The 72,089-nt window shown below is 35.8% G+C and overlaps 1 protein-coding gene and 1 pseudogene across 9 annotated transcripts; both read right to left on the reverse strand.

Annotated features, from left to right (window-relative positions):
• Positions 1-25,972: 25,972 nt before the first annotated feature.
• On the reverse strand, positions 25,973-40,043 carry LOC132273680 (pentatricopeptide repeat-containing protein At1g77360, mitochondrial). 9 transcript variants are annotated; one of them, XM_059774689.1, is made up of 5 exons: positions 39,962-40,043; positions 34,731-34,841; positions 32,461-34,043; positions 26,599-26,751; positions 25,973-26,320 (listed from the first exon to the last, which is right to left on the reverse strand). In XM_059774689.1, the coding sequence occupies exon 3, from the start codon at positions 34,010-34,012 to the stop codon at positions 32,570-32,572; it is 1,443 nt and encodes a 480-aa protein (XP_059630672.1). In that variant the 5' UTR covers positions 34,013-34,043; positions 34,731-34,841; positions 39,962-40,043; the 3' UTR covers positions 25,973-26,320; positions 26,599-26,751; positions 32,461-32,569. The 9 variants fall into 9 exon arrangements, with proteins under 9 accessions (XP_059630672.1, XP_059630675.1, XP_059630676.1 ...); XM_059774692.1 differs by adding an exon at positions 27,752-27,910 and having other exon boundaries at positions 25,973-26,751; XM_059774693.1 differs by adding an exon at positions 27,752-27,915 and having other exon boundaries at positions 25,973-26,751.
• A 716-nt stretch (positions 40,044-40,759) lies between these two features.
• LOC132272492 (probable receptor-like protein kinase At1g11050) lies at positions 40,760-58,134 on the reverse strand (annotated as a pseudogene).
• Between the last annotated feature and the right edge of the window lie 13,955 nt (positions 58,135-72,089).

Genomic DNA, 72,089 nt, shown 5'->3' on the forward strand with positions numbered 1-72,089 from the left:
GTGGGGATAGTATAGCTTTTGCAGCCAACTTCGGATTACGTACTTCTGGGGTCAGATTATTTGTCACCATTGTGGAAGGGTTGGACATGTTAAGGCTCGTTGCTTCAAACTTTATTATAAACTAAAGCATAAATTTTCTAGGAACCGTTTATCCAGAATTGGTTCTTCTCTATGATACCCCTCGGATCCGAGACACGGGTTGATCAGGCCCAAACCCGAGGGATGTCAAACAATTAATATGTAACCGAACACGGAATACAAGATAAAATAAGAATTAAAAATAATAAGCTGAAAGAATCTAGAAATAAAATCCTTTATAACTAAATACTTAAAACCTGATAATCCAAAACTCCATAAGTTTACAACTCGGGAATCCATCCATTGGACCCCATATTAAAAATCTCCAAAAAATACTGAAAAACCATAAAAATAAAATCCAAAACTAACATAGAGAAGATTCCTACATAATCGGAGGAATGAATAGCTGTATCTGCTTTGCACGTCCAAACTCTAACCCTGGAACTGACGAGCACCTGAAAAATAAAGAAGTGGGTCAGGCCCACATGCAAGTCCTGATCTACTACAATCCAAACAGTAATCCGATACGCAGATACATCCTATGAAGACTCAACAATATCTAGAATAGTCCATATATGTATATAGTACACACTATAGGACGCTCACTAGTCCAAAAAGGATTGTCTCAACCTGAATAGAGATACCATGCAAATCGCACATACTGTGGTCATGTGTATCTAGACCTATCAGGGAACAACACTTCTGTCCAGCTATCCATCCTAGGCGATATACGCACTCTAACCATGGTCATGAGACTCAAGCTCATATCACAGCACCATACAATATATATATAAAGTCCGTACTCCTCCTAATACAAAATACCATCCATCTGTGTAGTGGTCTGATATATGTATAACCAAGCCATCCTGAAACCAAAGTAGGTCATTCAATTCTCAATTGATATGACACAAGTAGGTGATGGACTTAACCTATATGATTAATCCATACCTTAATCCATGTTGGATAGGACTTAGTATTTAATCTAGTCCATATCTAGTATGTCACCGTCCCATACCGATACATACCATCCTCCAGTTAATACGGTTGATAATACATTATTAAATAATCATCAACCAATCCCAAAGCAAGCACATATATAGTTTAACATATATATAACCAATTTATGCATCCAATATAAGAATTTGAATCCCAATTACAGTCCATTAGTATGGCAAAGTAAAACTATACACTTAACTCCTCCGAACAGTGTCATAATAGATACAATTGATAATAGATTTAATCATCAGTTAATCCCCACTAAGCATGCATATTATTAAACAACAGTATGCTTATAACCCAGCTACAAAACATGATTTATAATTCCAAGACATGCAGAGAAACCAACTTACTAAAACAATAAGCAATTACCAATTTATGTTTAACCTTACTCCATACAGGTTTACTTTGAAACCTAGGCTAATTCCATCCAAAATTTCTGGTTATAAGCTTGCTTCCCAATTCATATATAAGTCTTTAAGCAGTGTATTACATCATTCAGTAGCCTTGAAACAGTTTCAGAAACTCAGTCTCAGCCAAACAGTCCATTCCAACTTAGTATGCGCAAAAACTAAAGAGAAAGAAGGCTCTGAAACTTGGAGAGCCTTCTCCATTAAAGGGGAGCCGGCTCCCCACCCTTGGGAGCCGGCTCTAGGCTGTTGAGAGCCGGCTCTCAACCCTAGAGAGCCGGCTCTAGCTTTGTGGGAGGCGGCTCCCTCCTTTTGAGAGCCGTCTTTCACACCCTTAAAAGCCGTTTCCCCTGTATTGCTTGTCTTCTCCGACCCCGGTGGTTTCCAGACATTGAACACAGTTATATTACATGTATTAAGGTTCCATCCTCATCCCAGATTGATTACAAGGTAGAATTATACAACTTAGAATTTAATTAAACATCAACTTTTAAAGCAACGATAACAAGATTCAATACTGAACTGTTAAAACAATTGAAACTGGATTTATTCAATGCTTCAATATTCTGATTAAACATGTTTAAAAGATGTAATTAAAACTTAGTTTAATCCCTGGAGTCTTCCTAAGCATGCACAGAACACAGATTAAAGGGATGGAGAAAAACAGAGACTTGCCTTTGAGACCTTAGATTAAAATATCTAACCGTCGTCTCTATCAACTCCGGCAACGTCGGTTGTGCTAAACTACCTTTGTTGCTCCTAATTCAGTCCCGAACTCCTCCTTGAATCCTTCCTTTAATCTTTTAAGGTTCTCTTTGTAGTTTGTCTCACAAAAGATTCAGTTGCTCTTTGTATCTCAAGATCTCTCTGTTTTTACAGAATTTGACTTAGTTTTCTAAAACCCTAAACCACCGTATTGCTTATGTTTATAGGTGAATCCTGATAACCCTAAGTCCATAAAGATATAACTCGGCCCATAGGTACCTAGGTTATAATCAACGTCGGCTACCCATATAAATTTTAAACCTAACTTACGATAAGTAAATAAATTCAAAAATGAAAACAATTAATTAATAACAATTCTATCAGGTAATTAATCAAATAACACAATTTAATGAAATTAAAGCCAAATAAATAATTAAAACAGTTAACTCAAATAATCAAGCAATTTAAAAAAAATTAACATTTAAATAAGACAATTAAGTCAATTAACTAATTAAAACACTTAAACAAATAATTCTATTAAATAATCAAATTAATCAATTTAAACAAAACCAAAACCAAAACCAATTAAAATAACAACTAAATAAAATCACAATTAATTCAAACATTCCAACAAGCAAATAATCAATAAAATAAAATAAAATGCAATTAAACAAATAAATAAATACCAATTAAATACATGTCAAATAGGTAAACAATTAAATAAAATAATTAAACCAAATAATCATGCAAAAATATAATAAAAATAATAAATAAATGCCGAGACTATCCTTTTAAAATTAGGGGTATTACATTCTCGGACTGTTGCTGTTGTAGAGACTCCTGTTACTACTGGTGGATCTACCGTATTTCCTGGACTGAGCCAGCTTCAGTCTCAAATTGGGCAGATTCAGGACCAGTTTGACTCCCTTATTTATAGAGTTTGTGCTCCTTCAGCTGCTCCCACTGCCACTATTGCTACAGGTACTCCTACTGCATTTCATGTTAAGGCCAAACAACCTACTTGGGTTATGGATTCTAGGCCAATGATCACATGACTGGTGAGTGATCAATTTTTCTTCCAATGTCATACTTGTTACCTAATCTGTGTATCTTGTGGATGACTCAACATCTTACATTCACAGTAAGGGTGATGTTTGTCTGTCTCTTGATATCACTTTTTCATCTATCCTTCATGTACCTAAATTTGCCTTTAACCTTTTATTTATTAGTCGGCTTGTAAAAAACCTTCAATGTGCAGTTATATTCTTACCAGATCACTGTCTATTACAGGACCTTTGTTCGAAGATGATTTTTGGCAGGGGTTATGAGTGTGATGGGCTTTACTACTTTGGGGAACCACCAGGAACGGGTCTTCAAGCTTCTGTCCTACCTGTTTCTAGTGCTTATGATGTTTCTTTTCACAGTTTTAGTCTGTGCCATGCACGTTTAGGGCTATAAACTTTCAGTATTTATATTTATTGTTTCCTTCGTTAAATAAAGCATGCAAGAACTATAAGTTTCAATGTGAAGTTTGTGAGCTTTCTAAACATACTAGAACTAGCTATATTTCTTATATGAGTTGTGCTCATAGTATGTTTGATCTTAGGGTTAATTTCAGTGACACCCCCTCAGGTTTGGCCAAATATAACATAGAAATGTCTTTCGAAAATTACTATCACTTAAGTCCAATTTTACTTTTCAGTCACTAACACCGTTAAGAACATGGGAAAAGACAATTTTATCCTTAATTTTTTTTTTCATTTTTATTTCAAAATATCAAAAAAATAAAAGGACTAAAATTCCCTTTCCCTCTGTCTTTCCCAGTCACTCTTCCTCGCTCTATACATTCTCTCTCCTCTGCAACACTAAAAACATCATTATTTCCTTAGAAACCCATATCCTATGTTATGTTTGCATATTTAATGACGTTGAAGAGGGAGACTTTGCTCGTTTTTGTCACTCTCGTTCTTGTAGTCACTAGTCATCATCTCCAGCAGGGTAAGAGGCTCATGTTTTCATCCATAAATTGGTGTTTGTTTATCTTCTCTATAAAACTACAATTCTTTATTGTGGAATTATATGTAAATTCTTTAGTGATAATGATTGCAATTGAATTTTGGTAATATGATATGAATTAATTTTTTACAGTTAATTTTTTCCCCAAAAAAATTGTGGGTTTCAAAGTAGAAAAATAAAAAATTGTGAATTTTCAGTTTTATGTTTTTATTTTATTTTACAGAATTTAAATCTTCAGGGCCTGTTTGGAGTTTGTAGTGTGGTGTAGTGTAGTGCTCTAACCTAGAACAGAACAAGTGTTTTGTAGTGTGGTGTTCTGAAATGAGAACAAAACATGTTTGGCGTATTACAGTTGCTTTGAGAATTTTGGAACAAAAACATGGTAGAACATGTTTGGCAATGTGTTTTGTTCTAAGAATTATGAGAACAAAATATGTTTGGCAAAGTGAAAGTGTAACCAAAACCAGTAAAAAAAATATAATAATTAAATATGTTTGGTAAAGAATATTTACTAATAATGTTTCCATCAATACATTTTTTATAACTTTATTAAATATAAAGTAAAAATTAATTATTGTATAATTTTAATATACAATTGATATAATTTTTAATATATATATATATATATATTGTTAATAATTTATCTTAGTTTATTATAAAAACCAATAAAATAAATTCTAAATTGTAAAACCTATTAATGCTGCATATTATTTTCACAGCTATGGACTACATTGTTTCAAAAATATTACAGCTTTTGCAGACAGGCACAATAAAAGTTCATAAAATAAAATTAAACTAATATATTACATCATTTATCAACAGTCACAATAATCAACTACAACAACACGAGGAAAAACATAAAGAATATAGTTATAGTAAGACAATAACAACAGCCATAGATAATGTAGTTTTGCCGATTTTGTTGAGCTTGCATGACAGCAACTACATCCTCCAACTCTTCCTGCACATGACCATCCATTTGCAGACTATGGTGCATGTCATCCAACCACACGATCATGTGACTAAATCAAAACAAAGAAAAGTATATTATTAGAAAAGTATATTCCAAGGAGCAGGGAGAATGATTTCACTTATCTTTCTTAAAATTTTAATTTATATACTATATATTTTTTTCTGTGTTAGACACTAAATAGAGGTAAACAAAATCTGTTAAATATCATCATAAAAAAATAAATAAAAGTTCAATTTTACCAAACATATGCCTAAAATGACATCCAAAATTGAATTGAAAAAAAGATAAAATGATGTACTACTATTATTAAATTGGACTATGGTCACTTACAGAGTAAATAAAGGAAATTATAAAACGTAGATGACATTTATGTGAAATATTGACAATTTTTTAGCAACGACACATCATTTCAGATCTGGAAGTGATCTTATGCATGTGATACATGAGCCAATTGTTTAGACAAAAATATGATCATTTTATTTATAAAAATTAATTTTATTCACCTTCTGAAAAAATTGAGAGCATTTGTTGCATGTGTAGGGCAAATAGATTCTTGTTTAATTTTTTTTTCATTGGCTTACATCTGCTTCTGTTCACTATGAAGATAAGACTTTTCAGAATACTCTGCAGCGGAGTAAAGTTGAGGCGTCAACTTGTTTAATTTTTTCCTTGATTTTCCCAGCAGCCAAACGGATGTATCACAAATACATTCTTTCTTTTCTTCATTTTTCTCAGCCAGAAGATTAATTTTTTAATTACAAAAAAAATGAAAGACAGATAGAGATTCGCATACAGACAAGGAGTGAGAAAGAGGGGGAGCGACAGATATCGTCTCTACTTCTACTTAACCAAAATCGTCTCTACATCATATCAAAATCAGAACATACATGCCATTTTCGAAAGGACTGAATTTCGCTTTTAGTGGACAACAGATTGTGGGTATTCCAGTGTGTGTGTGTGAGAGAGACAGAGAAAATAGCGATAGACAGCTTGGGGAGAAGAAGAGTGGACCTTTTATTGCGAAACCGTCGCCAGAGAAGAAGCTGGAGCTGGCTGGAAGCTGCAGACGGCGGCCGGCGTTTATCAGATCTGAAGTTGTAGTCGCCGATTTGAAGTTCCAGTCGCCGATCTGAAGATCTAGTCGGTGTAAGGATGTACAAGATCCGTCGATTTGAAGCTCACCACGATTTGGTCTGTAGTGGAGTGGCTGCTTTCTGCGACACAGCTTGTAAAACCTAGAACATGTTCCTATTTCTCTTTTATACTTCTTCTCAAAACAGTGAAGGTGTGATGAAGTGTTCTTCTTGCTACAGTGAAAGTTGGGCCTCGAATGAAGTTGGAACACCCAAGAACACCAATTTGGTGTTCCACGAATTCAGCCTTTTTTCCCAAGTGTTCTGCAACTGTGCAAACCAACACAGCCCGCCCCAAACAGCTTGTGTTCCAAGCAATGGGTACTGTAGCACTTTAGGGAACAATACATCACACCACAGAACAGAAACCAAACAGGCCCTAAATATAGTTCAAACCCATCTTTTCCGACAACCCGCCGGCGAAATCACCTTTCCGGCGACCGATATATGTGTGTGTATATATATATATATATTCCGGCGATCGATATATATATATGTTCTCTGGCAAAACCATCCCAACCCAACTTCTCCGGTAAACCTCTTCCCACCCATCTCTTCTATTATCTCTCCAGGTCTACACGCACCATGTGGTGGAGGAAGGTGGCGGCTATGATGGTGGACGAGGTGGTCCGTGACGGCAGTGGTGATGGCAGTAGACGAGGTGGTACCACGGTGACGAGAAGTGGAGGGTCTTGCCGGAGATATCGATCAACCAATCCACCAAGTTATTTCAACTCTTATGGTATCTGAATCTGATGGTGACCCAACTTCTAAGTTCATATATATATATATATTGAAGAATTGAAGATCAGGAGGAAACAATGTGGGTTTGATTTTTTGGACAATTAAAATGATGGCAAGGCCTGGTCTTTCGAATGCACCAACAATGGCGGTGTTTGGCCGGAGTTTTGGTCTCAATTAGCCAGGTGTCATGTTGAGCAACTGACTTTGAAACATATTATAGTTAACTATGTTGATTATGGGAGTCAAAAGATTGAATATAAATGTGTTTTGGTGAGATTTACACAGCTTAAAAATTTTATTTGTAGCAATAGTCATTATCTTTACATTTTCTCTGAATTTTGTTCTTTGCTTCCAAGTATTGTCATCTCAAATACGAAAGAATAGAAAATAGATAACCATATATTGGACAGATTAAAGATACGCTTGTAAAAATGAAAGTGTGAGATTAAGATTATGAATATAATTGTGAAATGTTTTTATCCATTTTAATTTATGAAAAAATCTTATCAACTTTGCACTTCAATTATTTTTCAATTGTGGTGGTGGTAATTATGAAAACTTTGGCGAAGTGAGATGGTGATGGTGGTGGGGGTGAAATTGGTCTGGGCATGAAGAGAAATTTTTATATATATAAGGAATAAATATAACTTTATAAAGTCAAAGTAAAAAGGATATTTAAGTTATTTAATCCTTTTTGTAAGTCAACATAGATCCAAAAGGGCAAAACTGTGATTTTATATGTAAAAGTGGTCTGACATATTTGAAAAGTAACTTTTGGGGTGTGAGTGAAAAACGGAACAAACTTTTGTAACGTGACTGATAGTAATTTTCGAAAAATATTTCAATATGATATATGGCCAAACCTAAGGGGGTGTCAATGAAATTAACCCTTGATCTTATTCATTCTGATGTTTGGGGCCGTTCCCCAGTTACTGTTTTTTCTGGGCCTCGATATTATATGACATTTATTGATGATTATTCTCATTATACTTTGGTTTATTTATTGAAAAAGAAATCTGATGTGCTTCTTTTCTTTACCCAGTTTCTTCAAATGATCAAAACCTAGTACAACAGTGTTGTCCGTTATATTCATTCTGATAATAAACGTGAATATGTTTCGAATGAGTTCCGGACTGAACTTAATAAAAATAGGAGTTTACATTAACTCACTTGCCCCTACACTCCTGAGCAAAATGGCATAGCTGATAATAAACGTGAATATGTTTCGAATGAGTTCCGGACTGAACTTAATAAAAATAGGAGTTTACATCAACTCACTTGCCCCTACACTCTGAACGCAAAATCCATCATCTTAAGTCTATGGCCCGATGTCTTTTGAGTGGTATGCATGTTCCTAAATTCTATTGGCATATGGTTGTTCTTACAACTAATTTTCTCATTAATCATACTCCCAATCGAGTTTTAGGTGGTAAAGCCCCACTTCAGTTTCTCCAGCCTGATTATACATTGTTTCATCTTCTCCCTCGTGTTTTTAGTTGTACTTATTTTGTTCATAACCATGTTTTCAGCTGTACTTGTTACGTTTATTTTCTTGGGATATTTTGCTATGTCAAAGGGCTATCGTTTTTATGATCCTGTGTCCAAACATATGTATCATTCTCTTGATGTGATATTTCATGAAACTGTTCCTTTTTATAGTACTAATTCTGTGGTAGAGGATTCTCTCTCTTGTGGTGTGGAGAAGGAGATCTCTCATATTTCATGTCCTGTTCTTCTCTTTGAAAATCACACTGTCCTGGAATCTCCTTCTCCATCCATGCAGGGTTCCCCTCTACCTTTGCAGGTCTACTGTCGTCGCCATCACACTCAACTTCCCCTGCCAGAATCATCTTCAGAACCAGGTCCTGGTAACTCTCCTTCTCTTGTGGCTCCTACCATTCCTGAGCATACATCCCGTTATCCTACCCATGATTGTCACCCTCCTAATTGGTATGGTTTCTCTAGTAGCACTAACCGCCCTATTTCCTAGTATGTCTCCTATGATGGTCTTTTAGGTGCATATAAATCCTTCCTGGGCAAGATTGGGACCGTTTCTATTCCTCGATCAGTGTCAGAGGCACTTTAAGATCCCAATTGGGTGTCTGCCATGACAGCAGAAATGGATGCTTTACAGCGTAATAGTACATGGGAACTTGTTGCTTTACCTGCCGGGGAGAAAATAGTTGGCTGCAAATGGGTCTTTACTATGAAGTACTTAGCCGATGGTTCTATTGATCGGTATAAGGCTCTGCTAGTGGCAAAAGGATTTACTCAGATTCTAGGCAAAGACTTTGGTGCTACCTTTGCTCCTGTGGCAAAGTTAACGTCCATGCGACTGCTTATCTCTTTGTTTGCTGCCTATTTTTGGCCTCTACATCAGTTATATGTCAAGAATGCATTTCTTAATGGAGACTTACTTGAAACTATATATATGGATCCACCCCTGGGATTTTGGTCTAAGGGAGAATATGCTGGGAAAGTCTGTCGGCTATGGAAGTCTCTTTATGGTCTGAAGTAATCTTCTAGAGCTTGGTTTAGTCGTTTCAGCGATGTTGTTCTATCCATGGGCTTTGTGCGCTACCACTTAAACCATACTTGCTTTATTCGACGTCGCTATAATGGTTGCTGCATTATGTTATTAGTATATGTAGATGATATCATTATCACAGGTGATGATGCTTTAGAGATTGCTCAGGCGAAACTTCATCTTCAAAAGTCCTTTGATCTAAAGGACTTAGGTCCCCTTTAATATTTTTCTTGGAATTAAGGTTGCTAGATCCCGTCATGGAATTTCCTTATCTCAAATACTGGCATGCTTGGGTGTTGACCCGCTTCCCTTCCTACGGGCCCCAATCTCAAACTCTCTGTTGAATTAGGGGAATTACTTCCAGATCCATCCGTGTATCAACGTTTGGTAGGTCGTCTTATCTATTTGACTAACACAAGGCCCGATTTGAAATTTGTTGTTATTATGGTTAGTTAATTCATGAATGCCCCTCGCTCAGCTCATATGGATACAGTCTACTGTATTTTGAGGTATCGTAAGTCGTGCCCTGGCCTTGGTCTGTTCTATACCTTAGGAAATCAGTCTAGACTCCCATGTTTTACCGATGTAGACTATGCTAGATGTAAGATAGATATAAAGATGTTCTACCTCTGGCTTCTGTACTTTCTATGGTAATCATCTTATATAATGGAAAAGTAAGAAGCAAGTTGTTGTTTCCAGATCCTGTAAGCTCCTTTGGCTCAAGGTACTTGTGAACTCCTTTGACTTTAATCAATTTTAGGAGAGTTGGGTCTTATAGATAAAGGTTCTTCAAGGTTGTTTTGTGACAATAAATCAGTCATTATGCTTACTTCCGATTCTATCTTACATGAAAGGTCGAAGCATATTGAGGTAGACATTCACTTTATTCGAGAAAAGGTTCGATCAGGTATCATTAATCCTATTTTTGTTCCCTCTGCAAAACAGACTATAGATGTGTTCACAAAATCTATTGGGCCTTCTCTTCTCCAGTCTTCCATAGTCAAGTTGGGCTTAGTCAACATATTTGCTCGAGGGGGAATGTTGGAAATCATATCTATAAGTTGACTCAATGATTGTGGCAGATTTATTGGGTCTTCATTATAGGCTAATGTTGAGGGATTTTATTTTTATTCTAATTTTATTTAATTCTCTTTTCATATTTAAAATTTTCCTCTTATATATAATGATAGTCAGGCTCTCAAATTTAGTACGCTAATTTTACTAAATTACTTTTGGATCAATGTCAGCAAGAATGTTATTGTGGTCGTCAATGAATCCTGAGGATCCAGGCTTATGCTTGGGAGCTGGGTTGGTTACAGAGAAGGTAAACTGTCTTCTGTTTGTGGTGAGCAGGCCTTGGACAGGGGGGTGTGGGCTTGGTTTTTTGAGAATGGAGATATGTGGTTTTTTTGGTATGGGGAAGTTTAATCTGGTGTATGTGGTGGTGGGTGGCTGGGAGGGGGGCTGCATGGGTGGATGACATGGGATGAATGGGGGTTTAAGGTAATTAGGAGTGGGGTTTTTGCAAAATGGTCTACTGGTTCTGGGTCTTGGGGCTCTAATGGTGTTTTTTTCTATTACAAATTCAGTTCCTCACTATTCATTTTAGAGAGTAAAGGAAATGATGTTACATCTTCAATGTAATCTTATTGTGTGGTGTTGCATTCTCTATTTAATTACATAGAATGATACTTCTAATGACTCACTCATTTTCCTTCATTTTTCTCCATTTTTACTGATTAATTTTTTTTTTTTTTTTTTTTTTTTGTTGAAATTCCCTTTCGCGTATCCTCACTCCTTGTGGTCAAAGTTGATTTTTGACTTCACTTATTCATTCTTGTTTGTTTCCTTGGAAGGCGTAGCTTTACTTTTGGAGAAAATCTCGCCTGTTATTTCTTTTTTTTTCGCAGAGGCGTGGATGAAAAGATTCTTCAGAAACATTTTCATTTCTTGGAGTATTTTTTATAAATATCTTTTCAAGATATTTTGATTTGGGGGTTTTAAGAAAATATCTTTTGGGTCACATGCGTAGTTATCCTTTTATGTATGGGCCTTTGTGTAATTAATGAAAGTTAATTGTAAAGTGTCCCCTTGGGGCTTGGATTCTCGTATGGGATTCATTTTCACATTTTGTCGAGTTGTATACTCTTAGAATTGTCTTGCGGTCGATCTCCCCAATTTTTTGGTTTTTCACCCCTATTGTCGCCGAACTTGTTCGGGACATATCTCTCTTCTCGGGACTCGGTTTTCAATGTCGTTTCTTTCGTTGTTAATTTTTTTTTTTTTTTTTTTTTTTCTCATTTTAGTTCTTTTTCGTTCATAGTATTTTGTCGTTTGAACGTGTCTACTCAAATTCCACTTTTTCGGGCTGGGCGGGACTCGTTCGGGGCACCTTTTGAGTGTTTCTATAGATAGGGGGTGAGTGGGAATTTTTTTTTAGATCATCTTCTCTCTTCCTTGGCCAGCCAGCCATAGCTGCCACCCTTCTTCCTTTTTTTTTCCGGCCACTTCCCTCTTGAAAAATGCCATAGTGCCTTAGGCTTTAATGTCGGCTTTGGCGAGGTCTTCGATTCTAACCGATTGGAATCCCGTTTTGGCCATTTTTTGAGTTCGGGTTTGAAGCCAAGTTTGGATTTTGGTGTGACCTCTTTAGGGTTTAATGTTCACCTTGTTGTCCTCGACAAAGCCCCAAAGTTTCGTAGGATTCGGAGTGGTTCCGTTTCGGTAGGATTTGAGATTTCATCTCAAGTGAGGTAGGGGTTGTTGTATATTTATTTCTTTAGTGTTTTAGTGTTTTTGGAGCTTAATATATATTGTTTACATGCTTACTAAACTATAGTCTTATATATAGATTGTAAATCCTTGAAATGACTTAGGGTTTAGTATTTTAAAAGCATATTTGGTGTATATATATGTATAGCTTGCCAAATTGTAGTTTAATTATATATTGTATAGCTTAATTCATGATTTGAAGCATGCATAGCTTATATATATATAATGTGTAGAGATAACATGACAATTAGTGGCCTTGAGGTTATAGCTTATATATTTAGTATAGCTTGTTTCATAATTCAAAGCCTTGGGAACATGTTTATCTTGCCATGAGTAAATCGTTTTATTTGCTAAATTATTTGATTTTAGCAACATTTCATGTTTAGGTGATAATCTCTTAAAATGTAGTACCTTTGGTTACCTTGTAAGTATGTTACTAGACTTGCATAGAATTAGTACTTGTGGTCTCTTAAAATGGTAATTGGACTTAACATGATATAGGATATCATTGTCTTACAAAGCTTGTTTCAATATATCTTGTGTAGGTATATAACTTGTTTAGAATATTACAATTGATTACCTTGAGAACTAGTTACTAAATTGTAGCTTATTTAGTACTTATGGCTTAGGATGGTAATTTGGCTCAATTGTTGTAAAATATTCTTATTTTGTGTATAAATTACATATTGAGAACTTGACATGCCATATGTCATTTAGACTTGAATTCTAGGACATGGTTTGTGTGAATTCAACCTTACTTGTGCATGGAAGATAGTTTTTATACATTATTTGATTTTGTACAAGTTTGGTCTAACTTATTAATTTTGCATAAGTTTTTAACTTTTTGATTTTGGAGGGCTTGTAAGGAAAATGTATATGTGATGGCAAGAGTTTGGCTCTAGTACGAAGACAAGAGTTTCCTAAGTCATATAAAGTGCGCAATAGGTAGTACCTTGTGGGTTGTAATTGCCCTAAATAACTTATAAAGCACGCACTAGGTACTACCTTGTAGGTCATAATTGCCCAGAATAACTTGCTTGGTCTGTAATCAAGTATCCTAGTCTTTCCACTATCTGATTTTTTGCATTAAATTTCAAGTAGTTAATCATGGATTACTTGTAGCTTGTGAATTAGTACTTGCCTTACATATTTAAATCTCATTTAATATACTTGAATTTATGTACTTGTTTGCGTATTTAAAACTCATTTAGCATACTTGAATTTGTATATTTGCTTCATACATTTAAACCTAATTATTTGTACTTGGACTGTATACTTGTTCCCTGTGTGTGAATTTCATTTAGTATACTTGTGTCGTATATATTTGTCTTATGCGTAATTCATTTAGCTTAGAGTACTTGTGCTTGTATATTTAATTTACAAGTTTTCCATATTAATTGTATACTTGTGTATACATGCTTAGACATTGCATAATTTGTTTTAATATGATTTAGTATACTTGTAAATGTAAGCTTATCTGTCGTATATTGTGTTTCAACATTGTTTGTATACTTTAGCACGTATACTTGTATGCCGTAGTTCATTTCAATTGCATTAGTAGCTTGATATGATCCTTTAGTTCACCTTGGAACATAGACGTTAGGAAGAATGATCCCTTGTGATGATCCATGTTGAACTTGCATGGCATTTGAAACTTTATGGTATGGGCATGCACTTCTCCCTACGAATAACTTGTTTACTCACCCTAAGTTATTAGGTTATTTTTCAGGTACGGATACTTTGGTATGGGATGCAAAACATCCCTAAGTTACTTTATTTATTTTGATGTAATTTGATGTAATTTTAACGAGTATGCAAGTGTTAACATGCACTGTTTTGCCTCTTTAAGATGTAATGTATAGTTAGGCCAAAATGTCATTTTTGCCTTGAAACTTGTAATGTGTGCCTAATCACACTTTTTGACATTCATTTTATATATATGATATGTAACCAAGAGCCAAACTTCATTTGATACCCATGTATGTTCATAAAAGTAGAATTTTGCCTTTAATGGAAATAATATGAAAAACTGAGTGTTTTAACGTGTCATTTTTGCACTGGAGTGTGCATTTGGTATGAAATTCATTATTTGGCATTCATTTAATATGTATGAGGTGTGGCCAAGGGCCAAACACCATTTCATTCTCATTTTTTATATTTTAGTTTCATATATTGCATTTTTAGGCTAAAATAGGAAAATCCGAGCCTTTAAGGGTTCATTTCCAAATTGGGTGGTGCAAAGTGTGCACGAGCACATTCACTAGGACTCATTTAATATGCATGAAGTGTGGCCAAAGGGGAAACGGTCATTTAATTGCATTTAAGTCTGGTTGTTGCATTTTTTGCCTTTAAAGGGCATTTTTCACGCGTTAGGGTTCGGATAGATTATTTTTTACATCGGCGGTATTTTTAAGCCGTGGATCATTGTAGCACATCCGAATAGATAAGTTACGTTTGCGTGCATAATTGTTTTCAAGAAAAACCCTTTCCTTGGTGCAATGAGCCTCATATGGACTCATTTTACAATTTTCTTGCATAATTCGGTTTAAGGGCATTTTGGGGTTCTATTTCGGGAAATAAATTCTGATCTTAACTTCATCACATAGAAAATGTGATTTTAGGGGAAGTTTCTTCACGACATTTTTCTGGAAAATGTCATCTTGGTCACGAAAACCCCGCGTCAGTTCCATTTTTATGGTTTTCTACTGTTTTGGTTCAATTTAGGTTGGGTTGAACCGTTTCAGAGGGGTTGAACCAATTCAAGGTGCACTCTTGGGTCCAACATGGACGTTTAGGCCATGTTGAATCGGTTCAAGTCCCCCAGAACTTTTTTCTTCAGGTTTAGCTTTGGCCTTCCAACTTTGAACTGTCGTAACTTTTTGTTTTAACTTCGAATTGGTCCGTTCTTGAGTCTAAACTGACCGCGTCGAAATAATATTTCCAATGGTACCAATTACAATCTCAGATTCTACTTGTACCTCAAGATATTCAAGTTTTAGTGAGATAGTGTCAGGATTTAGTTCGAATCGAGATATGGTTCATTTGGGGATTTATCTTCTTTTGACCTTGGGACTTGATGTGAAGTTACCAAAGGATTGTTTTTGGGTAATTTTTATCTCATTTGACTTGTTGGAAGTTAAATTCTTCCTCTTATAGTAAAATGACCATTTTACCCTTAGTCCTTCTCTTGTAGGGTTTTGATACCCTTGTCCCCGTTTTGCTTCCATTGAGTCTCAAAACTCCTCAAAAGATCATTCTTGTGTCTTAGGGACGTACATCTCTAAAGGCTTGTTTATATTTTTGCTTCCGCATTTTTTGATCCGTTTCGGGTTGTCACAGGACACACTAGGTTTGTAAAAATCCAGGGTCGTCACAATACTGAACCCAAATGTGTTTTGAAAATGATTCACGTCTATTTTATAACAGGATTAGGGTTAGGTTTGAAAAAGAGTCAAAAATCAAAACTCACACTTATTGATAATAAATATATAATATATTATTAATTATAGCCTTTTATTTTAGCTACTTTTCTAATATTAATTAAAAATAATCATAACTACAAAGTTAAAAAAAACTCGTTATTATGATTAAAAAGTATTTATTTATATTTTTTTTTCAGTAATTAATTTATTTATAATTACGTATTTCTAAATATATACATAAAGTTAATCTAGACTGATTTTCTCTTTAAAAATAAAAATGTATAACAAGGCGACATACGGGACAAAGAGGGATGGTTTAAGAAATTGATTTTTCTTTGCAATGTGGGTTTGGGATAGGAACCTTGTTAATGTGTAATATTCATACCGATGTGTATGCATTTATCTACACACAATAAGACTGGCTTAAGATATATTTCAACAAAATTTTATCGTTTGGACACCTAGAATCCAAAAATTGCATGCCAACCAGAATATTGTACAATTTCGACCTAAGCGTTTACGTATAATCCTTGCACTACAGTCACATTCATTGTGCACTTACCTCTCACCTTCCTTGTGTAACACTCACCTCCCTAGCCTATATAAAGCACCTTATGTACTATTCGATATATTCAAATTCAACACAATTGTCATTTTTTATAACCTGGTATCAAAGCCCATTGATCTCTGGTACGACTCTTCTCAGTCCATTGTCGTCCCTACCGGGAGGGCACCATCAGCCACATCCTTGGCAGTCAATTGTCAAAAATATAAAAAGTCTCATTTACCTTTGCCAATAGGATTCCATCTCCTTTTCATTACCTCGGCCGACAAACACCACCATCGCCGACGTTTTTGCTACCATTAATCAATCGCATTGGTCCCCGCTGAAATTGGAGCTCCTCGCCAAAAAAGTCGCACCACCGCCTCTATAGCGCTTCCACATGCCACCAATGCCTCTATATACGTGCTTCCACATGCTGCCAACATCTTCTCACGCATTGTGCCTCAATGTGTTCCTCATGCTTCCATGCACCTCTGATGTTTTCATGTCGCCAGAACACGCTTCTATGCGCCTCAACCTGTTAATCAACCATCGCACTTTCATGTGCCTCCACTGATATTCACCACACTTCCATGCACCTCGTGGTAATCAAGTGCTTATATGCGCTTCAACATGCCGAATCTTCACAGATCCATCATCGTGCTTCCATGCACCTCAATGCATTAGATCTTCACAGATTTACCACCATGCTTCCATGGGCCTCCAGTGGTAAACACGCATTTCTTTGTGCCTCAATGTGATAGATCTTCACAGCTTCACCACCGTGCTTACATGCGCCTCAATCTACATCATGAGTGAAACCCATCTATCTCATAGGTTAAAACCGATCTACTGAACTTGGGTGAAAATCTATCTACTGATTTGTTGGTGCGCTTCCACAACCTTACCCATACTATCATGCGTCACCCAATGTGACCTACCTAGGCTACCCTCACATCAACAATCTACCTCCCCCAAATTGTTTATATATTCACCAAATCTCTTCCGCCAAGCCATTTTTCGTGATCTTGTTGTCCCTAAACTCAAACTAACTTCATACAACTCATCATGAGATTGAGGGATTTGTTAACGTAGTTTCATATTATACACGATGTATTTATCAAGGCATACAATATGATTAGATACATTTCTTACACTGCACTCACCAACTACCTTACTTGTACTACACTAACCTACCACATTCCTGATATAGCACTCACCTATCTATATAAAACACCCTGTGTAGTATTCAATAATTATTCGATTCATTACAATTTCCAAAAATTTCTAACACTCCTATTGATACCTAAATTTATATTTCTTTTAAAAGTTTTGAAACATATTTGTAGACAATGGCTGTAATTCCAAGGAACTAACTTCAAGCCAAACCCTCAAATTGTGTTTTGGCTAGAAAATTAATTGAAATTCAAGTTAGGAGGGAGTACTCAAGCCGTCAAAAAACTATTTAAGCTCGACTTATAATCTGATTTAGATTAGGGTAATTACAATGACACCCCTAAGATTTTTCATGTGTATTCGTATCTTCGTGAAGATATAGATTTGTCAAGCTTTATATCTTCGATAGGATATTTTGTAATACCAATTCATGATTACCCTGTAAATCTAGGGTTTACATGCATCTAAAGTTGCCTATAGATGATGACAACTTACCATGTAGTCCATAGGAATATTTAAGATGGAGAAAATTATTGTTCATGCAAGACAAAAAAATAAAAAATAAAAACAGTTCATATAAGCTTGGGTTGCATTATTATTAAATGTCTGGAATTTAAACTGTTTATTATTAAATGACATTGGGTGGGAACTGTTTTTATTTTTTATAATTCCAGACATTTAATAATAAACATTTTAAATTCCAGACATTTAAACAGTTCATGGGGTTTTATATGAACTACGTACCTGGTGACGTAGGGTCTGTTCTTCTAAATGCTTTCTTTTGAAACAGTTCCCACCCAAGCTTCAGTCGTTGACTATTTACAGCCAAAAGGAATAATTTATTTCATTGATCTCCTCTTTAAATACCCTCTTAGGGTTTCTCTTGGGCCCTCTCTTTATGGACTCGAGTCATATTAGGTAGGTTTGGGGCCTCTGTTGGGTCCACACTTTTTACAATGATCTTAAGAATTTATGGGGCCGAACGTCTTCCAGCCAAACCTTCTTGGGTCCATTTGATTCAAGGATGGGCTTGTTAACTTTGCACATGTGTTGCGTTTATCATTGGTTGGGATTCCATAAGTTTGTGAAGTTCTGCAAATACGTAAGTAACATAATTTATCTAAATGGGTGCTACTCTCGCATTTTCACCATGTGTGATTTAGATTTTTCTATTTTTGTGTTCTCACTCATGTACGAACTTGAATCTCCTCCTATTGAGGAGGTCATGTGGCCTTGTCATGTGCCACAAAATAACAACGTTTTTAGGCATAACAACTCACCCTTATTATAATCTTCCAAAAATTTTTTTACCATTATTTTATTTATTCTCTTTCTTCTATCTCTCTCCTTCCATATCTCTATCACTCTATTTTCTCCACCTCTTACACCCCCACCTTCTAACAATGGCCATCACCCCTCCCCCTCGCAACCTCCAACCACCACCACCCTCTCCACCAACCACCATATTTACAGACATATATACCTTGGTAAGGCTGTGCACTTAAACCCATATGTATAAATCTAGTTGAATAAGAACCAATATATCCACGCAAATACACTCGTGAATCAAAACATGCTAATTAATATTCCAAAAATAAAACAAGTTATTTAAACGAATGGGCAAATACCACCTTAATTAGTTTTAAGTGACTACCAACTATGTCTCCAAACGTCAACATTTTAAAGCACATGCTAGGTAGTGTGATTTCCACCACATGACGGTATATAGATCCCTCTTGCACTCGCTCTGTGTGACTTAAAAACAAATATTGTGATGATCTAAACATTCATTAAAGACGTGAGTATATCTTTTGAGAAAATATTGAATATTTTCTCCTCTTCTCCCCCTCTTAAATAACTCTCAATACAAAAGTTTTGATGGCATCTTCAACACTACCAATGATGTCTTGAACCTCTAGACAAAGTTGCGTGACCCCCTTCTTTAGAGCATCAACACCGGGCTCTGGGAAGACTCTTTTCGCCAGCCAAATGACCCAGTACCGCTGCACCAGCCTAGTGGAAAATGAGCGGGCCCACAAAGGCGCACGGTATTCCATAAGCCCAAGCCCAATCACTGTAAAAAAAATTTGTCTCATTCGGTGCCAAAATGGCATCGTTTTGGGGAGGCTTTTTTCTTTTGTTTTGATATCAGGTCAATTAACAGTGCCTTATGGCACTATTAGGTTGCAAGTTTTTTTTGGAAAAAACCCAAAAATGGGTTATTTTGAGCTCTTTTTTTAAAAAATAAAATAAAATAAAATTCATTAAATAAAAAAATATTGTTTAGGCACTGTTTGTCCAATTTTTTTTTTATTTTTATTTGGACCAAAAATAAATTAAAAAATCTTTTATTTTTTGTTTTTTCCCTTAAAAATTAATTTTTGTAACTTTTTTTACTTTAAATTTTAAAATTCTGCCACAAATAGTGTTTTTATAATCCTTAGTCTATTTATTTTCTTATTCCAATTCAGGATATTGTATTGTTTGAGTTATTTTAAATTGTTTTGTTTAATTTATATTTTTGTTTTTTTGTTTTTAGTCCATAATGAATAATGTATTGTTTAAAGTTATAATATTAATCATAGATTTTTTAATAATTTGCAAAGATATTGTTTGATAAAAAAATATTACCGTTAGAGAAATAATTTCATCATATTTAATATTAAAAAACCATTACATAATAAAAATTCTTAGTACACGAAATATAGCCGTTACAAATATAACCGTTAAGAATGTAGCGGATAGAAATATAGTCGTTATGAACATGTTAAAAAAAAAAAAAATTCTAATTAATAAAAAAAAAAAAAAAATTAGAGCGAAAATTCAAAGAACCTGATGGAGTGTTTGTGTTTTCAGAGAGCGAAAGTTACTAACGTAGCTCTTGGAATTGCTGACATGGTTCTTAGAAAAGATTAAGTGATATTTTTGGAGAGGCCTAGAATTTGCAACAGAGTTGCTCGCTTCATTGGCAAATGGGTTCTCAGGTCTAAGTGTAGTGATCTTCAGTGAGATGTTTAGCCTCCTGGTTTGATTCAAGCCATTGAGGCTGATCTCTAGTTTTTCTATTTGGCTTTTTTTGTACCTTAAAATAAATAAATAAATAAATCCGAAGAGGCCGATACGAATGCTCTCGTACTTCGCATTTGCATCTTTTAGAAAACATTTCATCGGCCTCAACTCAACCTCAATTGCCTCAACCTGAGAGCGTACTCAAATTAACAATTTTACTTCTTCATTCAACCAAACCCCAATTCTAGACAATGTGGGTGCAAACAAGCGTGGTTTATTCCAAATCAATCAATAACTTTAATCATTTCTTTGAAAATGATTTTCTTTTTCTTTTTTTGACAAACATAACAAACATTACAAAACAAGAGTACATAAAATATCCATTGCGACCACGAGGATGTGATCCAAATAACATACACCGAGCATAGCAGTTTTTAAGGTACGAGTTGAAAACTTATCAAGATCATAGCCAATTGTCGCATCGTTTGCAAACCGCACGTCCTGAAACGTCATTGCCCATACTCCCTGGCCTCCAATATAGCACCATTCCCACCAAGGATATATCCAGACTTGGAAAAGCAAAAAACCACCAACCCCATCAACTTCTGCATAATGGACATGATCATCAATAAATATCCAAGACTGGGGATGGATGATCAATGTTACCAAAAAAAGAACCCCATAAAAGATCCCCAACGACACATAAAAGTGCACACCACATTTGGAACTTTAATGTTGCTGTACTTGGGCCATTCTGTGTTCCTCCCTGCTCATGCCTTGCCACATAAAAGTGCACTAGGCCCAGGTCATAGATAAAAATGTTAAAATCCCATTTGATAACAGTAAAATGAAGACCGTTCAGGGTGTAGCCCAATTGCAGTTGGGCCTTTCTTTAGAGTAACCCAATAACAGTAATAGGACATTTGTTCGGACTAGTGGCTATCAACACATGTGGGCTCAAACCCAGGGCCACCGTATCATCAGGTCCATATAGCAGCCCAGAGAGAGTATTGCGTGTCCTTCACGCCCAGCTCACCAACTCATTATGGCCTTTGAAAATTGAACTGAAACCTGACGCGACACAGGACATCGGTGTTTTCGAGGATGCAACGAGGCTGCCGGCCACCAAGATGGAGAAGACAATAAAACCGCCGACGAATCATCACCATCAAGAACACTGATGTTTATTGTTTTGAAAACTGCAACTTCTGATAATGAAAGAGATGCGGAGAAGTCTAATAAATCTAGGCAGTTGAAACCAGATCTTGATGACGATCTTCAGGGTATTGATATAGTGTTTGAAGGTGAGGAATCAGAATCTGATGATAAGCTGCCGTTCCCTCAACCAGACGATAATCCACTGCAGCCTTCACCTGTTGCTGAGGAAACAGAGAGCGATGTGAATGGAAGTAGTCAGTTTTTTCACTTGGGTCCACCATTAGCATCCAATGTTGATGAAAATAGCCAGAGTGAATTTTCTTCAAGGATGTCGGTTTCGCTCCCTGAGATGCCATTGACTCGGGAACCAAGTATTTCTTCAGATAAGAAGTATGACGAGCATTCTGATGACATAAATAATGTTCCAATTAAGATCTCCAGGGGGTTTGATTCTGGTGCAGCAGCTAGTAGTTATGGATTTCCTGGCATGGTTTATAATAAGGCTTCCACATCATCTGTACCTGTTGATTCTAGGATGCCACCACACAACTTCTATCTGAAGCATGGTCTGCAACAAACTGGTGCTGTTTCTTTAAGTACACGTTCTCAAGGATTGTATGACCAGAAATTTCCGTTGAATCAACCTCCTTTACCTCCTATGCCACCACCTCCAACAATTGCGCCTGTACATTCTCAGACCCCGGATCCTCTTCTAAGTCAGTCATCTCCGTTTCTTACCATCATGTTCGCCTTAGCAAGAAGGCCTTCAACACCCACCCATGGTCCAATTTCTATGGCTACCCAGAAAGCCACAACTCAAACGATCAGGTACTTCGCCATGGGGATTAAAACATGGTATACTTTCATATGAAGAGGAACATACGAAAACAACTATAGAAAAAAGACGACAAAAGAGTAGAGATAGAGGGTTAGAACCAAAAGAGAAGCAAGAAAAACGGTAACAATACCGGTATCAAAAGGAAAGATCGACGAAAATGATCTTTTTGTTTTCATTACATATAAGTTTCTTGAAATTCTAAGTTAAATTTCCACGATAATACATTTAAATAGACTCGAAGTTGGGGATTTTTCGTATGGTAGCTTTTATAGCTTTCGCATCGAATTCGAATGAAAAATTAAATGGTTATATATGAGTTGGGTGTCAACTCCACTTAATAACTTAAATTTTTAGGTCGAATCATGAAACACCCGTTCGTTACAATTAGTATGAGAGTCAGACCCAATTTTTAATCTGGTGCCACGCCAAACATCCAGGTGAATCCTCCTTGGTAGGCAGGTGACCTGACTGCACAAAAAACGTCACGTATTCAGATAGAAAAGAATGTTACAAATCCCACATCGATCCGAATAAAAAATTGAATGACTTGGATGTTGCACCTATATTATCAAATATAGTATTGTTATAGTCATTTCAGCAAGAGATAAAATGCCAAACAAAATCAGTAACATTTATCTGCAGCAAAGATGCAATTACATCAACCCTAAGCACCTTATTATGCTTAGGGTTTCTAATATATGTGAATCATGTTTCAGCCTCCATCTCCATCTTTCTACAAACATCAACTTTTATGATACGTCTTTGCATGCTTTTAGAGGAACACCTCCAGGTTTCTTGATTGGTCCTCATTTTAACAGATGATCCTCAACAACGAGTTGTATCAGTTTCCACTTTGATAATCTATCTTTGAATTTTCTTGGGCGAACACCTTCATGCTATGTTTAGGAGTACCGAATTGACGACTTGGATTTGGAATTGAAGAAAATTTAGTTTAAAGTTTTAACTAAATTTCCTTCAAATGAGAGTGTAACTGCTTAATTTGTTGGGTCTTTGGCTTGTATTTATTATATTCATAATGTAATCACCTTTTAAGATTATGAGGATTTATGGAAGACAATTTTTTTTTCTATGAAGATTATGAGTTTTTATAGTTTGCTTTTGCATTTTACATTATGGGTGTTTTCTTGTGCAATTTTTGTATTGGATTTTGGAATCCTTGGCTTTGATGCGAATACATGTTATGTTTGTTACAAGACCAAAATAGCTTAAACCAATGCGCAGACTATTTTTTTTTTTTTTTTTTAATTTAATTTTATTATCTTAATTGTATTCACATACATGTTTTTACTGAGACTTACATCTTTAAATCTGATACCGTTAGATCACTGTCCGTTGATATGGGCAGACTTTCTTTGTATTGCATGACTTCGGTTTTGGATGAGTTTCTTCAGATAAGGTGCTTATGGGCAATGTGACTTGGAATTAGTGCTCTCCTCTCTTCTGGGCTTTGAATTTTTTTATTTTGTTATGAAAATAGTGTGTAATATATATATATTCAATTTTGCCTAGGATGGAGGCAATTACTGTTGGAATTTCGTCTGCTGTGTTCTCTCTGTTCGTGGTGGGGGCTCTTGTAAAAATTACAAATCTACTAATTCAAAAAACAAAATAATTGAACTTGCTTAAGTTATTTTACTTTTTTAAAATTTGAAAACAATAGACATGTTTCGGTTCCAAGAATTTAATTTCATTATTTTATTTTGGATAAAAGCATAAATGGGTCCTTAACGACTCATTAAGGGTGTGTTTAGTAATCCAAAACATTTTTTGTTTTCTATTGCCAATCCTGAAAAAGGAGAAACAAACACAAAAATCTTGTTTAGTAATTTGTTTTTGTTTTCTCTTAATGAAAAACATTTCTTATTTTTGTGAAAGAAAGAAAAAACATCAAAATGATGTTTCCTGTATTTTTTCACTGTAGTAGAGGAAACGTTTTCACCACTATTTTTCTCGTTTTTTACGCAACAACTGACTACTCTTCCATTAATACACAACTACTGACATTACTCCATAGTACTTTCTTCTTCTCTTTCATTAATCACATTGTTCTCTCATCATCACACGGCTCATGTCTCTCTTTCTCTCTTCTCATAAAGGTACGTCCTCCTATCTCATTCTCTCTCCTTTATTCAATAGATCTGAGACTTGAATGGTATCTTGCCTGTATTTTTTATTTATTTATTTTTTTTTGATTGTTGTACATGTATGAGTTGTGGATTTAATAGTTTTTTTGTTTCGAATTAGGAGGAGAATTAGTTTTGTTAGTATCTTGACATGTATTTTTTTTTTTTTTTCCTTTTTCTGATTGTTATACGTGTATGGGTTGTGGATTTAATAGTTTTTTTTTGTTTCGGATTAGGAGGAGAATCAGTCTTTGCTAGTATCTTGCCCTGTATTTTTGTTTTGTTTTTTTTTTTTTTTTTTTCCTTTTTCTGATTGTTATGCATGTATGGGTTGTGGTTTGTTTTCAGATTTTTTGTTAATATACATGTATATATATATAATCTATTTTTATATTCTATATATATACATTATACAACTGTAAGCTTGTACTTTTTTTTTTTTTCCTTTTTTCTGATTGTTGTGCATGTATGGGTTGTGGTTTGTTTTCAGATTTTTTGTTAATATATATGTATATATAAAATCTATTTTTATATTCTATATATATATATATTATACAACTGTACGCTTATCTTGCCCTGTATTTTTGTTGTACATGTATGGGTTGTGGTTTGTTTTTAGATTTTTTTGTTAATATATATGTATATATAAAATCTATTTTTATATTCTATATATATATATATATATATATATATATATATATATACATACATTATACAATTTTTTTTTCCTTTTTCGGATTGTTGTGCATTTATGGGTTGTGGATTTATGTAATTGTTATGAATTTTATTACTATGTATTATTAAGAATTGTGACTTTAATATTATTTGTTATGGTGTAGACGTAATAAATTTTATTACTATGTATTATTAAGAACTGTGATTTTACTATTGCTTGTTAAGGTATTGGTTTTTCTTTTTTAGATTATATCTTTTATTGTGATTGAAAGTTAAATTTTGATAGATGAATGAAAAAATAAATTAAAAAAATTTTCAAAAAAAAATAATTTTGTAACAAATGTTTTACTAAACAATGCTTTCTGTTTTTTGTTATTAAAACTGTGACAATAGCAAAAGTTATTAAACGTTATTTTTGCTTTCTGCTTTTACTTCGAAAAACAAAATTATGTTTCTATTTCTTTGCGCAAAAACAAAAAACAAAAAACGAAAACGTTACTAAACGCACCCAAACATAACATGTATTCGCATCAAAGCCAAGGATTCCAAAATCCAATACAAAAATTGCACAAGAAAACACCCATAATGTAAAATGCAAAAGCAAACTATCAAAACTCACAATCTTCATAGAAAAAAACTTGTATTCCATAAATCCTCATAATCTTAAAAGGTGATTACATTATGAATATAATAAATACAAGCCAAAGACCCAACAAATTAAGTAGCTACACTCTCATTTGAAGGAAATTTAGTTAAAACTTTGAACTAAATTTTCTCCAATTTCAAACCCAAGTCGTCAATTCGGTACTCTCAAACATAGCATGAAGGTGTTCGCCCAAGAGAATTCAAAGATAGATTATCAAAGTGGAAACTGATACAACTCGTTGTTGAGGATCATCTGTTAAAATGAGGACCAATCAAGAAACCTGGAGGTGTTCCTCTAAAAGCATTCAAAGACTTATCATAAAAGTTGATGTTTGTAGAAAGATGGAGATGGAGGCTGAAACATGATTCACATATATTAGAAACCCTAAGCATAATACAGGTTGTATGAAAATGTAAAAATAGCCTAATTACATAATAACCCACAATCTATAAGTAACTAAACTTTGGGCCCAACATAAATATACACTATTCCAACAATGTTCATACAATTTGTTGCTGAGGAATGCTATGACAATCTACACGACAAAATGTGGTCCAGAATGCATTGCCAGATTCCTTATATTGCACAAGACAGCAAATTTTTTTAAAAATAGGGGGAAAAAAATTCATAACCTGCAATCAATGAAGTCAAATTGAACCCCAACATGAAACTGAACCCCACCAATAATCCAAGACATGAAACTGAAAGTGCTCAAATCTCCCAAATGATTTATGGAGCTTAAATATCTCCAGAGCATCTCAACAATGCTGGACCGCATTTCCCCACTGTCAAGAATATAAAACAGACAATTCAGTGACATATCTCATTTATCAGAAATTTAACAGAAAAGCAAGAACATTGCTTCCATTGCAGAATTTTAATTTTTTATGCCAAACAAAAGTTCCAGCAACTTTATATACAAGAATCACAGACAATTTAGAGTATATGCATCAAGATGAAAATTGCAAGATTTTTGGGTGCAAGAGTTCCCCGAGTTCAATTCTCAGGATCCCATGCAAAATCGTCTCTCTCTTTACAAACAACCTCTGGTCTTTTTATTATCATCTACACAGGTGTTGCTACAGAGATACCATGTTGATTCCTCAGCAGGCTCCTATGATATCTCTGATGGGACCCATCCCACTCCACAAACATTACATAATGTTGCAGGGATCATTTCTCTTCAAATAATAAGCCTCATTGCCTTCTCAACAGGAATATAGATGACGACACAAGAATATCTTCTCCTCGAATATGCCTTGCTGCCTTTCACACTGGATTGTACATGACAATGTGAGGAGCTCTTCTAGTCATATAAGCCTCACTAGCTTCTCCATGAGCATATAAGACCAGTACATTTAATGCTTTTTTCCATAGGCATATACATGATGCTGCAAGAACCTCCTCTTCTCCTTGAATAAGCCTTGTTGCCTCCACAAAAGGATTGTACATGACATCGTGAGAACCTCTTCTCCTCATAAAAGCCTCGTTGCCTTTATCCACTGGCATATTGAGACCATTATATCCAATGCACCTCATGCAATGCCTTGTTTGGGAGCTGATAGTGGATGTATTACAGCCCTCTACAGTTCAAGATATGTTACACCTTGCAATATGCAGACATTTTATAACCCATTGGGATGCTAAGAGTACTTGATTTGTTGTTTGAAGTCAATCTATCTTGAGCTACACACTCACTTTACCTGAAACATCACATGATTCCTAATCCCTTAGGGCATATGCTTGCTATAATGTCATAACATTATGTTGAAGTTTGAACCATACCTGCCATATGTGGCCACCATTTATGGAATTGCCCATCAACACATGAAGGCATTCCATCGGACTGCAATGAAGCTTTGTAAAGTAGCAAAGCTTGGTGGAAAAACTAGCCATCTTGGTGCCACCATAGCACACCAGCTATATATCCTTGTGGCTGCAATGCTGCCCTGACCACATATTTATCAGACAGACTTGGTGTATATGCAGCATTTCATTTGACAAGTTGATATATTATACAATAAAAGAGTCTAAAGAGAAGTAGACAATTTTTTATTTAGGTCTTTTTTTCATACCCTGCTTAGAGATTGTGATCTTTCATTAAAGAAAAACCGCTGAAAAATATCCGTGTAACAAAGAAAACAAAGGATTAAAGATGGAGATATGAAGTGTCCAATGATCAGAGAGATTAAATTTGAGGCTTAGAATTAGTAGTATGGAACAATTTTAGAACTTATAAAATTCTATATTTATACAAAATAAATATATAATTTTTTTTTGAAGGGGGGTACTTTTAAAATTTTAAAATCTATATATATGAAAAGCAAATATAAAACTGGAGAGAGAAAGAGAGTCGATCAATTGGTGTTACATGTGTAAGAGAGATGAGGAAGAGAGGTTGTATAGTGGGGGCCCAAGTTCGTGATTTCTGGCAAGTTGTGCCTTTGTGTGTCTGGTGGTGTTTATGGCTTGAAAGAAATAGGAGATCCTTCGAAGGAAAGGAGAATCATATTGGGGTGTTTAAATTCTCCATTTCTAGCACTCTTTTTTATTGGGTTCTAGGGAGAAATTGTAAATCCAAGGAGAAAATAGTTAATTAGGCCTTGTCTATCTTCTAAGGGATGTGTTCCCCTTTTGAAGGCTTCTTTTATGAAATTTTACTTTTAAAAAAAAAAATAATAAATAAATGCCTATTGTGTTCTCACTCTCAACAAGTATTGTTTTTATTTTTATATTTTTGCCTTCTCTTTGGCAGACTTATGGTCTTCAACAAACTCTATCGGTGCACTTCTTGACCATGCAAAATTGTCTCTCTTTACAAACCTCTGGTCTTCATATTAACATCCACACAGGTGTTGATGCAAGATATCACGTTGACTCCTTAACAGGCTTAGATGATATCTTTGATGGGAACCATCAGTGTCCACAAACATTACATGATGTTGCAGGGATCTTCTCTTCAGATAATAAGCCTCATTTCCTTCTCAACAGGCATATATATCATGACACAAGAATCTCTTCTCCTCGAATAAGCCTTGTTGCCTTTGCCACTGGAATGTAAATGACAACGCGAGGAGCTCTTCTTGTCATATAAGCCTCACTAGCTTCTCCGTGAGCATATAAGACCAGTACACTTGATGCTCTTTTTCATAGGCACATACATCATGCTGCAAGAACCTCTTTTCCTCGAATAAGCCCTGTTGCCTCCACAAAAGGAATGTACATGACATCGTGAGGACCTCTACTCCTCATAAAATCCTCATTGCCTTTCTCCACTGGCATATTAAGACCATTATATCCAGTGCACCTCATGCGATGCCTTGTTTGGGAGCTGATAGCGGATGTATTACAGCCCCTACAGTTTAAGATATGTTCCACCTTGCAATATGCAGACATTTTATAACCCATTGGGATGCTGCTAAGAGAACTTGATTGGTTGATTTGTTGTTTAAAGTCAATCTATCCTGAGCTCTACCCTAACCTTGACCTGACCTGAAACATCACATGATTCCTAATCCCTCCCATAGGAGATATGCATGCTATAATGTCATAACATTACATTGAACCCTACCCGCCATACGCGGCCACCATTTATGGAATTGCGCTGCATCAACCCATGAAGGCATTCCATCAGGCTGTGATGAAGCTTTGTAACGTAGCGAAGCTTGGTGGAAAAACTAGCCATCTCGGCGCCACCCTAGCACACCAGCTATCCCTGTGGTTGCAATGCTGCCCTGACCACACCTTTATCAGACAGACTCGGTGTATATGCAGCATTTCATTTTACTATGTTGGGTACAAGTGGCATAACCACATATGAGCTCCACATTGAGGAAAGCACTGCCTGAATCTCACCCAGGAAACGAACTATATCTGGTGCATGTTCAAAGCAAACCTCAGAACTGGTTAAGACATTGGCAAAACTGAGACATTTTAGCATACCGGACGGAGTAACTGGATCCCTTTTAAAACTTATTTTGAAAAATTCCAACTGAACCCTCTCTCTCTCTCTTTCTGAAGTTAGTCTCAACTTCTATCTAACTCAGACCACCCTATCGGATTACATATAATACACCCACTTCCTACTCATCAGCATGAACCCACAGGAAGCACAACAATTTTAAAGGCTCTAAATGCTTTTTTTAAATATATAATCCCTACATACTGAGCATAATCTAAAGGTTCCTACACTTCCCTTGCTAAATTTGTCTTCAGTTCATGCCTTGCGGAAATACCAACCTAATAATAGAAACATAATCTAAAGAGTAATTTCAAACAAATCTAGGATTCCTTTGAAGGGTGCATGAAATAAATTTTATCAAAGATCCAATTAACTTTTGACAAGAGTATAGGATTGCATTGCAAAACTGACAAAAGCATGACATGATATTTAAAAGCGGACAAAATTGGAATACTAGCCCTCACACCAAGAAATTTATACAAAGCTATATATTTGGTTTACTATTGATAAAATGAACCACATTGCAGACCCTCATATACTAGTATTTAAATTGTAGTAGAGATCATTTTCACTCATCAGGATGTCAATCACTACAATTTCAGATTGAACCTTTGTATCTAATGGTTTCATCTGAACTCTATATCGCATTTATTGAGACACTATTGGTGTTTGTGTACTTTATACACGGTAATTCCCAGGAAAGGCTTTCTCTAATAAGAGGGTCGGGGGACCAAAAATAATTCAATAGTCCTGAGTTGATGTGGGGACGAAATCCCATTACTTCTAACAAGAGTAAACAGATTAAGAAGTTATCCATAGGTTCTACAATCTCAAGCACGTACTTCTGCCCTAAGATGCAACTGATCGGATAGCAGTTTACAAGACAAAAACAGAGAGGAATATAACCTCTGTGGCTCTGTAGTTAGAGCCAAGTAAAATTTATGACAGCATTTAAAAGGAACTTACTGAACATATCCTACAAATGATTTAGATTACCTGCTTTATTCAAAGGCACAAATTGTATATTCATGTTGCATTGAGTTTTCTTTTCATCATAACAAATTTATTTTTCCTTACTGGAAAAAAGAAAGTGTATTTTGTGTCTGGTGTGGTGCAATAGAAGGGCAAAAAACAAAGTGACTTTCACCACTCTTACGGTTTGAGCATTCCAGCTAGTTTGATTTAGATTATTATGGTGGCAACTCCATCAAGCTCTCCTAGATGCTAATATGTGTCTTTATAAGGCATCTACTTGTATTCTCTCCGTAACAGGATTTCATGGTTTCTTCAATATGTTATGGTGTTACCCAGGGCAAAACAGAGGAAATCAGTTTATTATATAATTCAATTCTTATCTAAATGAGTTTATTACGTAATTTTTTAAATAATTAAATAATCAGATAATTGATTAAGTACAGTAGTTATGCCTTTGCCTTAGATTGTTAGCCAACTTGACCAGTGGCCCCGGTAAGAAATTCTATATGAAGTGTGCTGCTGCAAAAGAAGTTTCTAATTCTCTATAGTCTACCTCATTTTACATATCCTCCATAGATATAACCAACTTTTTCATCCCCATAATGAGGTGCCATTTGATCAATATCACGGAATCTCATGACCACAACCCATTTGAATAAAAAATGAAATTCACTACTGCAAAAGATTCACTTTATGTATTCATTTCCCGTGGGGTTTACATAAGCTTGTCCTTCAATAATACATGCCACACAGGCCAACTACTTTTGTCAAATATAACTAAAAAATATAAGCAAGCAGTGGCTTGGTGATTAACCAATTATCAACTAATAACTGAGTTTCTCTATCCTTTTTTATTTTTTTATGCATTATAGTAAATTGAATACCATCAAGCCAACAACAAGCTCAAACTTAGCATGACCTTCCATTCAACTACTATTTTTGAAGACTACATATTTAAAGATGCAGTCATCGTCATTAAACATCCCTTACACACTCATTTGCTATTATGTGTAAATCACCTATATTAAGATATGCTTACGTCCAATAAAATTGTTTCAATATAAATAGTCAATTCCAGCAATTGATGGAAGATAATTAAGTACTTCGATCTACGGGGTCCACAGTGAGATTATTGCAGAGCAGGTATCATACATATTTTTGCCGTCCGTTGTCTCTTTCCTTATGCCTTCTCTTTTCTTCACCCTAATGCTTTTCTCATTGTTACTTTGTCCCATTTTAAATTGTTTTAACTGTTATCAACTACTATTTGCCCCCATTTTATATAGATGGCTGAAGCAAATGTTTCAGTATAGATGATTTAATATTCAAGGAGTATTTAAGGATGTAACACAGTGGTGTTTCTCCACATAAATCCTCAAACTAGTGTAAATGGATTTTTGTTTATAGATGGGTAAAAAAAATTGAAAGCAAGCCTCATATGAAATAAAAATGGTTTTTGTTTACAAAATTAAATATATATTGACGCGACGCAATGAAATCAGCAATAGAAGTTAAAATGTCTCCAAAAAAAATTAAAAAATCAGAGAGAAAATCTAACCTCCTGAAGTTCACTATTGGTCATGCAGTTCCAACTCCCAGATCTCCATTGTGCAAACCAAACAATCAGCTACCTTGATTTTTCTATTTAGCTCATAAGCCATGGCTTCTCAATCCCATAATGGCTCCTTTACCAAAAGATTCTTTTTCTCGTGAAGAAATTCAAGTACATCTTCTCTTCCCTTCTTTATAAGCAATTGTCTTAGTCTCCCAAAAGTCACCCTTGATGGCTGGATTCCCCTCTCTATCATCTCTTCCATAAGAACACAAGCCTCAGAAGCATTAGCCTTCTCACACAACCCATTGATAAGAGCAGAAAAAGTGTGCATGCTCGGAACAAACTGCTTTTTCTTCATGAACCTCCATACTTTAAGAGCCATCTCAAGCTCGTCCCTGTCACAGAACATTTTTATCATTATAGTATATGTGTCTGCATCTGGCTTACAAACCCTAATCATCCTGCGGAAGACCCTAAAAGCCTTATCAGTCTCTCCATGGCCTATCAAGCTGTTTATAATGATGTTGCAAGTCCTTGAATTGGGTGTGACACCCTTGCAATCCATCTCATTCAAAACCTTATAGACATTTTGGAACTTGTTTACTTTGCAGAAAGCACTAATCAAGGCATTATACATGGCGACATCAGCCTTAACTCCGTTCCTTTCCATTTCAAGGAATGTATCAACAGCATCTTCAATCCGATTCTCTATCCCATAAGTATGAACCAGAACACTGTGAATGAATGATGTTGGCCTACAGCCTGTGGAGTCCATGTCCTTAACAATTTCAATGGCTTCATCAACCCTCCCTGCTTTGCAGAGAATGTCAACCATGATCCCATAGGTCACAATATCAGGGTTACAACTCATTTCCACCATTTCTCTGAAAATTTCCCTTGCCTTGGGCAGATTGGGATCCCTTCCCCACCCCTCGAGCAATATACTATAAGTTTTTGAATCAGGAACAAATCGATCTTTCATGTTATCAAAGATCTCTTGGGCCTTCCTCACATTCTTGGACTTACATAAAGCACTCAACAAGCCATTAAAAGCTGCTAGATTTGGAGGGATGTCATATTTTTCCATGATATTAAAAGTATAAACTGCCTCCTCCACCTTCTTTGCTCTAGCATACTTTCTCATAATTATACAAAATGTTTCAATATTTAACATTCTCTTGCTCCTCATGCTGTTCACAAGATCCCACATGATTTGATACTGCCTTATCTTGGCCAAAGATTCAATCATGCTGTGGTAAGCTCTGACGCTGTGCTCGTAATGACGTTGCTTCCCAGCCCATTCAAAGAATCGATACGTCAACATACCAGCATTCTCAAACCTCTGTAGGATTACCTCAACTACATCTGATGAAACCCTAATCCCACTCTGGTCAAGAGCAGTATCAAGCCCTACTTTTGGACACGAAATTATAATACTACATATTTTTTTTGTTGGATCAGGTATCTCTCTCGTTGCTGCATTTGAACTGCACAATCTGGTCACATACAGTAAACCCAAAGATAATTTGTTGTGACAGCTCTTAAATTTGATCATACTGCCGAAACAACTAAGGCTTCCAAGCTACCTGGAGTATTGGAAAATTAGTGAGTAACAAAGACTACAATCGAAATTAATGATGTAGAAGTCCAACTAAAATTGTCTTGACATCAGTTGAGCATGTATCTAAATCAGATGAATTAAGAGAAAGGACTTCAAAGTTTTCAGAATTGATCAGTTCAGATTTCAATGTCAAAATTTAGATGACTTATTCGCACGAGTACTACAATTCAACCATGAAAAATGACCTAGAATTCTCATACATACCAAAAGATCTTTATTTTGCCCCCAAGGGGTTGGCCTAGTTGGAAAATACTTAGGCCCTAGTGCCTCATGAAGTATCAGGTCTCAAGGTCGATTCCTACTAGGTGCAAACAATTCCTTGTTGTGTGTGAGTACCAACTAGGAATATATATATATATATATATATATATTGATGTCCATGTCCTCATTTTATTGATTGTCAGCATAAGAATCAAACTCCTAACCCCTTCCTTCATTTTTATATGTCATGCCAGCATTTTTAACTGTTGCACAAGCCTAAAATGGCTTTGGCAGCACGGATGTCCTATAAACTTTAAATCTTTGGATATATATATTTAGCTATTCAGATGATACTTCAAAAGTTCTCCTGAAATTGAATTATATATTTATAGTGTTCATTTTGTATATTCATTCCTCACAATTTCTTATCTAATAATAATAAGAGCATTACCCAAATTGATATTAAACAGGAAAAACTAACTTGACGAGATGGCTTTCATGTTAAAAATTCAAAACTTCCTCCTAGCCCCATGGAGATTGTGATAATGCTAAATGCAACAAACTGCAGAAAGATGAACAAGTTTTGCATTAGTCACCTATTTTAAACTATGATTAAAAAAAAAGAAAAAGAAAAAAGAAAAAAAAAGTATAATGTCAATATTACCATAATACATCCAAATTTCTCATTAAAAAAGCAATATAACTAGTATGTAGCCCTTCACAACCAGGTAATGGGAACTGGGTTACAAGGCCATGTAGCGGGACAGCAGGAAATTTTAGTGTCGAGTTTAACTGATTTTTCAGATGTTTAGAAAAAGGAATAGCCAATGCCATTAGACAAGTTATCGAAAATTCAATATATATACACAGAAAGCATAAATGGTCAAATTCCAAAAAGTTCAAAAGTCAACAAAAGGGCCTCTTTGCTAGATTCAAATTCAACAAAAATCAATAAGAAAAAAAAAATAAAAGGGAAAAAATAAATAAATAAATAAATAATTCTACATTAAACACATGCGAATAAACATGCCTGTTATGATTTGGACATTTCTTCAAGCATGTGGAGCACATAAGATGAGGCTGATTTTACTTTGCAACTATACTTTTTATAGAAATAGACATACATACAATTCTGCATATATTTAGATATATACATATATATATAAGTCACAAAAAAGCTTAATTTTCAGTCGTAAGTTTAGAATTCGCCAAACTGTTTTCTGTATAAATGTATAGAATGCTTGAAATACACAATTTCATTTTACACAATCGAGGAGGTGACTCGAAAATGTTAATCAACTATATACAAGACCTATGAATATGAGAACGCAAATGGAGAGAGGGAGAGAGCGGGAGAGAGAGAGTGAGAGAGAGAGCACCAAACCTGATAGTTGACGAAGGTCTGAAGTGTAAACAAGCGTAGCAGTTAATTCCCCTGTAATCGGGTTCAATTCCCTTGGAAGTGCGTTTGTATTGAAATTGCGGATGGAAAAGGAAAGGAGTGTAAACAAGAGAAAAGAGAGGAAAAGAATCGAGGAAGAAAAAGAATTTGTGTTATTCCCTTGAATGAACAAGTGGGACTGTTGGAGTAAACCCCTTCATTCAAGGGAATTGTTACTACCGGTAGTTTTACTTCACCCGCGTTGAAAAGTGGTAAATAGTCAATGATGCTTTTATACAAGGGTAAAATTGTCATTTTATAAATTTTAATTACGAGATGCCCGTTGAGCACAGATAATAAATATTGAATGGGCTACCTACCTGTATTTAGGATAAAAATCATTTCTTGTGCAACAATACATCCAAGGGCGGATCCAGGATATCTCAATGGGGTGGGCTAAATCAAAATATATCTAAGTATAAAGTTACAAACATATATATATATATATATATATATATGATATACGTAGTATCATATTAGATTAGTAAAGTAAGTTATAAATATATAGTATTAATTATTGTCTCTGTTTGTAACTTTGAGAGCATCAGAGCTTTCCATTTCATTGTTGTACACTTCCTAGATCCGATGCATGAAACAAGTCAAAAGCTCACAACCCTATAGTTGGTTCACAGTTGTCGTACACTTTTGTGCCCCCAACCATATCTTTCTCTCTACAAGTCTATATCCACAGAAGTCTCCCATGCAAATATTAGTCAAGATGTTCAGAGAGCTTATTTTGTCCTAAGTTGGGTAATTCTTATTGGTGGACTCTCTCTTCTTTGCTGTTTCAGTTTCAACATTTCAGAAGCTCTGCCAATGCTCAAACTGATTAAGTTAAATTAAAATTGCATCAAGTCTTCTTTTTCTTTTTCACAGATAAAATTAAGGTTTAGAGAGATGAAAAAGAAGAGAGCCCAAGTAGATGAAACATACTACACACCATTGTTTCAGAATTTCATGAACTGAAAAATCGTGTGTGAAGTGACCAAAGATTCTTGTAACTAAAAGAATTAGACACTATGCTCAATAGTATGTCTTCAACTCTAAATTTCCTTCAATTCTAAGTGCTTTGACTTAATTTGAGTGCATCAACATATTATCAACATCATCAGTCGTCATTACTAGAGTCAACATTGACATCAACATCCTCATAATAACGTTGACATCAACATCCTCATAACAACGTTGACATTAACATCCTCATCTAGAATCGTCATCTACAATCACGTAATCCTCTTGCATAGATATACATTTGATTAAGATAAATTGAAAAGAGACCTCCTATCATAATTGGTCATTTTAAAACCAACATCACTGCTAAAATGGTAAGAGGATTTATATAATTCAATTAGCTAGGCAAAAAAAAACATACTATTTTCTTTTTCCCTACTCCACCCATTCCAATCAACTCCTTTCAGAAAAGAGACCTATATTACTTATAAAAAAAAAAAGAAAAAAAAAAGAGACCTATATTATTAGGACAAAAGATGAAAAGTTTTAAAAGCGTTAATAAACTTGTAAAACATATATTCTGAAATTGAAAACTAAACTTCCAAGTCTTTAATTCCCATTAATAACATTTTAAAACCAACATCACTGCTACAATGGTAAGAGGATTTATATAATTCAATTAGCTAAAAACATAACTATTTTCTTTTTATCAACTCCATCCATTCCAATCAACTCTCTTCTTTCAGAAAAGAGACCTATGTTACTTATAAAAAAAAAAAAAAGACCTATATTATTAGGACAAAAGAGGAAAAGTTTCAAAAGCGTTAATAAACTTGTAAAACATATATTCTGAAATTGAAAACTAAACTTCCAAGTCTTTAATTCCCATTAATAAATTGTTCGAGCATCACATCATAACAATATTATATGTATGTATGTAGAAACAAAAAAAAAAACAAAAAATCAGTATGTAAAACATGAATATATAAACGTAACCAATAGCTAAAAATGCCAAATTAAATTTTAGAAAAAGTAAGAATTTATTACTCGATGACTGAGGAGACATGTTTCTTGAACCTTGTTCTTGCTAATTGTTAAGGCCCGATACTAACCCTAAAAATAAGAAAACACTCATGTTGTGAGGAAGAGGTTTTACAATCTTACTCATAACCATTAAAACACCACCACCATCTATGTACTATTTGTATCATGTATCAACTCAACCCAACCCAACCCAACTATGCTTTCAGTCAAAATCTTGGACACCTATCCATAGAAAGAGGTGTGACTACGGATAGGTGTGATAAGCACATATTATGCTCAGCTTTTCTGTTAAATTAATCCAATAACAAAGTACAATGCTTCAGTTAACAAATCAATATCCTAAAATTCTACATTCTAATAAGAAAAAAAAAATCAAAAACCAAAATTTGAAAATAAAAATATGGCAGAAAGATTGAATATATCCTTCGTGCATTACACAGATTGTATTTCTATGTGAAACAAAACATCCAGATTTCTCAATGAGGTGGGCTAAATCAAAAGATGTCAACCAAAATCAACTGTTGTTTAATTCAATTTTAGTTAACTAATCTTCAGACAATTAACTGATTAAGGCATAGAAAATCCTATTTGGGTAATTAATAAAAAAAATTACCAATTTATTTCTGAACAATTCACCACTCAGTACCCTATCTCTTCTTCTCACCAATTTACTAATCCTATTTGAGAATCTACTAGTGGAAGCAGAGTGTGAGGTAGTTCATGGCAAGCCCCTTCCAACACTACGGAATTCACTCAAAATCATGCTTTTTGTAAGTATTTTAATTTTCAAGATGTAACTTTAGAGCTTTACCCTATATTAAGAACTTTTGCTTGTCAAAGTTCTTGTTATGATTTTTTTTTTTTTAGTTCTGAAAAGATTTCCATCTTCAAAAAGCTTGGCATGTTGATAAAAATTGTTTCAGATTCAATCTCTGCAGATTTCTAATCCAATTCAGATTCTTTTTTTTTTTTTTTCTTTTTTCATGTCCAGATTCAAATTTTCTTGTAAACATAATTGGAAAAAAAAAAAAAAAGAGAAATAGAAATAGAAGTTACAGAAATAAAAATATATATATTTGTTTTGCTGAAATAAAATGTAGATTACGGTGATTACCTCAAAATGCAATGCAAATTTTGTTACTTTATATTGTAAAAAATATATATATATATATTTAAAAAAGATAATAAAAAATTTCACCAAATAGGATTTAGTTTGCAAAACAAGAATTACAGAGCTTGATTAGTTGATTTAGAAACAAAATTAAAACAAAACCCATACATACAAGTTAGCAGTTGCAGAGAGAGGGGGGGGGCAAGCTTGAGAGTTGAGAGACAGTGGGCCAGCAGCTGAAGCTTGCAACCGGCGAACCCGAACTGGAACAGTGGGCGATGGAAACTGAAAGATATGGGTTTTGATTTTTTGAACAATCTGAAATGATCGATATGGGTTTTAGCATAGGTTTTTTGAACTTTTGATTCTTACAGACAGATAGATAAACTGAAATATATGGGTTTTGAACTTCTGATTCTTGTAGATTTTGTAGTTTGCAGTTGCAGAGAGAGAGAATCAAACGGAAACAATAATAACTAAGCATTGCCGATCATACAATAAAAATAACATTAAAAAGAATCTAAAATCAAGCAGTTTGGTCGATTGATCTCCTGGCTGGAGTTTTCAATGTAGCTTTGGTTGTGTTTTTGTGTGTTGTTTTTGGGAGCCAATTACCCCTCTCTTGATTTCAGGATGAGGAATCAACTTTAGTAGCAGTGATTGATTGATCATTGCTACAGAAGACCCGTGCAAATTAACAGAAAAAACCATTAACTTTTGTTTTGTTAAAGCCTGCTCTTGATTTCCATTTGTTTGTACATTCAGATGGCAAGTGCTTTGAGCCTTTGACAGTATTATTAACTGAAATTCTAGCTGAGCCAACTTCAAATAACATCAATAATGGTGGCATGTATCTTCATACATAAATAAAAAATAAAAACAAAAATATTACTTTGGCACTTTTAAGTATGAGCATAATTTAGAGATCGAAAAAGTTAATTATTACCTCAAGTCCTCAACCCACTAGAAGGGATCCTTAATTTTCGTAGGATGGAATGTGAAAATGCAAAAAATTATGAGGAAAATGGGTATGGTTGCTGCTGTTGTGAGCTGGATTGGACTTAGGGAGAGGAAAACAAAAACATCGATTCATGCAAAAGAAGAGAGAGAAGAGAGAGAGAGAGGATGAACATACCTTGTCACGGTGTCACCTGAGCCTGAGGCGATAGCGGAGGCTGCGTCCTGCGGAGTGTCTAAGCAGATTGTGTCGTTTGAAAAACTTGCCCTAGCTTAAAAGCAGATTGTCGTATGGGCCTTCCTCTAAAATTTGAGACTTTGCCCTAACTCTTTGTTTTTTTGGTTTTCTCCATCCCCTATGGGCCTCAAAATTTGAGACCCTCTAAAATCTGAGGCCCAAGGCCGCCTTGGGCCAGGGTCGTCCCTGAATTCAACTAAACTCGTTAAGGCTAAATCTAAACATGCAAAGGGGTCAATACTGTCATTTCCTTTTCCAGTGGAACTAATGTGATCCATTTTCTTTTTCCCTCAATGAAGCATAAATTCCAACCAAATCGGATATAATTATTACTTTTACAAACATTCATCACATATTGTCAAAAGGGTCCTTTCCAATCACAATCTCATAGTCAAAGTGACATTTCCTGCACTAAATTATGAGTACAAAGAATAACTGATCGACACATAAAAGAGGAGGATGATTAGAGGCTATGATAAACCATATTTAACATGCAGGTAGACCACTCATGTCGAACCAATTTTTTTTTTTATGTTTTTTTGCAGTCAAGTTTCTCTATCATTGCAATCTTGAAATGCAGAAAAGTTTCAATCTTCATTCTAGTATTACATCCTATTTTGATGTATCATGTATTACTGTGTATAATTACATACAGATCTAACTTGTGTCCTAAAAAAAAAAAAAAAAAAAATTCCCATAAAACAGCCATTTTGAAGTTCTGGCATGGGTATTCTTAGATCAAAGGATCCACAGATTTAATTTATATGCTGATAATGCTTGAGCTGGCTCTTGATCTCTCTCTCTCGTAGACATGCTATACTGCAAAGAAAATCTAAATGACTCGTGAGTGAGAGGCAATGGCCTGTCTGGTAATTTTGGGATGTCAATGTCGCCTTCAAGCATCCTAAGAGCATCAGCAATGGTAGGCCTAAGAGCCACCATCACATGAGCACAGAGTATCCCAACATGCACAAACCTGTCCATCACCCCCTCTTGGTCCTTCCTTTCTGATCATTTCATCAAAGAACTCCTCCACATTTCCCGATTTCACAAGCCCCCAAGCCCAATCCGTGATCAGAAGCGTCGATGAATTTGATGCATCGACCACTTTCCTTCCGCTCATGACTTCAAGAATCACAATTCCAAAGCTATAAACATCAATTTTATCTATTAGTTGACCGTACAGAGTGTTTAGGGTGAAATCCGCACGGTCCGATACGACACCGTTTACCTACAAGGGAAAAAGGAGAAGATCGATGAACCTTGACAATACCGGTGTGGTGTCTGCCAAGAGCTCTCCGACGATCAAGTTAGTCACCAGAGGTCTAAAAAGGAAGACAGGGATTTAATAATAATTTTTTCGTCATACCTTATTCTCGAGTCGTCGTCCTATTTATAGTCGATTCCCTTATTCTTGATAAGGGAATTTCATCATCCTTATCCCATGAAACTTATCCCATGGAGATCTTATCCTTGATAAGATTTGTCATCATTCTTATCCCTGAAAATTGGTACCTCAAATAATGAAATATTATCCTTGATCACCGAAGAGGTCCGGTGACTGGTTAAAGTAGGTCAGGTTTATTATTCCCTATCAGTTGCCCCCCATTCCCAAGCTTGCTCGTCTAGCTTTGGGAATGTAATAATTTTTTTTTTTTTTTTTTTTTTTTTTTTTTTTTTTTTTGCCCTTGGCACTATTCCCGAGAACAGTGTCGCGGGTACACTTCCCTTGGATAATGGTCCCTTGGGTACTCTGCCCTTGGGTACTATTTTTAGTACCCTTGGGTACTCGGTCTCGGGATACTATTTTTGGTACCCTTGGGTACTCTGCCCCTGGGTATTATTTTTAATACCCTTGGGTAATCTTCCCCTGCTAAAGGAATGATTTGTACGAACCTTACTCAGGTCGTTACTCCTTCAATAAGGGAATTAAATTTTACGAGTTTTACTCGTCCTTTTAATAAGGGATTTTTATTTATTATCCTTTTTAGTACGGGGATATAGATTACGGGATTCATTCAGCCCGAGTCCTGGTAATATAGGACACTCATTTACTATCCCTTATAGTACGGGGATATGGATTACGGGATTCATTCAGCCCGGATCCTTTTAATACTATCCCTTATAATACGGGGATATTGATTACGGGATTCATTCAGCTCGGGTCCTTTTAGTACAGGACACTCATTTACTATCCCTTGTAATACGGGAAGTAGTCGTCCTGCCTCTCTAGTAAATGAAGGAAGCTTTAATTATCTTACCCTTCTGTATAGACGGAGTAGTCGGTTTCTTGTCCCTTTAATAAGGGAAGAATGCGTAGTTGGCCCTTTAAGGAGATAAATAGATTATTATGAGCTTAATATTACCGCATAAGTAGTATGGAACTGAAAATATAATATTTTATTGCATAGAAATTGAGGGTCATCTACCTCATTAGTGATGGTGACTTTATTGGAAAATAAAATAAAATAACATGTAAAATGATGAACTGAGATGCCCCCAGTCTTTATTTTGAATGACTTGATAAGGCTAATTCTAGTTGTGAGGCAATTTAATCGGTATACTTATCTGAGTCCTCCTCACTATATGTCCCATCGCTTTGGCTGAAGAATAATCTTTTATAACTGGATCCTCCTCATCCCTGGTGAGACGGGCTGATCTCTTCTTATCCTCTCCTTCCTTTCCCTTCCGTGCATTCATAACGTCTTCAGCGTTCATGTGTTTTTGCGCTCTGATGAACAACTCTGCCATGCTGGTGGGAGGTTCTTTGGATAGGGCAAACAAGAATCTGGAGGTTTGGAGTCCTCCTATGAAAATGGTCAAGGCCACCTTGTCGTCCACCTCTTCTGCTTGCAGCATTTCTGTGTTGAATCGGGTAATGTATTCCTGGATCGACCCGCCCTCCTGCTGTTTCACAGTAAACAAGTAAGTGGCTGACCTCCTATGCCTCTGACTTGCAATGAAGTGGCTCACAAATTGCTTACTCGATTCTTCGAAGGTATTGATGGTTCCTGGCTTCAGCTTGTTGAACCAAACTCTTGCTGATCCCTTAAGTGTAGTGGGAAAAGCTCAGCACATAATTTCGTCTGGTACGACATGTAAATGCATAAGAGCTTGAAAGGTTTCTAGGTGATCGAGGGGATCTTTGGTCCCATCGAAGTTTTCGAATGAGGGCATCTTGATTTTGCTAGGCAGTGGACATTTCATAACGGCGGGGCTGAAAGGCAAGTGGGTCCTTTGTACCAGGTCGAGGATCTCAAGGGGAAAATGGAAAATGTAATGCAGGCTATGAAAGGGAAAGGTCCTGCCGTCGTAAATGACCTGGTACAAAGGAGCAGGTCGAAATAGGTAACTATCTTTGTCTTTTCCTTAAGACAGAAAGTTGTGCCTTCCTGAGGTCGGGAATTCCTTTGGAGAGATGGGTGTACCACCTCTATATGTCGGTTTCCCACCTGGCTTTGTTCCACTTCGGTCTCGTTTTGGGAAGGATGATTATCCTGCTTTGCAAGATTCCCATTCCGTCCGTTTGGTGAGAAATCTTGTCGTGGCAAGTTTTATTGAATCGGTGGAACAAGATGTTGCAGAAGCGTTGCATTTTGCTGGATCAACTGGTCCATTCTCTGACTCAGAGTTTGGACCTGCAGTTCTAACACTGCAAGCCATGTCTGGTTGTTTGGGACATCTAGGTTTTCACCCGACTCTACCCTTTGACCAGATCCCTGTGACGATGTTCCTTCGGTAACCATACCGGACTGTAAACGTATATACCTAACCAAGTAATTAATTGATTCAAGGGAATCATCGTTCCTACAGACGGCGCCAACTGTTGAGGGTGAAATCCGCAAGGTCCGATACGACACCGTTTACTTGCAAGGGAAAAAGGAGAAGATCGATGAACCTTGACAACACCGGTGTGGTGTCTGCCAAGAGCTCTCCGATGATCAAGTTAGTCACTGGAGGTCTAAAAAGGAAGGCAGGGATTTGATAATAATTTTTTCATCGTACCTTATTCTTGAGTCGTTGTCTTATTTATCATCGATTCCCTTATTCTTGATAAGAGAATTTTATCATCCCATGAAACTTATCCCATAGAGATCTTATCCTTGATAAGAATTGTGATCATTTTTATCCTTGAAAATCGTTACCTCTAATAATGAAATATTATCCTTGATCACCGAAAAGGTCCAGCGACTGGTCAAAGTAGGTCAGGTTTATTATTCCCTATCACAGAGCATATTTGTGATGGCCCAAGTTTTGTAAACCCGGTGCGTCAGTGATGACCAAAAGATGACCCGATAATGGATTCGAAATGCGGAAGCGAAAGGTGAAACAACGGTCTCTAGAGATACAATGCGTCTCTAAGACACCAATGTGACCCTCAATGAGGTCACAGAACCCAAAGGAAACAAATACAGAAGTGTCGTTTAAAAAACAGACAAAAAGAACCTAGGGGCAAAATAGTCATTTTGTAAAAAGTGGATTCAGGTGCGATCGAGCACACCGCTGGAAAGATAATGACAAAATAGTCACGTTCAAAATTTTTTTTACTCAATTTGGAGTCCGGACGGGGGAGAAAGGTTAAAAATAAAAATGATGTCGTGGCGGCCCGACGAGGACAACCCACCACTGCTGCAATTGAGAGTAAAAACGGGTATCTAGACGGACTTTTTTGGAAAAACTCAAAGAAGAAACCCCCCCTAAAATCAAGTTTCCTACCTAAAAAGTGGACGGAAACAAAAAAAAATACATTTTAAAATGCCTAGAATACCCCCAAGAAAATCAGGTCAAGAGGAAAAAAACTAATCCAAGCTACTGCCTAAGTTTTGGAAATAGGCCTTCGGGAGGTTTTTAAATTGCCTAAATTGAAAATGCAATCTAAAAATGCACTCACAAGACCTTTGGAAGTTTCGGATCAGTCGTGACGATTTTCAAAAAAAAGTCGATGGATAGTACCAACTACATTTGTACTAAAAATTTGCAAAACTTGGCAGCAAGGATTTTTCGGAAAAATATTGATTTTTGAGGGCCAAGATGATGTTTTCTGGAAAAACACAAAGAAGAAACACCCCTCAAAATTGAGTTTTGTACGTGATACATGGGAAAAAATAATAAAAAAATGCATTGTGAAATACCTGAAATGCCCCTGCAACAGAATAGGGTAAAACTCCTTAAAAATGCTACTTATAGAGTTTTTGTTTTATCAATGAAGGTATTATTTGCCAAAGTGAGCATGCAAGTGTATGTAATATGATAAAATAGATGTGCTACAATGGCCTATGGCCTCATTACAATACATTTACAACATTTGACATGTCAAACCTCCAAATTAGAAAAATTACATTTCATAGACAAATCATGAGCATGCTAACACTTGTATGTGAACAAGAATGCTTCTAAAGAAACTCAACTCAACAAATCACCCAAGCAATTGCAATTTCCAATCTTGTATCCTGTACCTGAAATATACCCTAGTATCGTAGGGGTGAGTAACATAAAGCTACTCGTAGGAAATGAGCATGCATCGACCTAAAGTTTTACAAGTTGCATGATTTAATTATTGTGATTCATTCCACCTAACGGCTATGTCAAGGTGAGACTCAGGGAGCATCCTAACTACCTAAGATCATTTCTAGCATCAATCACCTCATTCATGCAATTTTAACAACATAGGGTCATACTTACACAAAGCAACAACATAGGAGCATGCTTACACAAAGCAACAACATAGTGGTTCTCAAGGTTATCAACTTGAAGTCTAAAATGCTACATCAACTAAATATAACAATTTAGCATAATTAGAATATCTAATACCACACATCAAGACATAGATTCTCTAGGTTATCAACTAGCAATCTAAAAGTGTGAAATCAACTAAATATATCAATTTAGTATGGATGTACTTAACAACATCAAATCGCCAATTACCAAAACCACAAGTCACAATTAAACATTGGTTGTCAACTTGGAATTGAATGCGAAATCAAATAGTGGAAGACTTGGACATCACAGCTCAGATTCCGCCGAGACAAGGCAAATTTGGAGCTACTAACCCCCAGGCAGCCTACCCAACGCGCGAACTTTTGACTTAGAGGACTCTTGTCCCCGTACTAGAGCCAAACCTTAACCATCACAGCTTAACAATGTCCCAAACAACTCCAAAATAAATAAGTTAACAACTTATATACGTATTAAATAGTACACGAAACTACCTTCATGCACAAGTAGGTTGTAACCACATAACACATGCTATAAATTTATTACAAGTCTAAAATCATGCTTCAAACATACTATCAATGCCAATTTCAGGATTTAATCATTAAAGCAATAGAAACGAAATTTAATCAAATAAACTAATTAAATTCCCTAGCTTTCAAATCTCAATCAAATGGCCCCTAATCAATGCATATTATACAATATAGCATAGTATATACATACATTCACTAAAATCTCAATTAGGCCAATGGCACAACAAGGTAGAATTTAATTATATCATGATAATTAAACTTCTAAATTTCAAAGCAACTTCAAATGGTCCCAATTTAATATATACTAGTACACAAGTCCTAGTCATCATGATTATCAAGTAAAAAACTTAATTGGGCCAAGGGAACCATTAAATAGATTTTAATTAATCATTTAATTTAAAATTTCTAGATTTTCATACTTGTCCAAATACTCTCAAATTAAAGTATGTTAACAAACATGCTAAGACTTAATTTAAAAGCATACTACAAGTTCATTTCATGAAAAGTATGGCCATGGGATTTAATTTTTCACCAAAGATAAATATTAAATAAAAGTGCAATTCTTATTCAATTAATCCCAATTTAATATATGTTAACAAACATATTAAAATATGATTTTCTAGCATACCACAATTCCATTCTAAGTTATACACATCCTTGTGAATTAAATTTCATACAAAGAAATAATTAATACTAATTTTCTAGAATTGATACAAGGCATGCAATTAAGTTGTATAATCATGCTAAACACTCAATACAACACACACAAAAGCCTAGAACATCCCCTACCTCAATTTGAGATGAAAATATCAAAAGCCACCAAATGGAAACCGCTCTGAATCTGACGAAACTTCTAGGTTTTGTCGGGGACTACACCGTGCACATAACCCCCAAGGAAGCCCCATCAAAATCACAACTTGACTTCAAACCCAAACTCAAAGAATGGTCAGAAATGGGTTCTAATAAGGGTGAAAGAAGCGTGTAGTCAACACGAACACTAAACGTAAAAGCCCTTCTATGTTCTGACAAAGGAATGAAGCTCAAGAGAGGAGAGAGAAGGTGGCAGTCTCCCTTGGGCTGCCATGGAAGCTTCAGGTCGTGCAAGAGAGTGGGGAAGATGAAAAAATAAAATATCTCACTCCCCTTTTATAGAAATCTCAAAAAGTGCCCCGAACGGGCCACGCCGGGTCCGAAAAAGTGAAATTTGAGCAGACGCGCTCAAATGACAAAACTCTGTGAACAAAAAAGATTTAAAATGAGAAAATATGAACAACGGAAGAAACGGCTTCAAAAACAAGTTTGGCGCTAACCGGGGCCATAACCCTAAAACTGGAAAACAATGACCAGAAGGAATTTTTAAGAGTACACGACTCGATGAAAAGTGAAAATGAATCCCGTACGAGGATCCAGGCTCAAAACAAGGCATTTAGTAATAACTTTCATTAATTGCACAATGGCCCCTCCAAAAAGTGAAAACTGCACTAATGGCTCAGAATGAAAATATCTTCCAAAAATATTTTCTTAAAAAACCCTGAAATAAAATATCTTCAAAATATATTTACGAAAAATACCCTAAGAAAAGAAAATAATTTCAAAGAACTTTGCATCCATGCCCCTATGGACACCGAGAGCAACCAGAGTACTTTCTTGCAAAAGTAAATATACGTATTTCGTAGAAACCACTCAAGATGGAGATACATGAAGTCAAAAACCAATTTCGAACACAAGAAGTGTGGTTACACCAATAAAGTGTCAAACGGGGAAAAGACAAAATAGGGAAAAGGACGAAAAGTGAATAGTGTCGAAAAACGAAAAATGTGGAAACGACTCGGTCCTCAAAAGAAGTTGTCAATCCATAGAAAAGAGTCTCGAAAATCACTCCAGAGCACTCGAGACGACACTAAGTGAAGAGGAACTGAACTCAGAAAGGAAAGACAACGGACAAAAAATATCCATGAAAATCCGGGTCATTACAGCCTTCCCACCTTAAAGGGATTTCGTCCCCGAAATCCAGCCCAACCAAAACAAAAAGGCGAAACCAGAATAACTACGGAGTACATCTCCGAGTATCCCACACAACGCGATACAAAAGCAATCCCAAAGCTGAAAGACAACGCATAAACCAATGTCACCCACGTGCTAATGACAGGGCAACCTCTCAAAAGGAAAGTGACTAAATGGCCACCCAACAAGTCAGAACTCACACACAGAACCCAAGATGAGACAAAGGAACGGAAGACAACAACCGTAAACATCCCTCTAGATGAACCATCATACCGATCCAACAACGACCACCAAAAGATCTCCAAGATAACCACGTATCATATCAGGGTACCGAACAAGATGATGTGGCAGTACGAATAGCGACCAGAACCCGCCCATGACGTACTCAAATGTGTAGTAGCAATGACAGTGCCTAGTGCCCGCCCACATTTACTCGTCAGTAAGGTAGCATCGACGGCAACTAGTACTCGCCCACAATACACAACTTTGTACGGTAGCATGGCAGTATAAGGCACTAATTTATAACCTGCCCCCCACTAGGTCTACCCAAGAAACCTCTCGATACAAATAACATCAATGTCAAAAATGATCATTGCCAAAAGCACTACGGAGACCAACATTTTGTGAGAGTTGAGATATGGTCCAAAGATGTCTAGCCAGACCATCCTAGCCAATCCCAAAACTCTGACAACAATGCCACAGATACCGCTATGCTTAAGGCCTTAAATCCTCAATACAATAAAACCATCATCTCCAATGTCTCAAAATACCCCTATTAACAACATTAATCAGGAATCCAAAACCTGATAAGCAAATCAACGCCTACAAAAATCAAAACGAACCTCACAATAAGACATTTCATAGAAAGTCCTTCATATCTCCCTGAAACAGATCAACTACAAGACTACACCATAATCAAACATCAGATCCACATCCCTATCACGGATAACTAAATCCTCAAAATACAAATCCACCAAGTGGCACACACATCAAAATGCCAACAACTAAGGTCACAAGATGAATCTCTTAAAACCATGCTTGGCAACACCAAGCTAAATCAAAATTCCTCAATTTCTATTGATCCATAAACAACCACTGGAACTACGATTCCTCAAAACCATGCCTAGTTATAACTAAGACGAGAAACTCCACAACAAGCTATATCCAACAGCGATCCTCCAAAACTCCTCCTAAAAGTTAACCACATCCAGACCTCTAAAACGGAAACAAGTCTCTAAAAGACATTCTCAAAAGAGCATCGAGCTCACCTCACAATCAAACAAATCCTCAATGATATGGACACAAGTCCCCATAAAATGATCTCACACCAATCAACTCACTCCGAGCACCACAATTCCGTCAACAACCACAGCAAAAACTCCCTAAGGAAGACACGAAAGAAAGGGAACCACCAGTCCTAAAAAGGACAACACCACAACCCCATCTCTGAAATGAAAGATAACAAGGTCAAAGACTTCACCCCTTACATGGAAGTAAGTCGACCAAAATCCATTAAATCCTCACCAAGGACTCAAAACAACAATGGTGATTCTCACGGACCAACCAACCAAGAACTGTGCACAACGCAACGAAAAAAAGAGATTTACTCCTTGTAAAGTCCTTAACACGAACAAAGAAAAGAGAAGAAACCCTATCCTCCTACAAGTGTCGATATGACAAACACGAAAATGGAGCATCCTTCCCACCTTAGGGAAGTGGACAGCTTAAGATAGAACAAATGTGACAACTCCTCTACAAGGAATCTCACAACGAAACTCTTACGGAAACCCACATATACACTACGTGCGACTGAGGAGAAACAAAAGGGAACCCAAACCTGGAAGTCATGCATGTGACAAGGAATGCAACTACCAGAAAGAAATCTACTCACATAAATAAAAATCAAAGGTACATGCAACACGTCTCCACGTAAGCACAAAAGCATGTCATTAAAGCGTAATAATAGTATGGCATCTCTAACCATATAAGGAAGGCATGCTAATGCCACACAACAAGAAGGCAAATGTAGATACACCTCTATCTACTCATGCATCACAACATCATAAATCATACTACTAACATGGTAGTAAATAAAACTGCAAAAGACAAAATGATGCAACAATGAACCCTATGGACATCGTGTCCTAGAGTGTCTAAGCAAAAAGAAGGACCAGTCCTAGCCATAAACTGTCTCCAAAAACCAATACGACATCAACCTGTCTCAAAACAAATGTGAGCCCTTACCACAATGGTAAGACTCTAACAATCAAACTCCAAATCTAGATGTGACACTACAAGTGACGCTAACAATGCAATGCTCTCTCTACTCGAAACATCAATCAATCGACTTGATCCCAAAAGCGTCATCACTCAAGGAGAACTTCAAAGAAAATGGCAACTATAGCCATGCCAACAACAACCAAATCAATCACCATGACTGATCCCCAAAACAAACACCATCATCATCGATCAAAAAGACAACGCCTATCAAAACAAAATCGACACTGATTCCATCCGAACTGCACATGTAGCATGCCAGTACAGGAGCATGACAGTGCCATGCACCCGCCCATAACGTACCCGCCCACGAAAAACACACGTTCCAGAGGAATCATCTTGAACAATCAAGGATCCTAAGAGGTCCATAACCTCATAATGGCCCCAAACCAACAAATCCAGCACTATGGTAACGCCAAACAACTCATCTCATGAGAGCCTAAACAAAAGGTGACCATCCACCTACCTTAAAACCAATACTAGGTCGACAACAACTTATACTACCACGAAACTGTGACTACAATCACCATCAGCCTCAACTCGTGCCTCAATGACCAATCCCGTGTCATGCCAAATATGCAACATAATTATGCATATACAATTCTAATCTAGCATACGTCACATGTCATGCTCTTTATATTAGAATAAAACAATGCTAAACGAACGGCATACAACATGTAGCACGTAAGCATATAAACATGTTATCAAGCAAAACATGTTATCATAAAGCATATAAACACATAGAGCATGGCAACAAAAGCATAATATGCACCTAAAACCCATCGTCCTAAGGTTTTCGAACCTAGGAGCTCTGATACCACTTGTGACAGCCCAAGTTTTGTAAACCCAGTGCGTCAGTGATGACCAAAAGATGACTCGATAATGGATCCGAAATGCGGAAGTGAAAGGTGAAACAACGGTTTCTAGAGATACAATGCGTCTCTAAGACACCAATGTGACCCTCAATAAGGTCACAGAACCCAAAGGAAATAAATGCAGAAGTGTCGTTTCAAAAACGGACAAAAAGAACCTAGGGGCAAAATAGTCATTTTGTAAAAAGTGGATTTAGGTGCTATTGAGTATACCGCTGGAAAGACAATGACAAATTAGTCAAGTTCAACAAAAAGTTTACTCAATGTGGAGTCCGGATGGGGGAGAAAGGTCAAAAACAAAAATGATGTCGTGACGGCCCGACGAGGACAACCCACCACTGCTGCAACTGAGAGTAAAAACGGGCATCTAGACGGACTTTTTTTGGAAAAACTCAAAGAATAAATCCCCCTTAAAATCAAGTTTCCTACCCCAAAAGCGGATGGAAACAAAAAAAAAATGCATTGTAAAGTGCCCAGAATGCCCCCAAGAAAATCAGGTCAAGAGGAAAAAAACTAATCCGAGCTACTGCCCAAGTTTTGGAAATAGGGCTTCGGGAGGTTTTTAAATTGCGTAAATTGAAAATATAATCTTAAAATGCACCCACAAGACCTCCGGAAGTTTTGGATCGGTCGTGACAATTTAAAAAAAAAAGTCGATGAATAGTACCAACTACATTGTACTAAAAATTTGCAAAACCTGGCAGCAAGGATTTTTTGGAAAAATATTGATTTTTAAGGGCCAATATGATGTTTTCTAGAAAAACACAAAGAATAAACCCTCCTCAAAATTGAGTTTTCTACGTGACTTACGTGAAAAAATAAAAAAAAACATATTTTGAAATACCCCGAAATGCCCCTAGAACAGAATAGGGTAAAACTCCCTAAAAATGCTACTTAGAGTTTTTGTTTTATCAAGGAAGGTATTATTTGCCAAAGTGAGCATGCAAGTGTATGTAATATGATAAAATAGATGTTTGGCTTATGGCCTCATTACAATACATTTACAATATTTGACATGTCAAACCTCCAAGTTTGAAAAATTACATTTCATAGACAAATCATGAACATGCTAACACTTGTATGTGAACAAGAATGCTTCTAAAGAAGCTCAACTCAGCAAATCACCCAAGCAATTGCAATCTCCAATCTTGTATCCTGTACCTGAAATATGCCCCAGTATCGTAGGGGTGAGTAACATAAAGCTACTCGTAGGAAATGAGCATGCATCGACCTAAAGTTTTACAAGTTGCATGATTTAATTATTGTGGTTCATTCCACCTAACGTCTATGTCAAGGTGAGACTCAGGGAGCATCCTAGCTACCTAAGATCATTTCTAGTATTAATCACCTCATTCATGCAATTTTAACAACATAGGGTCATGCTTACACAAAGCAACAATATAGGAGCATACTTACACAAAGCAACAACATAGTGGTTCTCAAGGTTATCAACTTGAAATCTAAAATGCTGCATCAACTAAATATAACAATTTAGCATAATTAGAATATCTAATACCACACATCAAGACATAAATTCTCTAGGTTATCAACTAGCAATATAAAAGTGTGAAATCAACTAAATATATCAATTTAGTATGGATGTACTTAACAACATCAAATCGCCAATTACCAAAACCACAAGTCACAATTAAACATTGGTTGTCAACTTGGAATTGAATGCGAAATCAAATAGTGGAAGCCTTAGACATCACAGCTCGGATTTCTGCCGAGACAAGGCAAATTTGGAGCCACTAACCCCCAGGCAGCCTACGCGTGAACTTTATAGGGCTAATTTGGAGCTACTAACCCCCAGGCAGCCTTCCCAACGTGCGAACTTTTGACTTAGAGGACTCTTGTCCCTGTACTAGAGCCAAACCCTAGCCATCAAAGCTTAACAATGTCCCAAGCAACTCCAAAATAAATAAGTTAACAACTTATATACGTATTAAATAGTACACGAAATTATCTTTACGGACAAGTAGGTTGTAACCACACAACACATGCTCTAAATCCACAACAACTATAGGATGACAATGTCGAATCTTCAGAGCGCGATTCGTTACGCGATATAATAACATCACATGTTGAATCTTCAGTGTGCGATTTGCAACACGCTATAACAATATGATCCAATACTGAAAACATAATTTATAAATCTATTATAAGTCTAAAATCATGCTTCAAACATACTATCAATGCCAATTTCAGGATTTAATCATTAAAGCAATAGAAACGGAATTTAATCAAATAAACTAATTAAATTCCCTAGCTTTCAAATCTCAATCAAATGGCCCCTAATCAATGCATATTATACAATATAGCATAGTATATACATACATTCACTAAAATCTCAATTAGGCCAATTGCACAACAAGGTAGAATTTAATTATATCATGATAATTAAACTTCTAAATTTCAAAGCAACTTTAAATGGTCCCAATTTAATATATACTAGTACACAAGTCCTAGTCATCATGATTATCAAGTAAAAAACTTAATTGGGCCAAGGGAACCATTAAATAGATTTTAATTAATCATTTAATTTAAAATCTCTAGATTTTCATACTTGTCCAAATACTCTCAAATTAAACTATGTTAACAAACATACTAAGACTTAATTTAAAAGCATACTACAAGTTCATTTCATGAAAAGTATGGCCATGGGATTTAATTTTTCACCAAAGATAAATATTAAATAAAAAGTGCAATTCTTATTCAATTAATCCCAATTTAATATCTGTTAACAAACATATTAAAACATGATTTTCTAGCATGCCACAATACCATTCTAAGTTATACACATCATTGTGAATTAAATTTCATACAAAAAAATAATTAATACTAATTTTCTAGAATTGATACAAGGCTTGCAATTAAGTTATATAATCATGCTAAACACTCAATACAACACACGCAAAAGCCTAGAACATCCCCTACCTCAATTTGAGATGAAAATCTCAAAAGCCACCAAATGGAAACCGCTCTGAATCTGACGAAACTTCTAGGTTTTGTCGGGGACTACACCGTGCACATAACCCCCAAGGAAGCCCCATCAAAATCACAACTTGACTTCAAACCCAAACTCAAAGAATGGTGAAAGAAGCGCGTAGTCAACACGAACACTAAATGCAAAGGCCCTTCTATGTTCTGACGAAGGAATGAAGCTCAAAAAAGGAGAGACAAGGTGGCAGCCTCCCTTGGGCTGCCATGGAAGTTTTAGGTCGTGCAAGAGAGTGGGGAAGATGACAAAAATAAAATATCTCACTCCCCTTTTATAGAAATCTCAAAAAGTGCCTCGAACGGGCCCTGCCGGGTCTGAAAAAGTGAAATTTGAGCAGACGCGCTCAAATGACAAAACTTTGTGAACAAAAAAGATTCAAAATGAGAAAATATGAACAATGGAAGAAATGCCGTCAAAAACTGAGTCTCGAGCAGAAAGTTATGCCCTAAACAAGTTTGGCGCTAACCGGAGCCAGAAACCTTAAGACTGGAAAACAATGACCAGAAGGAATTTCTAAAAGTACACGACTCGACGAAAAGTGAAAATGAATCCCGTATGAGGATCCAGGCTCAAAACAAGGCATTTAACAATAACTTTCATTAATTGCACAATAGCCCTTCCAAAAAGTAAAAATTGCACTAATAGCTCAGAATGAAAATATCTTCCAAAAATATTTTCTTAAAAACCCCTGAAATAAAATATCTTCAAAATATATTTACGAAAAACACCTTAAGAAAAGAAAAGAATTTCAAAGAACTTTGCATCCATGCCCCTATGGACACCGTGAGCAACCAGAGTACTTTCTTGCAAAAGTAAATATACGTATTTCGTGGAAACCACTCAAGATGGAGATACATGAAGTCAAAAACCAATTTTGAACACAAGAAGTATGGTTACACCAACAAAGTGTCAAACGGGGAAAAGACAAAATAGGGAAAAGGACGAAATAGGGAAAAGGACGAAAAGTGAATAGTGTCGAAAAATGAAAAATGTGGAAACGACTCGGTCCTCAAAGGAAGTTGTCAATCCACAAAAAAGAGTCTCGGAAATCACTCCAGAGCACTCGAGACGACACTAAGCGATGAGAAACTGAACTCAGAAAGGTAAGACAACGGAAAAAAAAATATCCGTGAAAATCCGGGTCATTACAATATTCTGGTGCTAGATATCCATATGTCCCGGCAACCCTTGTCGTGAGATGAGACTGACCTTCTGTGCTCTGCTTGGCCAGCCCGAAATCTGCCACTCTTGCTTTCATTTCTGAGTCTAGAAGGATGTCGCGGTGATAAATGGCCGGCTTGAGTCCATAATGCAAGTAAGCAAGCCCTTTCGCAACATCAGGAATTATGTTCTTTCTCTGAGGCCAAGTCATTGATTATTTTTTGGATTCATGTTTGAAGAGATGATCATCAAGGCTACCATTTGACATGAAGTCATAAACAAGGTATTTTCTTTTACCTCTAGAAGCATCGCTTGTGAGACAACAGCCTCGGAGGGAGAGGAGATTCCTGTGCCTAATTTTGCTTGAAGAATAGTCAAATTCAACTAGGGTGCTAAGGTTTTTATCTTTTTTTAGGGCAGGTTTGTCTTATCATTATCATATGAAAATAGTGACTAACAGTCAAATACAATATTTTCTTGGAGTGCTAAGGTTTTATCCTTTTTAAGCAGGTTTTTTTTTTTTTTTTTTTTTTTTATTTTTTTATTTTTATTTTTTTTATTTTTATTTTTAATTTTCATTACTTGAAATTTTAGTGACTTTTTTTTTTTCCTTCTAAATCGCAATTATAGGTATCCATGTTAGAATTGATCTTGTGTATGGTTTTACGGAATGGTTAAACTCTTGTTCGGTTAATTTTGATTGTCTAAAAAATTAATTATTGAGTACATTTGAAAAAGTTAACATTAAAAATTATTTTAAACTAACTAGTCGATTAAAAATAAAGTTAGTAACTTATATCTGTGTGTAATATATTGCCCAATAGTCTATAGTAAAAGTCTGGTTATGTGATTTGAGGTATTAAAACTCATGGTCTAATTCTCTACCTAATAGAAATTTCAAGTTAGTAAGCAGTGACAAGCTTATAAAAAAGTACGATGATCAATTTTGTTTTACAAAGTAGATATTCTTAACTGATGTTGATTTTTCAAAACTTAGCCTGTCAGTGAAAAATCTTAATAGTAGTATTTTGTCTTTTCTATTTTGTACGTTTCCTTATCTTCTAGAAGAGGAATTGGTATTCTTGTTCTCTATTTATACTTCTTCTTTCACGTAACAGTTGGCATCAAAACTTGGCAGCCACCTCAGTGATGAAGTGGACCAATGAAGAGCTGACAAGTATTTTCAGCATGGCGTCAAGGGAATTGCCCAGTTAGGAAATATCAGGAGCAATTATAGAAAAAAGATACTCAGCCACCTCATCAACAAGGCAGTTACTAAAATATAGTAACAAACATTTGACTTTATTCAAGTTGGGTTATCAGTAGGAAAGGAAAGACTAAAGTTTTAAGGAAATTGGACAACTAAATTCCTATTTTATAAGAATTCTAGTTGGATGGAACAAGGAAAGTTATGAAAGAATGGTAGCTGCGTGAACAGTGACTATAGGAATTCTAGTTGGATGGAACAAGGAAAGCTATGAAAGAATGGCAGCCGCATGAACAGTGACAAATAGCTTTTACCAGTATCAAAAGTTGGGTCATTTAAGGAATCAAATGGCTGCCATGCTTATAAAAAGATGTTGCTAAAAATTAGCAACTAAAGCTGACTAAATCAAGGAAGGTTTTTTACCAAAGGTTTTCAACTGAAGCAAGAAATAAAAGGAAAAAAAAAAACTCAACGACAAATGAATAAGCAGAATATTCGTAGGTTTTTTACCCAATTTGAATTACGAAAGGAAGAAAATCAAGGAGAAGGAGATTTTTAGAGCAAATAAGTAGGAGAATAAGTTGATTAGGACTTCTATAAATAGAAGTATTGTAATTCCATTCCAATTTGTCTAGGGCCACCCACAAAACATGAATTCCTTATTCAATTGACTCTACGTCATTTATCAATTTCCTTATTTCTTTTGTCCAAATGGCAATTTTCATTCAAAGAAACTAAGTTCCAGTAACTTACTCCTCTTTTTGTAATGTTTTAATTATGCTATTTATATTATCAGTCATTTCTTTCATGCAAACGGATTCAATGGCCAATCTTTGATCAGATTCGCGTCATATTAATTCGGCCAGTTTATTTCATTCCTTTACTTTCCATGCAATTTCCATTCTTCAAGTTTTAATTATGCTATTTCAATTTAAAATGTTTTCAATTAAATTGCAATTGATTAAATTCTTGTCATTCCTTTTTTATTCGCAATTGATTAAATTATTGTCACCACATTTTATTTTACTTTATTTCTTTCCATGCAATTTCCATTCTGCCAGTTTTAATTATGCACATTTCAATTCAAAATGTTTGTTTTCTTAAGTTCAATCCAATGGCAATTGATTAAATTCTTGTCATTCATTTTCGCTGGCAATTGATTAAATTATTGTCATCCATTTCCATTCAGCCATCTTTCTTTAAAGTAAATTTAAATTCAGCCTGTTCATTCAAATTTCTTTAGTAATTTAATTTTTATTTCTTTTAACACTTTGATAAAAAGTCCTTGCAAATAAGGCAGAAAAAGAACCTTGCTGGGAGTTCTTACTATTCTCTCTCCCACACATTCAGCTGAAGTCAGCCAATGGAAAAGGGATAGGTTGGTATTCAATTCATAATTTTGAGTGTTTTATACAAATACTATGGCATGCCCCAAAAGTCCATTGACCAGCGTAAGACCAAAAATCGCGCGAACATATTTTGGCATGCCCGGTGGGACCACTAGTGGGTGTTAGAAGAAGTAAAAATGCCACGGCTTATGAAAAATTCTAAGGGCATAGCTACTGTAGAAGAGCTAGAGGAAGGACATCAGCCAGTTCAGGCTGAGAGCTCTGTATTGGACCTTACAGATGAATTAGTAATAATTAAAGCACAGGTGAGCACCCTAGTAGACGTAATGGGAAGGATGAGTGCACGTCACAACGACATGCATGAAACTATATCCCAATTCTCAGCTGCCATTTTGAACAGGCCGACTCAAGCTAGCAGCTCTAATAATCAGGAATCAGTTTTTTAGCCAAATCCATCACAACCTACTCATCCAGAGAGGGCTGTTGAATCATCACAGCCATGGTCGCTAGTAATGATACCCCAACCAGGTGCAACGTTAAGTCAACTAGTGAATACACCACTAGCTTGGGCAGAGAACCATCCGCAGCCTACTGTGTCAAGTTTTAATCAGCCCCAGTAGTAGCTCCGTGACCACAGGTAATTTAACCAAACCTTCCTCAGGTACTTTTGAACTCGGGGGGCAATCAGATCAGGTGGAAACCACCGAACCCACAATATACTCATGTGCAACCACAAGTAGGGCTCGAGGGGCAAAATATTGCTAATCAACCACATGATTGGCCGAATTACTATCAACCAGCGGCTAATCAGCTGCTAGTTTTTAATGAGGTACCACCAGTAGTAAATCAACTAGCACAAGTCATGTTAGACCGAGGCCAATTAGCTGATTTACTCACTCAAGAGTACGGCCTGGAACTTAAAGGTACCGGCCGACTAGTCTATAGAACTCCACATCTAGAAGTGGTAGATCAAGTTGAGTTCCCTAGAGGATATAAAGTCCCTGACTTTGTAACCTTTAATAGAGAGGGAAACCAATCAACCGTTGAATACATTGGCCGCTTCACAGTTCAATGTGGAGAGGCAGTGTGCCCTTGGTTAAAATTAAGACTTTTTCCTAACTCTTTGACAGAGGCAACTTTTTCATGGTATATTCGTTTACCTCCTAACTTTGTTTTTAATTGTCCATAGATGGAGGAGTTATTTCACAATCAATTCTACCATACGAAGACAGAACCAACTCTGGCCGATTTATCTAGGCTGAGCCAATTGCCTAGTGAATCGGTCGAGACATTCATTACAAGGTTCAAGAGGGCAAGATTGAGATGTCGTGTACCTCTTCCAGAAAGGGAGTACATCTGTTTAGCTTTGAATAACCTTGATTTTAAACTCCGAAAGAGGTTTGAAGGAGTCCATTTTGTGATATGCACGACCTGACCGAGAAAGCTACCAGGTATGAGTTGGTCCTCAAGGAGGAAAAAAACCGAAAAAATTCCTCTCAAGGTATGTATTATAGGACCCCAATTATGAAGTTTTTTCAACCAATGTGGTTGAAGAGGAAGATCTCGATGCCAATTTTGCTGAAATTATCATTAAAAAGTCTTATGTGTGTGAGGCTTAGACGAAACCAAAGGCATCTACAAGTGGTACTCAGCCATCAACTTCATCGGCCAAGAAGGGCACGATCGATATTGAAAAGGTTTATACGTTTGATCTGGCTAAGATAGAACAAATATTTGATCATTTGTTGGCCGACAAACAAATTATTCTGCTAAAAGGACATAACATACCATCAGCTATTGATTCTAAAGGGAAAAAGTTCTGCAAATATCATAATTCATGGAATCATTCTATTAACAATTGTTATGTATCTAGAAATTTATTGTAAAAAGCATTTGACGAAGGCATTCTAAAATTTTCTAAAAAGAAGCCAGAAGTGATGGGGTCGATGGTGTTCCATTTCCTAATATTGTAAATACCAATGTAATCAGCCTGGCACTTGAAAAAGCCACTGAAAATTGTAAACAAGAAAGGTTATGAAAAGTTCTTGACAGTTCATCATCGGCCAGCAACGATGACAAAGGGTAAAGGATTTGGAAAATCAGTTGAGGGAGGCCCAAATTGCTCTTATCAGCTACAACTGTTGCCCAAATTGCAAAAGCCGTGGGAATATCCAAATAAGAGGAACTATTTTCAATCGACCAGGAAGCGTAGTGTTCATGAAAGGTTGGGTCATCAGCCTAGATAGAATCCTAAAAAAGTCAATCAACCAATCTTTTGAGAGAATAGGCAAAGGCAGTAAGAATCATTCGGTCCGAAAGATCTGTGGGTGATAGAATTCTGCCAGAGCAACATTCCTATCCTAGTTTCAAAAGGAAACCAGTAATCCAGTCAGAAGTGTAGGTTCAAAAGGGGAGATAATCTAGCCGTGTAAGAATGGTCAAACCTCCTTTGGTTGACCATGGTAGATGAACTGGAGGGAATCAGCCGAAGTTTTCTAAGCGGTCTCCTACACTTAGAACAGGGATGTCACATTAGCCGATCATAAGGATGAGGCCAAATCATCATAAATCAAGAATGATTCAAAGGGTTCATCGGCCAGGGTAGGATTAGTCTCTCAAGACCAACCAACTGAGGCCAATAAAATCATCTTTGAAAAACCACATTTGGCTATGACACAACAGTTAAGGCCATTGTATGTTAAGGTATAGGTTGAAGGACAGGCAATCAATAGGGTGTTGGTTGACAATGGTTCGGTGGTAAATATCATTCCAGCAACTACTTTAAAGAAATTGGGCAAGACCATGGATGATGTGGTTCCAACCGATGTGGCCATCAGCGGTTTTATTGGAGGATCTAATGATACTAAAGGTGTTCTGCCTTTAAAAAATTACTGTTGGTGGCAAAACATCCTTCACGACCTTCTTTATCATTGATTCAACTGTAGCCTATAATCTCCTTTTAGGCTGACATTGGATTCACTCTAATATGTGTATCCTGTCAACATTGTATCAAATGTTGATTTTTTGGGATTGAGATAAGGTAAAAATTGTTGAGGCTAATAATAAACCCTTTATAGCCAGGGGTGTATTCGGCCAAAGCTGCACTTTATGATGGAATTGTTGTACTTATCAAATTTGTTGGCATTAATAGGATGGGATGACCAGTAGCAGCAACAATGAAGAAAAACATAGTTAGTACTGATATTGAAGAATTATTGACAGAAATAGTTCGGCCAAAAATTGATACTTTCAGGTTGACCATCAAAGAAATTGAAGACGTTTCTGATTAATCACACCAATAAAAAAGAAAAGAAGAGGCAAGCTTTCAAGGCCGCTTGTATAAGATTGAAAGCATATTTGGCTGAAAAGAGATTACCAGAGAAGAGCAATTATATGAAGAAGTATAGGCCAGTACGGCCAATATAGTTGAAGAAGGTTTTAAAAAGTTAGATACAATCCAACTTGAAAATCTGAAGTCAGCTCTTTTCAGGATGGAAGATAATAAGGCAGAGGTTTACAATCCTTTATATGAAATCAATGTTGGTACTGAAGAATATCATCGGCCATTATTTATTAGTGATTTGCTTTAGCCTAATTTCCAGGCCGATTTGATCAAATTATTAAAGGAATATAAGGATTGCTTTGCTTGGAGTTATGAAGAAATGCCTGGCCTAGCACGGGAACTGATAGAACACAGATTGCCAATCAAAAAAGATTTTCAGCCATATAAGCAACCACCAAGAAGGATGTTCTTGGAATTGATGCTCAAAATTAAGGAAGAAATTGAAAGACTTTTCAAGGCAAGATTTATCCGAACTGTCAGGTATGTTGAATGGTTATCTAATGTTGTTCCAGTAATAAAAAAAAAAAAATGGCAAACTCAGGATTTGTGTGGATTTTCGTAATTTAAATATTGTCATTCCAAAAGATGAATATCCAATGCCAGTGGCTGATCAACTTATTGATTTGGCTGCAAAACATAAAATAATGTCTTTTATGGATGGCCATTCAGGTTATAATCAAATTTATATAGTCGAGGAGGATATTCCCAAAATGACTTTTAGATATCCTGGATCAATTAGTACTTTTGAATGGGTTGTAATGCCATTCGGCCTAAAGAATGCTAGGGCTACTTATTAAAGGGCAATGAATTCAATCTTCCATGATAGGATTGGCCGATTCATGGAAGTCTACATAGATGATGTGGTTGTGAAATTATCGACCAAGAAAAAGCATTTGGAACATTTAAAAAAGGCTTTTGAAATGATAAGAATTCACAAATTGAAGATGAACTCGTTGAAGTGTGCATTTGGGGTCTCAGCCGAGAATTTATTGGGATTTTTGGTACACCAACGAGGCATAGAAGTTGATTAAAATAAGGCCAAAGCTATTATGAATGCAATTGCCCCAACCAACAAAAAATAGGTGCAAAGGTTTCTCGACCAAATAGGTTTTCTTAGAATATTCATTGCTAACCATGCTGGTCGAATACATGCTTTTTCCCTTTTATTGAAATTGAAGTCACATGAAAATTTTCATTGGGATGAATCCCATCAGATGGCTTTTAACAAAATAAAAGAGTATTTATCAAACCCCCTAGTGGTGATGCCTCTAAGGAAGAAATGGCCGTTGAAACTTTATTTATCGACCGCAGAAGAATCCATTGGTAGCATGCTGGCTCAGAATAATGAACTTGGAAAGGAACAGGTTGTTTACTAACTAAGCAAAGTACTAACTGATGTTAAATGTAGATATTCTTCAATTGAGAAACTTTATTTATCTTTGTATTATTCAGCCATGAAATTGAGAATATATATGCGGCTAGTTGATGTTTATATTCTTTGTCAAACTAATGTGATTAAATATATGCTATCAAGGCCATTGATCATTTGCCGAATTGGTAAGTGAGCATTGGCCTTGATGGAATTCAATTTTATTTTTGTCCCACAAAAATCAGTTAAAGGAAGAGTTCTGGTTGATTTCTTGGCCGATTATCCTTCGACTGATATTAATCCACATTTTTATGATGAATTAGAGTCATCAGCTATATTCCTAACCCCTTGAATATTGATGTTCGATGGATCAAGCACGACCGATGGAGCAGAAGCAGGTATTGTTATCATTTCACCAATTGGAAGGAAAACTTCATTTTCATTTTTCTTAGATTTTAAATGTTCAAATCATCAGGCTTAATATGAAGCACTTATAATCAGCCTGGAAATTTTAATTAAAATGGCTATTGGAGATGTAAACATTTTAAGAGATTCAAATCTGGTAAGTTGACGTTTTGAAATTTTCAGTAATTGGACATTATCAAACTACTGAAAATTTCAAAAACATGGGCCAATTCAAAACGTGCCAGCACGAGAATTACAGCCAATAATTAAATTATGGCCGTTCAGAGGATAAGGCCTTAACCTTATTGGTAAAGTTAATCCACAATCAAGTGAAGGCCATCACTGGGTGATTGTTGCCACGGATTATTTTACTAAATGGGTTGAGGCCAAAGCTTGTAAAATAGTTAATCAACAAATAGTGATTAACTTCATTTGGGATTCCAGAAACACTTGTTTTAGATAATGCAACAGTGTTTAGCGCAGCTGATGTATTACAATTCGGCCATAATATGAACATCTATATGTCAGCTTCTACACCATATTATGCATAAGCAAATGGCCAGGTTGAGTCATTCAACAAAATTTTAATTGAGATCATTAAAAAAATGATCAAAGATAGGCCTAGAGGATGGCATGAGACTTTATTCGAGGCTCTATTGGACTCTAGAAATTCAAAAAGAATAGGTATAGAAATCACACCATACATGTTAACTTATGGATATTTTGTTGTTCTGCCTATTGGAAATGATGGTTAAATCGGCCAGAGTTGCATTTCAAAATAATCTAACTCCGGCTGATTATACTCAAGCAATGTTGACAGAATTAGAAGATTTGGATAAAGTCAAGCTAGATGCTTTGGATTACATCGATCATAGCTCACAAGAAAAAGGTAATGAGGATCTATAACAAAAGGGTAAAGCCTAAATCTTTTACTAAAGAAGATTTAGTTTGGAAAGTTGTTCTGCCAGTGGGTAAGGTTGATAGAAAATATGGGAAGTGATCTCATAAATGGGAAGAGCCATACTTAGTTCATCAAGTCCTAAGTGGATGAGGAGCTTACAGGCTGAAGTATCTTAGTCGCAGATTGCATGATTACCCCATTAATGGCAAGTACCTTAAGAGGTATATTCCAACGATCTTTGAAAGGGAAATTAGAGTCAGCCAGTACCTTTGGCTGACCATATGTCCCTTTATGATTAATAAAATTCGACCGTTTATAGGCTGATTTAGTTGTTTTACTAAAAGGAAACTCTTGCTAAGTATTAATTTTGTCAAAGCAATAAACAAAATAAAGACCAACTTAGAGGTGGCTCGGAAGAAATAAAGTTTAGAAGCTCGCTGGCTGCCAGTTTAGAAGCTCGCTGGCTGCCAGTTTCTTCCATGTTATAAAATTCCAAAAATCTTATCGGTTTAGTTGGCTGATAAGACATTTGAAATTTAGGAGGCATTTGTTGTACCAAAATATGGCTGCCACCTCAGTAATGACGTGGACCAATGAAGAGCTGACAAATATTTTTAGCATGGCGTCAAGGGAATCGGCTAGTTAGGAAATATCGAAAGCAAATATAGGAGAAAGATACTCAGCCACCTTATCAACAAGGCAGTTACTAAAATATAGCAATAAACATTTGACTTTATTTAAGTTGGGTTATCAGCAGGAAAGGAAAGACCAAAGTTTTAAGGAAATTAGACAACTAAATTTCTATTTTATAGGAATTCTAGTTGGATGGAACAAGGAAAGCTATGAAAGAATGGCAGCCGCATGAACAGTGACAAATAGCTTTTACGAGTATCAAAAGTTGGGTCATTTAAGGAATGAAACGGCTTCCATGCTTATAGAAAGAAGTTGCTAAAAATTAGCAACTAAAGCTCACTAAATCAAGGAAAGTTTTTTAACAAAGGTTTTCAACTGAAGCAAGAAATAAAAGGAAAAAAGATACTCGACGGTGAACGAGTAAGCAGAATATTCGTAGGTTTTTTACCCAGTTTGAATTACGAAAGAAAAATAATCAAAAAGAATGAGATATTTAGAGCAAATAATTAGGAGAATAAGTTGATTAGGACTTCTATAAATAGAAGTATTGTAATTCCATTCCAATTTGTCCAAGACCACCCACAAAACATGAATTCCTTATTCAATTGACTCTATGTCATTTATCAATTTATTTATTTCTTTTGTCCAAATGGCAATTTTATTCAAAGAAACTAAGTTCCAATAACTTACTCTTCTTTTTGCAATGTTTTAATTATGCTATTTACATTATCAGTCAGTTCTTTCATGCAAACGGATACAATGGCCAATCTTTGATCAGATTCGAGTCATGTTAATTAGGCTATTTTATTTCATTCCTTTATTTTCTATGCAATTTCCATTCTACAAGTTTTAATTATGCTATTTCAATTCAAAATGTTTTCAATTAAATGGCAATTGATTAAATTCTTGTCATTCCTTTTACTGGCAATTGATTAAATTCTTGTCACTGCATTTTGTTTTACTTCATTTCTTTCCCTGCAATTGCCATTCTGCCAGTTTTAATTATGCACATTTCAATTCAAAATGTTTGTTTTCTTAAGTTCAATCCAATGGCAATTGATTAAATTCTTGTCATTTATTTTCGCTGGCAATTGATTAAATTCTTGTCATTTATTTTCGATGGCAATTGATTAAATTCTTGTCATCCATTTCCATTCAGTCGTATTTCTTTAAAGTCAATTTAAATTTAGCTTGTTCATTCAAATTTCTTTAGTAATTGCATTTTTATTTCTTTTAACACGTTGATAAAAAGTCATTGCGGACAAGGCAGAGAAAGAACCTTACTGGGAGTTCTTACTATTCCCTCTCCCACACATTCGCCTGAAGTCAGCCAACGGAAAAAGGATAGGTTGGTGTTCAATTCATAATTTTGAGTGTTTTATACAAATACTCTGGCACGCCCGCAAAAGTCCATCGACTGGTGTAATACCAAAAATCGCGAGAACTGTAACATATTTTGAAAATTTAGCTTTGGATTTTTTTTTTGATTATTATTATTTTTTATTTTTATATAGGCACTTATTGTATTTATTCATTGTTTGTTTTACAGATTTTTAGATGGGCTCATGTTACAAGACTTTCAGCTCTTTTTGTTTAAGATGGTTTAAGTAGTGTATGTCGAAGTTTTTGAACCATTTGTTTAGGAATCTATAACTCATTTTTGTTTAAGATTTTGAAACATTTTATTTAAGATACTAGCTTATTTTGGTCCAAATTATTGGAGTTGAAATTGTTTTAGATGCTAAGACTCATTTTGTTTTTACACGATGGGCTTTATTATGTATGTTGTAGACAATACATTTTTTGGTTGGTGTAACTTATGCAATATTAAGTATTTATTTGTTTGCATACTCGTGTTGATGAGATAACTTTTTTTTTTTTTTTTTTTATATTATTTCTTTTGTTTATAATGTTAATAATTTACAGGTTTGCCACAAATTCTTATTGTGGCACGATAAATATGTGGCCTATTTTTAATATTTGCCACAATATATATTTTTGGCTATTAATAAGAGAATAGCCACGGATAAACTTCGTCGCTTATTTTGGATAGTTGCCACCACATATATTCGTGGACAATTAAAATTATAAGCATGAATAAACTCTGTGGCCTATTTTGGGTATTTGCCACGATATATATTCGTGGGCAATTAAATTTAGGGCAAATTACACTGACCTCTCCTGAACTTTCATCAATATACAGAGACCTCCCTTCTTGTTTGCCAAATTACACAGATCTCCCCTGTCAGAACTTTAAATTGGATGGTGTTAACTATTATTGTGTAATTACATTTTTGTCCTTATTATATATATTTTATTTTATTTCAAAATTTCAAAGACCAAAATACCCATCTTATTACTTTTCAAGTCAGCAAAAAAATATAAAATAGATTACTTTCTGCCCTTTTTATTTTCTAATCCATCTCTTCTTTACGGTAACCATTTTTTCCTGTGGCTTCCATATTTGCTGACAATTTGTGGAATCAAATGCATAAAGATCTTCTTCTCAAAATAGCTTTAGTAAAGATACCAAGTGAACTTATTAATAGTAAGAGGTTAAGGTTTGGTCCATTTTCCTTGTAAATTTAAGGTCATCAAAGAAACTCCTCCAACAAGCTGTCTTTACAATACCCCCATTATGTTTTGCTCTCTTAAAATCTACTGAAAACCACCCCAAATTTCTTAAAATCACCAACAACTGACACAATAAAACAAAAAACTTACAGCTTTTTAACCACTAAATTCACCCCATCAATCAACATAAGAACAAGACCACCAGGTCTACAAACTGGATCAACCCAAATCATAAGATCAAAAACCACTTGTCTTATTACTCTTTCCAAATCTTTTTTTTTTTAATTATTTTTCCTCCAAAAGGAATCTAAAGCATACTTTGTTGATCAATATGGATGTGCAATATGATTGATATGATTACAAAACTACTATATCGCATGGGCTCTGTTCTCTTCAAGCTCTCTCTCTGTTGGGTCTCTTAATGAACAAGTGCTCTCTTATATATATATATATATATATATATATATATATATAGATATTGGTCTTGATATCTACAAGTATAGCTCTGTATTTTAATCGTTGAAGTACAGTTCAGTCAAAGCTCACTAGAATCAATGTATGTTGGGTGCTTGCCAGAATCAATGGAAGCTGGTGGTGGCGGTAGTTGCGTTGAAGGACCCAATTACGAGGAGCTGGTTATTGGGTACACTGATGATAACTGCGACAGAGGGAATGGGTTGAGAACATTCGAGGCCGCACATGGCGTCGAGATCTTGATCTGGGTGTGGAAATTGGCGACATGACGAGAGCATTATAGAGGGACTCGATTGCCGTCATGAGTAGGGAGCGTAAGAGGGGTACGGTGGTTAGAATCTCATCGCCGACGGTGAGTTGCAGCAACCTAGTTTGGTGTGGTGACAACTCAGACCATCAAGTATCCAAGTGTCAACGAACCTACCAGCGAAGCTCCGAACTAAAATGTACATGAACTCTGACTACCTTCATCGTCTAACTTATATATATGTGTGTGTATCAACAGAGAAATATAGGATGACATATATGTACATGGCTAACAAACACAGAAGCTATAGAATTCACCGTTGTCTTTCTTTTCATCCTTGCTCGCCGACTGCAGACCCATCTTTCCTTGCTCTCGTTTCTCACTAGTAAAATAGCCGCCGTTGGTCTCATTGGTAAATTTCATGGCTGCAGTTTAGACCCATTAGGTGTTCTGGGTTTGTTGATATGAGGGCACCATTGTCTATTTGAGTTTATAAACAATGATAGTATTGTAAATTTGCGGTGATTATTGAGATTAAAAATGTCCGTTCAGGTATTAGAAGGGTAAAATTATCTTTGTATTGATTTTTTTCTGAAGCACAAAAGCCTAAACCGTTAATTGTTTAACGCAGGGGTGGTCCATGTTATCAGTATATAAACTTTGAGGGAGGTCAGTGTGTAGGTGCAAGTTTTTACACCCGAACACTTAAGGAAAATAATAAGCTAAAAATCAAGAATTCAGAATAAATATAAATGAATAAGATAGCAGAAGAAATATTCTCAGTGGAATTGAATCCCTCTTCATTCTCATTCAGGCTCTATTTATAAGTTTTTTCCTCAGAGACTTACATGGAGCCGCTTCTCAGCTTTTATTTCCCAAACGTGGGTAATTATGCCTACTGATCGTGTGCATACATCATTATGGCAAGCGTTATAGAATTTGGGCCTTGTTAAGTCTGGGTTGCCCATTCAGCCCTTGTAAAGTAAACCTTCCTTCATTTCAATTGGGCTGGACTGGTGCATACATAAGGCCTCCTTTGTTGGGCCTTTCGTTGTTTGTGCACTTCTAGTCATTTTTGTGGGCTGCTTTAAACTGCCACATGGTGTGTTATGACTGGTGGGGTTTTTTTCCCTCCACACTTTGCCCCCGATTTCTTTTATGAATTTGATTCATATAAGGAATTGTAACTGCTTTCGGGAAGTGGAGAAGTTTTCGCGGCTGTTTCTACTAATCATTACCATTTATGTTGCTGATCCTGGGGCCTCGTGCTTGCCCTTCCTCTTTCTGCTTATATATTGGGTCTTTTACGATTTAGGGCATCCACATCTGTGGTCTTATTCCCAAGTTTTGGTGAGAGTCTGATTACTGCTTTGACATCCCCTTTCGACTGCTGAGGTTAGTCTTCTTTTCGTTCCATCTTTCTTACATTATGAGTCAAGAGAGTAGTGAACGAACTCATAGTGTTCATATGTTTGATTCTGAGTCAGGAACCATGGCGGCGAGTCTGAGCGATTATGCAAAGGGTCCTATAATCCTCCCTGTAGATGTTGTAAAAAGGAAGTCTTTTTCAATTTCTCAGATGAGAAAGAAGAATTGCGTTCCTTTTGACGTTACCCTTAAGGAGTATGATCACGATTTGAATTCTAGTACGGGTGAGGGTTTGGAAGAGGGTGAGATGCTCTTCTCAGCTTTGCATTTCCCTACCTTTCAATTCCCCCTTAACCCTTTTTACCTTCGGGTTTTGTCGGTATTGAATTTGGCTCCTTTTCAAGTTAACGCTAATTTCTTTCGTATTCTCTCCTATCTCCTTGTTTTGAACAGGGTTCAAGGTTTGACCTTGAATCTTGCCGACCTTTTATTCTGCTACTCACTAGATAGATTAAAAGGAGGAGAGGGTAGATTCCACCTTCACTCTAGACCAGGTATAACTTTTTTCTCTCACCTTAACACTTCTGACAAAGAGTGGAAAAACAAAATTGTAATGACCCGGTCATTTTCCTTCCTTTCCTTTTCCTCAGATTTTCACGAATATTTTTTTTTTGTTGTTCTTTTCCTTTCTGAGCTCAGTTTCTCGTCACTTAGTGTCATCTCGAGTGCTCGAAAATAATTTCTGAGACTCTTTTCTTTGGATTGTAAACTTCCTTTGAGGACCATGTCATTTTCACATTTTCATTTTTCAGACACTATTCACCTTTCGTCATTTTCCCTATTTCGTCATTTTCCCTATTTCGCTTTTTTCCCGTTTGTCACTTTTTGGCATAACCACACTTTTTATGTTCGGAGTTGGTTTTTGACTTCACGTATCTTCATTCTAAGTGGTTTCCACGAAATACGTACCTTTATTTTTGCAAAAAGATACTCTGGTTGCTCTCGGTGTCCATAGGGGCATGGATGCACAGTTCTTCAGAAACTTATTCTTTTCTCGGGGTATTTTTCATAAATATCTTTTGAAGATATTTTATTTTAGGGGTATCAAAGAAAATATCTTTTGGAAGATATTTTCATTCTGGGGCAGTTTCGTAGTTTTAACTTTTTTGAGGGGCCATTGTGCAATTAATGAAAGTTATTGCTAAATGCCTTGTTTTGAGCCTGGATCCTCATACGGGATTTATTTTTACTTTTCGTTGAGTCGTGTACTCTTAGGATTTCTTTCTGGTTATTTTTCTTCAGTTTTAGGATTTTTGGCCCCGGTTGCCGCCGAACTTGTTCGGGGCATATTTCTCTGCTCGCGACTCGATTTTCAACTCCATTTCTTCTATTGTTCATATTTTCTCATTTCGGTTCGTTTTCATTCACCAAGTTTTACCGTTTGAGCACGTCTATTCAAATTCCACTGTCCAGACCCGGTGGGGCTCGTTCGGGACACTTTTTAAGTTTTTCTATAAATAGGGGGTCTTAGAAAGAAAAATCAGATTTTTCTATCTCTCTCTCCTCTCTCTTGGCCGGATCTCATGGCAACCATGGCTGCCATCTTCTTTCTCTTCTTTTGAGCTTCTTCCCTTCAATGAAATGTTATAGTGCCTTAGTGTTTTGTGTTCATCTTGGTGAGGCCTTCGATTCCATCAATTGGAATCTTGTTTTGGCCATTTCTTGAGTTCGGGTTTGAAGTCAATTAGTGATTTTCATGGGGCTTCCTTGGGATTCTTGTTCACCGTGTTGTCCCTGACAAAACCCCGAAGTTTCGTATGATTCGGAGCACTTTCATTACGGTGGGGATTTGAGATTTCATCTCAAATAGAGGTAGGGGATGTTTTAGGATTTTGTATATGTTGTATTGAGTGTTTTTCATGATTATACAACTTGTTTTCATGCCTTGTATCAAATTTAGAAAATTAGTAATATTTATTTCTTTGTATAAGATTTAATTTACAAGGATGCATATAGCTTAAAATTGAATTGTGGAATGATGATAAATTATGTTCTGATATGCTTGTTAACATATATTAAATTGGAATTATTTAAATAAGAATTGCATTTTTTATTTAATAATTATTTTTAGTGAAAGTTTAATTCTCATTGATGTACCTTGCATGAAATAAACTTGTGATATGCTTTTAAATTAAGTCTTGGCATGTTCTTTAACATACTTTAATTTGAGAGCATTTGAATAAGTATGAAAATCTAGAGATTTTAATTAAAATGATTAATTAAAATCTATTTAATGGTTCCATTGGCCTAATTAAGTTTTCAGCTTGATATTTGTGATGACTAGGACTTGTATACTAGCATATGTTAATTTGGGACCATTTGATGTTGTTTTAAAATTTAGGGATTTGATTATCATGATTTAGTTAAATTCCATTTTTATTGTTCAAATGGCCTAATTAAGTTTTTTTTTTTTTTTTTTTTTGATTTGGTATATACAAGACCATGCTATGTTGCTTAACATGTGTTAATTAGGGACCATTTGGTTGAGATTTGAAACTTAGAGAAATTAATTAGGTTACTTGATTAATTTCTGTTTCTATTGCATTATTGATTTAAATCATGTGGTTAACGTTGGTAT

Source organism: Cornus florida, unplaced genomic scaffold (assembly GCF_030987335.1).
Source record: "Cornus florida cultivar Cherokee Brave unplaced genomic scaffold, ASM3098733v1 CherokeeBrave_3.0.0_Hap2_Chr09, whole genome shotgun sequence".
Lineage (NCBI taxonomy): Eukaryota > Viridiplantae > Streptophyta > Magnoliopsida > Cornales > Cornaceae > Cornus > Cornus florida.

Bases quoted from the DNA above. Each gene is read 5' to 3' on its own strand.
- LOC132273680 (XM_059774687.1), bottom strand. From the start codon at position 34,012: ATGATCAAATTTAAGAGCTGTCACAACAAATTATCTTTGGGTTTACTG.